Source organism: Macrobrachium nipponense, chromosome 8 (assembly GCF_015104395.2).
Source record: "Macrobrachium nipponense isolate FS-2020 chromosome 8, ASM1510439v2, whole genome shotgun sequence".
In the NCBI taxonomy this organism is placed as follows: Eukaryota; Metazoa; Arthropoda; class Malacostraca; order Decapoda; family Palaemonidae; genus Macrobrachium; species Macrobrachium nipponense.
This window is the reverse complement of record NC_087203.1, coordinates 72,934,098-73,006,186: the sequence shown is the minus strand read 5'-3', so window position 1 is coordinate 73,006,186 and position 72,089 is coordinate 72,934,098. Positions and strand designations below refer to the sequence as shown.

At 38.7% G+C, this 72,089-nt stretch overlaps 1 protein-coding gene and 2 long non-coding RNA genes across 3 annotated transcripts in view; 2 read left to right on the top strand and 1 right to left on the bottom strand.

The window, feature by feature from the left end:
• Positions 1-13,335: 13,335 nt before the first annotated feature.
• Positions 13,336-46,364, top strand: LOC135222849 (uncharacterized). The gene is made up of 3 exons (XR_010316366.1): positions 13,336-13,466; positions 28,279-28,477; positions 43,802-46,364. It is a non-coding gene; the product is annotated as an uncharacterized LOC135222849 (long non-coding RNA).
• A 4,725-nt stretch (positions 46,365-51,089) lies between these two features.
• On the bottom strand, positions 51,090-66,480 carry LOC135222850 (uncharacterized). The gene is made up of 3 exons (XR_010316367.1): positions 66,225-66,480; positions 58,346-58,450; positions 51,090-52,747 (listed from the first exon to the last, which is right to left on the bottom strand). It is a non-coding gene; the product is annotated as an uncharacterized LOC135222850 (long non-coding RNA).
• A 3,178-nt stretch (positions 66,481-69,658) lies between these two features.
• LOC135222848 (crustapain-like) overlaps positions 69,659-72,089 on the top strand; it is a 14,728-nt gene continuing 12,297 nt past the window's right edge. The window contains exon 1 of the mRNA XM_064261181.1: positions 69,659-69,737. The gene's annotated coding sequence lies outside the window, so the exon portion shown is untranslated. The remainder of the gene's footprint in view (positions 69,738-72,089) is intronic.

Sequence of the window (72,089 nt, the reverse complement as noted above, 5' to 3'; positions counted from 1 at the left end):
ATGCAATCAAGGCCTAAGTCTTATTATTTGCAGGATTGTTCACTACTGAGTTTACCTCTAAAAGAGTTGTGTCGGTTACAAGAGTAAGGCAATTGTGAAAGCTTATGTAAAAATTCCATTTTCCTTGATATCATTAACACTATTCAACACCTGACCAAATTTGTCTCCATAAGACGGCTATAGCTTTTCTCCCCACTGCACTCTCCCGGGATAAGTGAGCGACTACATCCCAAGTAACTGAATCTCACCTCAGAACGGGATCACTCAGGGTTTTGGTAATTTGTTAGACGAAGCCATTACACGAATATCACTCTCATGTAAACGGCACTGTCTCAAGATACAATTTCAAGTCTGCTCGTGTACTTCTCATTCAACAAGCTGTTGGTCCAAACCGTGAGGAACCGCTAGTTTCCATAATATAAAAGCTTCCCTAAAACAGTATAAGGATCCCTCACAAAATCATTCCAGCTTGGGACAGGTCTCTTTTATTAATAATACCAAAAACTTTTTTATCGACTTCTTGCAGTGTACCTACAAAGTGAAGCCATAAGTTCGCCAAATATTTTTTCTGTGTAAGTGGTACTTACATCCACCGTGACGTGAAATCACAGAGTACCGAGGGTAAAAAAATAATCATTGCCATAAAAGTGAGTAAAATACTTCTCACGGGTTAGAATCATTTCACTTCCCGTTAATTCTATCTTCTGTATAATCACAGACGTCAAATACCTGAAGCAATTCTTCATGCAAAAATTAACATGAAAAAGGCGAGTGATCAGAACCACAATTTATAGAGTACGCTTAAATATTTCTCATGACTTATTGTGCATTGTCCGCGATGAAATACAACAATCAAGCTAAGACAGTAACATCATTCCGTTATTAACTAGTGTAAATTACTGTGGAACAACATATGAATGTCAGAAATAGTAAAGTCCCAGGAAATACTTTGTTGTTCCAATTCACTAAGCTTGCGTTGAACTCACCAAGTACAACTACATCAGTTATGTGTGAAACAGTAAACGATGACGGTAACCTGGTAATCAACTCCCCATTTGGACTTCCCATTGTCCAGTTAGGTCCCAACATCTACCTTTATGCAAGTCAAGGTTTTGGGACGGTTCGCAACGAACCTAGTGTCGGGACTTTCTGTCTCGCCCCTCTCTTGTATTGCCGTCACTTTTGACGTTGTTACTAAATCTTTTGAATGTAAATTGTGACTCAAATAGTGGATGAAAATTGAAAGACGGTCTTCTGAAATACCCACTCTGCTGTTGCCTCTCTTCTATCACACTTCTATAATTGCACTGCAGGCAAGCGTCATGAAATCCTAGATTTTTTTGCTTTGGAATACAATTTTTGTTGCGTAACATCAGACATAACTGTAGTGTTACTAAAGTATAAAGTCTTTCTCAAATAAAAAATGAAAGTAAAGCTGCTGTATGAACTCACAAGAGCGTATACTTTTCCGTTGTGGAAGAAACCGTGGAAGCGGTAGTTACATGTAATAAATACGAAAGCAAAGTGAATTTGATTCGTTTACGAGTTAATCTCTAAGTTGATCAAAGAAAAAATTGCACTGTCTAGGAGCTGTAATGAGATAGAATAACAGCTGGAAATTGGGCTGAAAAAAAAAACAAATGATCCTAATATAATTAGGCTACAAAAAGCAGATGTAAAATTAATTAAAACCAAGAAATGCAAACTGAATGCTTCAGGGAGTCCTTTCACGCACTTACAAGCAAGCGGTACAAGAAAATATTTGAATTTTTTTCGAACTGCAGAAACGTAATTACGGCAATACATATTCATTATCTCCCCCTACCTTTTCGCCCCTAAGAACCTTGGCAGGTAATGGCTTTCATTAAGCTATCCCATCTAATTAGAGTATGCAAAATTCTATTATAGTCTACTCAGCCATTTTCAATTAAGCAGCTACCCACGTAGAGGGACAGGTGTTGGGAGGGGGAATTAAATTTCATGACCAGTCGTCCATTCACTATAGCTACATACATAAATACACACACACACACACACACACACACACACACACATATATATATATATATATATATATATAATATATATATATATATATATATATATATATATATATGTGTGTGTGTGTGTGTGTTTGCGTGCGTGCGTGTACGTGCCCGTACCCAGTGGTTAGTAGCTAAGGCGTTCGGTTTACTAATGAACTAACACAATCTAGTACCATTTGAGGATGTAGTACTTATGCGGGCAGGTTCCCATTGAAAACCATTCTACCTCCCGCTCCCCCCCTGACTTCAGCACTGAATTAGATGAGTGCTAGTCAGTCGAAGTTAGAAGTTATCAGCTGTAATGGAAAAGGTCAGGGAGCACCAATCTCATCAAGGAAATATTATACCATCCTAGATTTGGAAGGAAACGTCCGTCTGGGGACACCTATTCAAAATAAGAAAAGCATGAATATTGAAATATTCGGCCTAGTCCGGACGCCTACATATATAAATGCATTCACACACACACACTATATATATATATATATATATATATATATATATATATATATATATATATATATATATATATATATATATATATAGCAGGTGTGTGTGTGTATGACCTCTCGTGCATGTATTTTTCTCTCGTAAGTGCATGACTAACATTCCATTTCTCAGTAAGTAATTTGGGATGTGGTTGCCATTTCACACCCCTCCGCCCTCCACGTTCATCTCGACTGCAACTCACTGCAGTCGATTATTCTCATTCATAGGTCAACTCACTTGGGTAGATAAAAGTGAATCTCAAATAGCTGAAAATTCATATATGCTTTTAAACGTTACAACAAATAATTATAACCATTTTGTATGGCACGGATTGTAGCTGTCATAAAAAAAGACTCCGAACGATTTCCAGTCACTTGCTATTGAATCTCAAAGACCTTATTGTGTATACTTTCAAACTCACTCTCTCTCTCTCTCTCTCTCTCTCTCTCTCTCTCTCTCTCTCTCTCTCTCTCTCCTCTCTCTCTCTCTCTCTCTCTCTCTCTCTCAGTCCCTAGTGTCTTTTTCGATAAAATTCAAAAACTTTACACACGCTTAATGGCGTATCATAGGTACCTCTAATTTTGTTGTCTTTTCCTTCAGTCGTTTGATTGTTCTAATTACGCAGTTTTTTCAAAGTAGACTTTTCGTTAATATATTTGGTCGCCACCCAAAAATTTAATTTTGCTATAAGAATATATCATTTTTTATATATGGGGAGCAGATTATTTATTAAATCCTTAGCAAATGTGGATTTATCATATTTATATTATGGCCGGTAGGGGGGAAAGTGCTGTCTGTGCTCCTCACGCGGTGCACTGTAGGCATACTGAAGGTTCATTGCAACGTTCTTTCGGTCCCTAGCTGCAACACCATCCAGATTCTCTTTCTTCCATCTTGCTATCCAACTTCTCTTAACAGCTGTTTCATAGTGCAACTGCTTTGAGGTTTTCCTCCTGTTACACCTTTCAAACCTTTCCACTCCCAATTTCCGTTTCAGCGCTGAATGACCTCATAGATCCCAGCGCTTGGCCTTTGGCCTAAATTCTGCATTCCTTTCAATTCCAGTTGTAAGCTTAACCCGAATATAAGACGAGGCAAACAACTATTAAAATGACGAAAAATCTGTGCAGCCATTTTGCTTAGATTCACCTTTTGTTATCTGTCCTCTACTGTAAAACCTTTGTCGCGATGTTAAATAAATCTCAATTACTCAGCCAGTTTGCTGTTGGGGGGATGTAATCCCATAAGGTTCTGGATATCAAGATTTATCGGCTACCTGCCGGCAGAATTATGTATCCTCAGTATCCCATAAGGTCATCGCGAAGGTACTCAGGGGGCAAATAAATTATCCTAATTTGTACAAGAACGGCTATAACTGTTGGGCTGTATTTATTGTTGATGTTCATTTCACCATGGAAGAAATGGAAATATCCTGTCTCGCTATGTTCTACGATGAAATTAATAGGAAAGTATGAAACTGATGGTATTTCCAGTTGGGGTGGTATAGACACCTACCAGTAGTGCAGCATGTTAATTACATAAAAATTGGAACTTTTCCCCAAATACTGCAGGGAAAAACAAGAATTTCCAGAGACATCAAAATTCCACCAATCCTGACTAATTCATTTTGTCGCTCCCCAATGACCCTTATCCAGATCCGAATCTGCTCCTCCAGGTCTCTTATCCAGATCCGGATTTGCTCCCTCAAGTCTTTTATCCAGATCCGGATTTGCTCCCTCAAGTCTTTTATCCAGATCCGGATTTGCTCCCTCAAGTCTCTTATCCAGATCCGGATTTGCTCCCTCAAGTCTTTTATCCAGATCCGGATTTGCTCCCTCAAGTCTTTTATCCAGATCCGGATTTGCTCCCTCAAGTCTTTTATCCAGATCCGGATTTGCTCCCTCAAGTCTTTTATCCAGATCCGGATTTGCTCCCCAAGTCTCTTATCCAGATCCGGATTTGTTCCCTCAAGTCTTTTATCCAATCCGGATTTGCTCCCTCAAGTCTTTTATCCAGATCCGGATTTGCTCCCTCAAGTCTTTTATCCAGATCCGGATTTGCTCCCTCAAGTCTTTTATCCAGATCCGGATTTGCTCCCTCAAGTCTTTTATCCAGATCCGGATTTGCTCCCTCAAGTCTCTTATCCAGATCCGGATTTGCTCCCCCAACCCTCTTTTATCCAGATCCGGATTTGCTCCCCCAAGTCTTTTATCAGAATCCGGATTTGCTCCCTCAAGTCTTTTATCCAGATCCGGATTTGCTCCCTCAGGTCTCTTATCCAGATCTGGATTTGCTCCCTCAAGTCTTTTATCCAGATCTGGATTTGCTCCCTCAAGTCTTTTATCCAGATCCGGATTTGCTCCCTCAAGTCTTTTATCCAGATCTGGATTTGCTCCCTCAAGTCTTTTATCCAGATCCGGATTTGCTCCCCCAAGTCTTTTATCCAGATCCGGATTTGCTCCCCCAAGTCTTTTATCCAGATCCGGATTTGCTCCCCCAAGTCTTTTATCCAGATCCGGATTTGCTCCCTCAAGTCTTTTATCCAGATCCGGATTTGCTCCCTCAAGTCTCTTATCCAGATCCGGATTTGCTCCCTCAGTCTTTTATCCGGATTTGCTCCCTCAAGTCTTTTATCCAGATCCGGATTTGCTCCCCCAAGTCTTTTTATCCAGATCCGGATTTGCTCCCCCAAGTCTTTTATCCCGATTCCGGATTTGCTCCCCCAAGTCTTTTTATCCAGATCCGGATTTGCTCCCCCAAGTCTTTTATCCCGATCCGATTTGCGCCCCCAATCTTTTATCCAGTCGGATTTGCTCCCCCAGTCTTTTATCCAGATCTGGATTTGCTCCCTCAAGTCCCTTTTATCCAGATCTGGATTTCCCTCCCCCAAGTCTTTTATCCAGATCCTGGATTTGCTCTCAAGTCTTTTATCCAGATCCGGATTTGCTCCCTCAAGTCTTTTATCCAGATCCTGGATTTTGCTCCCCCAAGTCTTTTATCCAGATCCGGATTTGCTCCCCCAAGTCTTTTATCCAGATCCGGATTTGCTCCCCCAAGTCTTTTATCCAGATCCGGATTTGCTCCCCCAAGTCTTTTATCCAGATCCGGATTTGCTCCCCCAACAAGTCTTTTTATCCAGATCCGGATTTGCTCCCTCAAGTCTTTTATCCAGATCCGGATTTGCTCCCCCAAGTCTTTTATCCAGATCCGGATTTGCTCCCCCAAGTCTTTTATCCAGATCCGGATTTGCTCCCTCAAGTCTCTTATCCAGATCCAGGTCTTTTCCCTATGTCCCTCGCCCAAAAATTAACCACTTGTTGCCAGTCACGAGACACCTTTGCTTTTATTTTTATTTTATTTTTTTTTTTTTTTTTTTTTAAATCCATAAATATTTTTTGCAGAAGCAGAGAGACAAACTAACCAGACCAGAAACAAGAATTCTTTGTCCAAGATAATAAGAACTGAAGAAATGAATAAAACAGCGGAATGCTAGTGATATATGTTGATTATTTTATGGTTGGTAAAAGGGAGGCCCACTTGCTACATGATTCTGTTGACACTTTTCGTCGTCTTTGAACAGTGAAATCCACAGACAGGAAGTTGGATTTACTAAATAATAAGTTTTTAATAACCCCCTCTACTTTTTTAAAAATACAATTCCGCCAGGCAAGCCACGTGATATTCACTGTAAAACGAAGCCATATAAATACCTTGATATCTCACTGATTCCAAGAAGATATTCATGCGTTACATAAATACGATCACTCCTGTTTATGGGATATCATAATACTTAATCAGAGATTGTGCATATTAGTCTATTTTTTTATATTTTCATTGAAAACTATTGAATAAATATAAGCAAATAGCTATATCATAATAGCATTTTGTACATTCATAAGTGCTGAACTACGTAGCATTGCCGAGCGATATAGTAGCTATTTGCTAACTAGCAAAACGTGACGGATAGGTTTTAAAAACATCGGTTAAAGACAATAAGCCACTGGAAAATCGTAAACAGGTTGTATTTATTTATAGTAACTGTGTGTAGCAGTAAACATTTTTGTTATTCCACCAAAGGCTAATTAGATAACGAAGCCTAATGTATGCCTTTTTGAAACATTCTAGGAATGGGAGAATGCTAAGATGTCCAAAAGTAATTAGCAATTGACAAATTCATCTTTCAGAATATCTGTTGGCGGGAAAAACACCCCTTTTTTTAGGCTAAGGTGGGGTTGCCCGAAGGAAAGTGGGTGGAAGGGCCAGAGTCGCCCGCCGCTATCTAGATGTCTACTGAGAAAGAAACAAAATCCAATAGCACTGAAAAGCGGAGGGAAATTTTATTTAGTGCTTCGTCGTCTATTCCACGTAATGAAACGCCGAATGCATTAGCTCGACTCTAATCACGGACAGGGTGTCATCCTCCCATCCTTTCCATCTCTGAATGGCCTCAGAATAGTATCCCATTCGAGGGAAATTGCCCCATGTCATTATACGGTTCATACTGAGAGGGGATGTCATTACAGAATGCTAATTAGATATGCTAACTCTCTCTCTCTCTCTCTCTCTCTCTCTCTTCTCTCTCTCTCTCACACACACACACACACACACACACACACACAAACAACTATTCATCGTCGTGATGGCAATAGTAGTTGCTTGAAATTATGTACCTACTCACTCGATTGGTTTTATCTAATATGTTAATATTAAGGCCACAATAAAAAAAATGTTACCTTTGTTATGTATGCAAGACGTTATGTAACGAGCGCGGGAAATCTTAGCTCCGCAGACACGTTCAGTTCAGAGCTATTGCACTGTGTTGCATAATGCGTAAATGTTATAAGTATAACCAATTATTATTGTGTTAGTATCGAGTCCGACACAGAGGCTTCGATCTTATAAATTCTACCTCATGTATGCAGGATATGATTCTTTATTGTGTATAGAGCTTCGATGCTCATATGTTTGTTATGATTCTATTATATACGCTTATTGTATTTTGTATATTCAACTACCCGCCTTCTTCAATGTAGTTTAAGCCAATAAACACAAGCAAGAAAATATTGCTTTATTATCGCCCTTCATCCCGGAACCTCGGCGACGAGAAATGGAATATTACATCCAATACTAAAACACCATCTTTCCCTCTACCTACAGGTAAGAGTGAAGAATTGTCGTATGGTCATATAACTAAAGCAGACCCAAAATAATGACGACAAAACATTGGCGACGAGAAATGGAATATTACATCCAATACTAAAACACCATCTTTCCCTCTACCTACAGGTAAGAGTGAAGAATTGTCGTATGGTCATATAACTAAAGCAGACCCAAAATAATGACGACAAAACATTGGCGACGCAGGTGACGAACTCGTAGCAGCCAAATGGAGCCTATAGCCTACGCCTAATCTCCTAGCCAAGAAGCGGAAGACGACGACCCCAATCGGACGAAGTCTACCCGAAAACGAAGAATCTCTACCTAGATGCCTTCATCACACTCAAACCAAGCAACGCTGTGCCAAGTCAGGAGCGTTAACACAAAAAAAGGGTTGGTTTAGAGAGTAAAAGTGCAAAAGGTATGTCTATGCAAGTGTAGCCTACAAGGTAGAAAAAAAAAAAAAAGAAAACTTCCAAATTCCTAGCCTAGCCTAAACTTCTTAGTATCACAGCAAAAATGCCGATAGATGTCCAAAAGTTAGACAGCTTTAGCATCGGTGATGATCCTAAATCAGTGGGTACAAGATGGAAAAAGTGGATAGGCAGCTTCCAAATTTATTTAGAAGCACTAGGGAAAATAAACGAAAAGCAGCAGAAGGCTTTGTTACTTCATACTGCAGGTTTAGAAGTTCAGGAAGTATTCAATACTTTGAATCTAACAGGTGATTCATTGCAGGACGCAATTGAAGGGCTCACAAATTATTTTGCTCCTCAAGCAAATAAATACTTTGAACGTTATCAGTTCATAGAAGCATCACAGGAATCAGGTGAGACAATAGATTCTTTTGTAACCAAGTTAAAGAAATTAGCTTCAACTTGTGAATTTGGAGATCTAGAAGACAGGTTAATAGAACAAATTATAGTAAGGAGTAACTCGCAAGAGCTTAGAAAGAAGTTGCTGCAAGAAAAGAAGTTAAATTTGCAAAAAGTTCTGGAAATAGCAAGAGCAATAGAAACTGCTAATTACCAGTCCAGTGTCATTGTAGGTAAGACTCATAACAACAGTAGCCAGGTAAATCATGTAGCCTATAAAAGGAGTTACCAACATGCAAAGAAAGGGCAAACAAATGAAACGAGTAAGCCTAGCCCAGGTATATTCAAGTATAACAAGGTTAAAACCTAATGCATACTCACAGAAAAGTCAAGGCGTCCACCATAGGGGACACAAAAAAAACCTCAAAAGAAATCGTTGCTTTAGATGTGGTAAACAAAGATCATTATAGCAATGATTGGGATAAGTGCCCAGCGTCTGGTCAGACGTGCAACAACTGCAGGAAGCGTGGTCATTTAACAAGTCAGTGTAAATTTGCTAAGCAAAATGTAAAAGACCACAAAACAGATCAATAGAACCGTTAGATTCAAATGACTGCTCTAGCTCAAATGAAGAAAGTGTACATAAGACCACAGAAGTAGAACAATTTGCATTTCACATTAATTCCGTGAACAAAGACTCACAAGAACGTCTTATGGCTCAAATAGAAATAAATGGGAAACTCACCCATGCAAATAGACACAGCCGCAGATGTGACAATAATTTCTGAAAGAGTAGCACAAACGATACCTAACCTAGTGATAAGACCTTCAGACAAAGTGCTCAAAAGTTATAATGGTACAAACATAGAAGTAGTGGTTCATCACAAGTGAAAGTTCAATACAAAGATCAAGAGATAGGTAAGGTTACCATTGGACAGTAGTCAAGGGTCAAGGACAGACATTATTAGGATTAGATTGGTTAAAATGCATAAAATTAGATTGGCCTAGTATTCTAAGGGTTACAGGTACAAAACAAGAACCAGCAGAAGAAATTTCATTAACTAATCTTCTATCAGATTACAAAGAAGTATTTGAAGACAGAGTAGGAACAGTAAAGAATGCACAAGCAGTCTTAGTTTTAAAGGAGAATGCTACTCCTAGATTTTCTGCTCCAAGACCAGTTCCATATGCATTGAAAACAGCTGTGGAAAACTGAAATTAGAAGGTTAGAAAGTGAAGGTTCATGGGAAAAGGTAGATTATTCAGATTGGTCTACACCTTTAGTTCCAATTGGTTAAGGACAATGGTCAAGTTAGGTTATGTGGAGATTACAAGGTGACATTAAATCCACAATTGCAAGTAGCACAACATCCATTGCCAAATCCTAAAGATATGTTCGCAACTTTGTCAGGATGCTCAGTATTTTCTAAGATAGATCTTAGACAAGCATTTCAACAACTATCCATGGATGAAATTTCCCAAAAGCTATGTACTGTAAACACACATTTAGGGCTGTATCGTCCAAAAAGACTTCCCTATGTGTGTAGCAGTCCAGCAATATGGCAGCAAACAATGGACAAAATATTTGCAGGTATGTCAGGAGTATTCATTTTCATTGATGACATATTAGTTGCTGGCAAAAACAAAAAAGAGCATAGAGAAAGGTTACGTTGCAGTTCTAAAGAAAACTAAAAGGAACACAATATCAAGGTCAACCAGAGTAAATGTATTTTAGAAGTTGACTCGGTTGAGTATTTAGGCTTTATTGTAAATGGTAAAGGTATTCATAAGACTCAAGATAAGGTAAATGCAGTGCAGTCAGCAAAGTTACCAGAAAATGTCAAGGAATTGCAATCATTTTTAGGTTTAGTAACATTCTATGGTAGTTTCATTCAAAACTTAGCAACAATTGCACACCCATTATACAATTTGCTGAACAAAGATGTAAAATGGAATTGGGACAAAGGAATGTCAAAAATTCTTTTGAAAGAATCCAAAGCAGAAGTGACATCACCCACATTCTTAGTACATTATCAAATGGATTTGCCAGTAAAGTTGGTTTTTGTGACGCCTCAAACATAGGATTAGGTGCAGTACTAGCACATGTAATGCCAGATGGTACAGAAAAACCAATAGCTTTTGCCTCTAGGGTATTGAACAAAGCAGAGAGAAATTACTCACAAATAGAAAAGGAAGCATTAGCACTAGTGTATGGAGTGAAAAAGTTCCATATGTATCTGTATGGCAGGAAAGGTTCACATTAGTTACAGACCACAAACCATTATTGATGATTTTAGTCCAAAGGCAAGTTTACCGACGTTAGTAGATGCAAGACTACAACGTTGGGCAATCATATTAGCGGCATATGATTACAACATAGAATATAGACCAACATCTAAGATGGGTAATGCAGACGCTTTGTCGAGATTGCCTGTAGACAAAGCACCAGAACAACATGAGGAAAGTATTCTTTTGATTTCTGCTTATAATTTACCTATTACAGCTAAGGAAATAGCACAAGGTACAAAGAAAGACCCAGTACTTTCAAAAGTAGTGCAGAGTCTAATAACCGGCAGAGATATTTGTGAAGGAGATGCTAATGTAAACCATACAAAGAAATTTGGAATGAATTGAGTGTAACACAAGAATGTATTTTGAGAGGATCAAGAGTAGTGATTCCAAATGCATTAAGGAATAGAGTTCTATCAGAAATACATGCAGACCACCAAGGTATTGTCAGATCAAAGTCAATTGCTAGAACTTAGTTTGGTGGCCAGGTGTGATAGGGACATTGAAAATTTGGTTAAGAAGTGTATGAATTGTGCATTTCAACAAAACAATCCAAAACCAACACGAATGCACCCATGGGAATTACCCAGATACCCGTGGCCAAAACGTATACATGTAGATTTTGCAGGTCCATTTTTAGGTACTCATATAATATTAGTAGATGCATATAGTAAGTGGCCAGAAGTTATACCAATGCAAACAACTTCATCGGTAGCAAACTATAAAATCACTCATGCAAATCTTTGCAACGCATGGTTTGCCAGAAAGAATAGTGACAGACAATGGCCCACAGTTTACTTCACAGGAGTTTAAGGAATTTCTGAATGTAAATGGTATAACATACATTATCAGCAACTTATCATCCATCCACGAATGGTGAAGCAGAAAGGTTTGTTCAAACTTTCAAACATAATATGAAGTGTAGGCAAGCAAATTCTGGTAATGTAGCATCTCACATTGCAAAGTTCCTATTATCCTATAGAACAACCGTGAATAATACTACGGGTGTAACACCATCTTATTTGTTGATGGGGAGGAGGTCAGGAATAAGTTAGATCTAATGTATCCAAGCTTGCAGAGTCAGTTAGTTAGAACAGAAAGGTTATGATCAAGTAAGTAAGCTTCCCAATGTAAGACATTTCGCTCCTTCAGGTTATGTCATGGTAAGGTCATACAATACACCAGAAAAATGGGTACAAGGAGAAATTGTCAGGAAGATAGGTAATTTACATTATGATGTTAATGTCGGTGGAAAGATTGTAAAACGTCATGTTGATCAGGTTGCAGTCATTTGGCGGCTACAAAACAATACAGAAGTACAAGTTTCAAATACCTCAGACTTAAATAACTCAGATGTGCAAACTGCTCAGAACACAAAAACCTATAGTACTCCCTAACAGAATGAGTAGAGGAAAACCTCCTGAAAGATTAGATTTGTAAATGTGAGGAACAGTTGTTTCTTAGTCACAGGTAAAGGGGGAGGAGACTGTTATGTATGCAAGACGTTATGTAACGAGCGCGGGAAATCTTAGCTCCGCAGACACGTTCAGTTCAGAGCTATTGCACGTGTTGCATAATGCGTAAATGTTATAAGTATAACCAATTATTATTGTGTTAGTATCGAGTCCGACACAGAGGCTCGATCTTATAAATTCTACCTCATGTATGCAGGATATGATTCTTTATTGTGTATAGAGCTTCGATGCTCATATGTTTTGTTATGATTCTATTATATACGCTTATTGTATTTTGTATATTCAACTACCCGCCTTCTTCAATGTAGTTTTAAGCCAATAAACACCAGCAAGAAAATATTGCTTTATTATCGCCCTTCATCCCGGGAACCTCGGCGACGAGAAATGGAATATTACATCCAATACTAAAACACCATCTTTCCCTCTACCTACAGGTAAGAGTGAAGAATTGTCGTATGGTCATATAACTAAAGCAGACCCAAAATAATGACGACAAAACAACCTTATCCAAATAAGATTGTGGATAAACCACACTTTACATTACTCTTACTAATACTTAACTTTCTAAACTATTCCCAACCATGGTTAGCTAGCTAACTACCCTCACTCTTCTTTCGCCCATCTTACCTATCTGATAAAAAAAATTACTAAAACAAAAAAAATTCACATTTACGAACTTTAACTATATCTTTTACAAGAAAAAAAAAAAAGAGCAGATTTGGTGTTTCAGACAATTTTCACTTTCCTTCTGTTTGAGGAAAGCTATAGTAGAGTAATGAACGAATGGCACAAACTGTGCAAAATACAGTCTACATAAAAGGAATCTTGGTTTGCCGATACAGGGGTCAGGACTGGATGTGGTTCAACTTAATGACAGAAAAATATTTACCGGCGAACGAAGAAAATATAGCTAATATAATTTCATTGTCCTCAGTAGCAAAGAAAAGAAAATTGAGGAATCAGCGAGATTCCCTTGGGACATAAAAAAATAAATAAATAAAACACTCCAACATGAAAACTCGAATGAGATTGGGAGCCGTTCCATAGGATCCCACCGCAACTGTTAACTACTAATGCAGTGGCATGTTTCCGCCGGTCAATTTGACAGGCACAGACAGTGAGAGAGGACGGCGAAACGCCAGAGCTATTTTTGTTACCCGTATTTATGTATACTGAAGTTAAAACAACCTGCCAGGGTAAGAACATACTAATTTTAGGACATAACTACTACCCAGCTAGAATATTTAAGGTATAGCTACTTACTAAGTAGTAGTAGTAGGCTAAACGTTTACTACCTATAGTAGCTACTAAACTGTAAAATGTTTTTTTTTTTTATTTATCCACCCGCCTGTGGTATTTGTGTATGGTAACACTGCGTCCTGGGCTTTAGATAGTTATATTCAGCTTACATTCAACAATAATAATAATATCCTATTTCGAATATCAACGGTGTAGGAATTCGCATAAAGTAAATTAAAACTTTTCAGTTGCAAATGTACACCCAGATATCCTTTTATTTACCTAAAGCTTACACATAGCGTAACTAATAAACTAGTATTTCGAATATTAGTGGTGTAATTCGCATACAGTAAATTATTAAAACACTTTTCAGTTACAAATTTACACCTAGATATCCTTTTATTTACCTACAACTTACACATAGCGTAACTATATTTAAAGCCCAGGACGCAGTGTTACCATGCGAAAACACCACAGGCGGATGGACATGGAAAAAAACAAGAGTATAGGTAGGTATACTTGGGTACATATCTAGGCTAGCAACTACAAGCCGCGCTTAAGCCATGGATCCCTTTTCGGTACCGAGTGTTATCACCAGCTTGTTACGAAAATCCTATTTAGCCTACGGTTAATCTACGTTAATGTGTCATGCAATTTTGCAGTTTTTTGTGAATTTGACATTCAGCTCAGCAGCGTTTGGTTAACTTTAGGTACTAATACCTACAACCCCCAGTCCCTAGACGTAATAGTAATAGGTTAAAATTTATTGTAAATAATTTTTTACACGAAAATATAGTTTTCCTATGTTTTAATGTAAACAGTTTACATTTCTGACTAACCTAACTTGTCCTGGGGTATGAGGTAGGGTAAACAACCGCATTGACTGGCCCAACTCACCGACAGTCACGGCTGGCCACCCTCCGAAAAAGTACTTATAACACATCCTGACACCGGAGATGGTTATCAGTCGCGAGTTGTTGTTGGTGAGAGAAACAGGTAAAGACCTCTATTCTCCTTTCAAAGTAAGTATTTTCTCCAGAGTTAGAAATTAAGGCCAAATTTAAAGCTTTAAACAGAGGGTAATGAAAAGGGTGGCCAACGCAGTGCAAACTTCACTAAAACGCTTTCGAAATTTCTACTTACGATTAAATAACTGAGAAGATTGACGCCATCTCGATGTTTGCGGAGTTGCTTGTGTCAACAAACTTCCCATTTCCTGTGATAAATCCGTACACCACTTGTACCCATAGACGCTGGGGCACTTTCATCACAACAATCGAAAAACGGTCCCCTGCCACGACGTTTTTAAGGAAACTACTGTTTTGGTAGAAGACAACGACGAAGAGTGCATTAAATAGTTATTTAAGTAAATAGTAAAACATCAATATTTTACATATTTATGATGATTAGTTTGAAAATATTCGTTATTGAAAAAATAATTGATTCCTGACTCAAATTTAAGTAATTATTTTTCGGAATTAGAACGTTCTTTTAAGTCCTGTATTATGACGTCACGACATCTTGACTTTCGTACCTATTGTAAATGACTCTACTTTCTTGCAGAACAGTTTACCAGTTATTCATGCAGATATTTACTAGCTATTCATGTAATTATAATTGTAATGTGCATATATATCTTTATTATTTACTTTTTGGATATATGAAATGTTTTACTGCTGGATTACCGCCGTAGTGTGACGCAATCGCTTTTGGTCCCTGGACCTCTGTCTGTTTTTGCACCATAAGAAATTAATAGGGCCGAATTTGCAATGACTAGAAAGTCGTTAAAAAGGAAAGTTAGTATTGAGGAGCATATGTTTTGATTGAGAAAAATGCAAATTTATTCAATAGCTAGCTTGTAAAAAATACTTGATTACAAAAAACTTGATTGACAACTAAGCAGCATACCTACTATGGGTTTCAGAGACAGTGCAAGCACGTTTTTTGGCAATATTTCTGTAACGAACACTCGTATCAGAATGAGATTTTGCTAAAGTGTATTACACCCAGTGCCGTAATTTATAAGGGTATCGTGAATCACTAATCGAAAAGAATAACGACACTTGTCCTTGTACCAAGAGACAAAAACTCCATTATCCAGAAATGGATACGAACACAGAAGTAAAAAACTCCACCTACCCTCTCCCCCCACATCCACCGCCACCCCTGTCCTTTCTTCATTCCTTCACCTTCCCTGCTCTCTCTCTCTCTCTCTCTCTGTTGCCAATTGGTATGTGTTCACCCTCCAAACTGGGTATAAGACTTACACAAAACGTGGAAATTAGTGAAATTAGCCTATGTATTGGAAGTATTTATACATAAATATTAAAGCAATTTTATCATTATTGCATTACTATGACAACTAGAATTCATGGAAACAGTTTATGATAATGCATCGGCATATGTGTGAAGCTCCACTAATGTGGCAACGATGATTTTGCCATTCTTAGCATGCAAACATTAAAGGTTACATTTATTTCTGGCATACAGTTATTAAAAAAATCAAAATACTAATAGTGACTTAAATCAATGAAAAGTGATAGCAAACAAAAATATAATCCACTAATCGCCGTCTGCTCCGCGATGGTTTTCGGCAGCCAGATGCACGACAAGGTTAGAAATATTGGATTGTATCTACTTTAGAAATATCTGTAATTTTTTGGGGTAATTTGGTTGCAACAAAGGGATAATAGACATGATTTAAATAAACATTTTGAAGTAACAAAGTAAAGTTAAACTAAATAATGAGTAAAGTAAAGAATTAAGAGAATAAAGCTTTGCACCTCATACACATTTTCGTCATCTGCTGCTCGTAACTGTGTTTGTGGAGTGAGCGCTTAGGAACCAGGAACAGCAACGTGATTCAAGTGCAATTTGGAGTGGATTAAGACCAATAATGTGTATAATTACAATCAAATAACCACTGTGGAGTTTCAGTTGTGATGGCAGTAAGGATAAAACCACCGATTACAGGGTAAAAATGAATTCAGTTCAAACCATGACCCCGGGGAATAACAAGTTTCATATCTTTCACTATATAAGAGACAACAAAATGTTGTTTTTATTGTGCTGATTACACCTGCAATCTTGAGTAAGATCAATAAACGTTACATATATACGCTAACATTGTTCAGATGAGTGCTGGGAAAGATGGTGAATAGTCCGTGATTAGACCGGCCAGCCTGACGATAGCCGCCATATTGGATTTCAAAACTGCCTTGAAAACATATTTGTTCCGATACGTAATACAAACCCTCGGTCCTTTTAACATAGGAAGGTAAGCTAGCGGCAGCTGGGACGGTCGTAAGCTTCGAACAAGGGGAGAACGGTAGTTAACTGCTTGTACCGATCGTGCGCGCGGCGAGTGAAGAATCACTTTTGCTTTCGGCCGTGGTGTGTGACAGGACGTGCTCGTCATCGCTCTGCCCGCTATTTGTTCGTCGTGTGCTTTGGATGTGTTTACAATTTCTTCTGACTGGTTGGTTTGTGGTTGTGAATGAAATTGTAAGTACTCTTTTTTTTTTTTTCATTTTCATTGATTTGTGAAGTGATTGAATTATGGATCTTGAAGAGCTTTCGACGCGCCCACCAGCTGCCCGTAGAGTGTGTCCCGGGCTGGAGGGGCGTAAATGCGGCGGATTCCGCTCTTATCCTGATATAGATCCACATGAATTATGTAATTCGGGTTGTCGGGGGCGCGAATGTTCCCGAACCGAACCATGTAATGTTTGTATGAATTGGTCCGAGGCGCAGTGGGTGCTGTACGAGGGTAGGAAGAGGCGTAGATCGACCAAGGGAGTCGTCGGAAAGCTCTCCAGCGACTCCTTTGGTGACGGATACCTCGTCATCCTTCCTGCCTCCAGCTCAAGCCCCCACGGTTTGCACCTTCCCCTGCGGGGTGGGTTTCGGAGTCCTTCTCCTCACTCGATCCGTCGAGTGTTGGAGGAGGGCGCCCGATACCCGGATGTCCAATTGTATTCGGGGTCTTCCGTCCGCTCTGGGTGGGGTTCGTCCTCCCCAGGCGTGAGGTGCCCCTCTAACTGACCCAGACTGTTCCTCCCTCAGGTGTTGCCTTCTGTGAGTGACGACCTTGGACAGGTGTGGCGTCGTTGGGACTGCAGGGCGCTCCCAGTATCCAGGGACTTAATTCAACGACTGGCGGGGTCGGCAAGTAGTAACTCATGGTGTAGTCACAACGACTACGAATACAGTGTCTACCCCATCCCGCCCTCCTCATGTGGTTTACACGCAACACATTGCATCTGTGACCCCCACTGCATCAATCCAAAAGCCGATTGCTGCCGTACCTAAGAGGGGCGTGCCGCCTCCACCTGGATTCTATGTGCTGCCGACCCCCGACTTTCGCTGTCCGAAAAGTTCTCCCCTGGACCTGCCGCCCGTCCCGATGATGAATTTGGCTGCTAATTGGAGACCTGCCTGCGACGCGGACTATGCTGCCGTACCTGCAGCTAGTGTTGCTGGCCCAGCGCTCGCGCCGCTCCTACAAGGCGCGCGTGCGTGACGCTCATGTTGATGTTGCTGCTGGTGCTGGTCCTGCTGGTGCTGGTCCTGCTGGTGCTGGTCCTGCTGGTACTCCGGTCCTGCTGGTGCTGGTCCTGATGGTGCTGGTCCTGCTGTTGATTTTGTGTTCCTGCGCTCCTGCCGTGCCTGCCCCTGCCCACGTCGCGTCTCGTCATGGAGGTGCTGCCCCGGACTCAGGTCTTTCCGGACAGGATCAGTCGGGGCGTGTTGCTTCGGCAATTGGCCCGACTTTTCCGTGGATGGAAGACCTGACGTCCGTCCTGAGGGAGCTGACGAAGAAGAGGAAGGTGTCGTCGTCGTCTTCATCGTCTTCTTCGTCGTCTGTTGCCGCCTCTCCCCCTTCGACTTCTAAGGCTTCCAAGCCGAAGAAGAAGAAGGCTGCCTCCTCCCCCCCTAAGAAGGCTCCTGAGGGACCTTCGAAGGGCCCGTCTCACTCCGGTGTGACGGGGGGTGCTTTCTGCTGGTCCTCCTGTTCCCTCGGGAACAGGGCCCCGTCTCCTCTTCTGAGAAGAAGAAGAAGACGGGGACCAAGGGTGTGCTGGCTACTGCTGGTACATCCTCGCCTGGTCTTGGTAGCACTGCTGCTAAGCCAGGTACCGGCTCGGCTTCTCGTCCAAAAGTCAAGACGCCTGAGCTCGCTCACCGTCATGACCGAGGCACGGAGCAGAAGACTGTCGAGAGTCGCGCAGGTGACTCTCGCCAGGCCAGCGGCCGCTCTCGTAGCGACCAGCCGGTACCTCGGGTTGACGTGACGGTCTCTGACCGGCCACGGGTTGAGGCTGGGAAGAGGTCCCCTCGACCAACGGCACCAGCTTCTGCTGGTACCAGCGGTTTGACGTGCCGTGAGGACGCTCACCGGTCTCACCGCGAAAGCGAGCTCTGCAGATCACCTGACCGCCGCTCCCACAGGGACCGGACGGAGACGGTGGCCAGCAGCAGCTCGTCTGACGCACGGGACCGGGGTCGACGTGCTCAGTCGAGCCGCTCGCCACAGGTGAGCGGCACGGCCAGGCCTGCAGATCGATCCCCACCGCGGGTTGGTGATCGGCTGCAGCCCCCCACGTACGCTGGTCCTGCCAGCGAGCGGGGGGGGGAGCGTCAGGTCTGTCTCTCCTCTACCTTCAACTTCCTCGGGCTACACCGGGAAGAGCGAGGTAGCTAGGAGATCGTGAGAGGTGCGCCGCTACGATCCCGTCACGATGCCGCACGCACCAGGCATGGGTCTTAGGACCAGCCAGGTCGTAACGCGCAAGTGGCTGGAGGCGACCGTCAGGGGTCTGTTGCTGTTCCTCCTTCTGAAGGAGGAGGGTCTCGAGAGCTGCTCCTGTTGGAGGGACTGGACGGTCCTACTCCTCAGGACGCTGTAACTCCCGAGAGCCAGAGGAAACTTTGCCCAGGTTATTGCGCTGATTCGTCAGCACAACGACCTGGGGGAAGGATCGCCGCTACCACCATCTGAGCCCACGTCCTGGCTAGAGTCATTTTGGGGCCCGAAGAGGGAACCCAAATTGACGGTGGGACTGCCGCGATCGGAGCTTGCAGACTCAGTCCTTGACCAGGTGGAGAATTTCGTCTCAGGACGAGAGGATTCACTTAAGTCAGGACGGTCTTCCAAGCTACTTCCTTCCTCCTCCTCTGCAGCGACAGCGGAAGTTCTACGTGCCATCAGTGGATCCAATACCGCCCAAAACAGGTTAACCCGGAGCTAGCTAGGCTAACTCCAGGTGTGTCCTGCAGCAGCTCCTGTCGGAGAACTTGTGGTTCTCGCAGCAGGAGGCACTGGGTCTGGAAGCTACCGCTATGGCGGCTTTCCAGGCAGTCTCTTGGTTGGATCTGTGGTCCCTCACAGTATCCAAGGTCGCGTCCGACTCTGGGGCACTGCCCTCGAAGACGACCCCGACTTCAGGAGACTGTGCCAGTCTGGAGGTAGGGCCATCTCCTACCTCGCCCATCAGACGGCAAACCTGTGGGCCAACTTGGTTCTCCGTCGTAGGGACGCTGTCCTTACACGAGTAGCCATGGGGGCCGGGCGGTGAGGCGGTAAATGGACTCCGTAACGGACCAATGAAGAGTTCCTCCGCTCTCTTTCCGGAGAGATGGTGGACAAACTGCGGTGGAAAGACGGCGCACTGATGACAGTGACCCGTCTGGTTCACCAGGCAGTTACGAAGGTTTCTGGCAACCTCGTACAACTGCGGCAAGCTAAGCCTAGTTTAGCTAGCGCTTCCTCGGCTGCTAAGACGGCTGCTCCATCGAAGCCCCGAGGAAAGACTCTTCCTGCTTCAACTTCTGGTAAAGGAGGCTGTAACCAGCCCTCCTCCCAGCCCTCCTTTCCCCGAGGAGGTGCTGGGAAGAAGTCGAAGCGAGGTGGGAAACGCTAGGGACGGCGTTCCCCCTCACCAGCTGCCGGAAGTGGGGGGCGGGGGGGTGGCCTAGCGAGCCATTGGGCAACTTGGCAGCGCTACGGTGCCGAGACCTGGATAGTAGACGTCCTTCGGGAGGGATATCTACTACCCTTCGAATCTCGGCCACCAACCCCTCACCTCCAACCCGGTCCATCTTCAGACATATGTTCTAGGATCCTCAAAGGACGACGCTCTTCGGCAGGAGATCAAGACCATGCTGACCAAACGAGCTGTAGAAGTTCGTAGTAGATCGGTCACCGGGCTTTTACAGCTGCCTTTTCTTAGTGGGAGAAGGCATCGGGGGGCTGGCGCCCGGTGATAGACTCTCTCGGCCCCTGAACCGATTTGTTCGCCAGACTCGGTTCAAGATGGAGACGGCACGTTTTCCGTGCTCGACTCCATCAGGGAGAACGAATTTTCATGCTTTCAGTGGACCTGAAGGATGCGTATTTTCAAATACCCATCCATCAGTCCTCCAGAAAGTACCTCCGCTTCATCTTCGACGGGACGGTGTACCAATTCTCAGGGCACTTTGCTTCGGTCTATCAACCGCCCCACAGGTGTTCACGAGAGTGTTCACGCTGGTGTCTGCTTGGGCCATTCGCACGGGATACGTCTTCTGAGGTATCTCGACGATTGGCTGGTCCTGGCGAGCTCCCGCTCGCAGTTGCTGCAGGACAGGGATCGACTTCTAAAGTTTTGTCGCGATCTGGGGATCGTGATAAACTACGAGAAGTCCGATCTCGAACCCAAGCAGAAGATGAAAGTACCTGGGTATGCTGATCGATACGGTAGCAGCTCAAGTCCGCCCCGCAGACTTGAGGATCAGCAAATTCAGGCGGCAGCCGGCCGGTTCCTGTCTCGGCAGTAACAGAGCAGCTCAGCAATGGCAAGTCGTGATCGGCCACCTGTCGTCACTCGAGAAGTTAGTTCCTCACGGACGTCTTCACCTGCGGTCTCTCCAGTGGAGACTAAGGGAGAGTTGGTCACAGGTAAAGGATCCACCTTACTTCCCCGTGGCCATCACCGAGGAAAGGTGAAGGCAGGACCTAGCCTGGTGGCTCGATGACAGAACCTCTTAAGAGTGCCTCTACGCACTCCCCCCCGCCCCCCCCGGAGTGCTGCTGTTCTCAGACGCATCGACCGAGGGATGGGCGCGAACCTGGAGGAGTTGCTGGCTGCAGGTGTGTGGGACCATCACGACAAGCACCTTCACATCAATGTCCTAGAACTCAAGGCGGCGTTTTACGCTCTCCAAGAATTCCAGGACCGCTTGGTGGGACACTCGGTGGTGTTGATGTGCGACAACACCACAGTAGTGGCATACGTCAACAAGCAGGGGGGCCTAGTGTCTCTCCCGCTACACCAGTTGACTGTGCAGGTGCACGAGTGGGCCACGGCTCACTCAATAGAGCTGTCAGCACGCTACATTCCAGGCAAGAGGAAATGTATAGCAGACAGCTCAGCCGTCGGGTATCATGTGATAGGGACCGAGTGGTCCCCTAACACCCGATTTGGCGGAAAGGCTCTTCAACCTGTGGGGGCGTCCGGTCATAGACCTGTTCGCCACCCGGCACAACAAAAAACTTCAAGTTTTTTGTTCGGCCGTGCCGGACCCATGGGCAGCTGCAGAGGACGCTCTTCAACACCCCTGGGACAACCTCTTCGTCTACGCCTTTCCTCCCTTTTGTCTGATTCGGAAAGTGATCAGTCGAGCGCTGGTCACTCCCAATCTCAGGATGATCCTGGTGGCTCCCAAACGACCTCAAGCCGTTTGGTATCCGGACCTGCTGGCTCTTCTTGCGGAAGAACCGAGAGAGATGCCCCACTGGCACAACCTTCTACCCCAGCCACACGTAGAGCGGTACCACGGGCAGTCCAGTCCCTACAACTTCACGGCTGGCTGTTATCCACCATCTCTTGCGAACGAGAGGCTTTTCTCGCAGCGCAGCAACAGAGATGGCTGGGACACGTCCGACAGTCCTCTGCAGCGTGTACCAGGGGAAGTGGGCCGTCTTTCTGTGGTTGGTGTCGTAGACGGGGTCTATCTCCTCTCAGAGCCACTCTTCAGCAGGTAGCGGATTTCCTCGTGTTTCTTCGCCGAGAAGTTAAAGGATATAGAGCCGCCCTGGCCCTTGTCCTAAAAAAAGCTGAGGGGACTGGACATCTCGAACTCGTTCGAGATCTCCTTGCTAATGAGGAGCTTCGAAAGGTCTTGCCCACCCAGGGAACTCAGGCCCCCCTGAGTGGATGTGACTCTCGTCCTTAGGAGTTTGACTCGAAGACCATTCGAGCCACTCCGAGAGTCGTCAGACAGGGATCTGACCCTCAAGACCCTCTTCTTGCTGGCCCTGGCATCGGCGAAGAGAGTAGGGGAACTTCATGGTCTGTCCTTCAATGTTAAACATACCAGGGGCTGGGGATCTGTGACGCTCGATTTCGTCCCGAATTTCGTAGCTAAGACTCAGAATCCGTCGATCCCTGACGACAGGTTCGAAGTCTGTTCACGAATCCCTCCCTAATGGATTTTCACCGACAACGATACGGATGAGATGCTGCTTTGTCCTGTGAGGGCGCTACGGCGCTATCTGAAGAAAACTCGACACCTCAGGCCTGAGTGTCGACGCCTCTTCGTTAGCACTGGGGTTACCAAGAAAGAAGTATCCAAGAACACACTTTCTTTCTGGCTGCGTGAGGTGATCAGGAGGGCGTACGAGGCTGATGGTAGTGACGACATCCGTACGCTCCGACCGAGAGCCCACGAAGTCAGAGGTATTGGACCCTCTTTGGCGTTCCGTAAGAACTTCTCCGTGGCGCAGGTCCTGAAGGCAGGTGTCTGGGCCAACCAGACTACCTTCACGTCCTTCTACCTTCGGGATATTGCCCACAAGTCCTTGGATACTTTTTCCCTTGGACCTGTGGTGGCTGCTCAACACGTTGTGTAAGCTTACCCAGCACCCGAGCAGGCAGAACAGCATCGATTCCTGGTGTGACTGTAGGAATGAATGGTTGAATGAGAGTGCGACTGGCTTCTCTTCTCCATCTTTCTCTCTCTCTACCTGTGGGCAGAGGGTCACGGTCGTCACCATGCTGGAAAGGAATTTCGATGCAGGTAAGCTACTCGACCGAGCCCCAATCTATCCCTTTAGTTAGGGATAGAAGCAAATATCCTCCACTCCCTCCAACAAGGGGGAAGGAGTGGATGCCTACTTGAGACAAACCCATAACTTTATGTTGGCTCTTGTAATAGAGCAAGTTCTTACTTGCTGGTACAACGAGATACGCTTGCCTCTCCTTCAGTACTTGGCTCAGAGGTCTGACCATTGATCCTGCGGTGCACACCCCGATCAATCGGACAGAGGTTTGGATCCCTCCCTTGCTCTTACGACCAGGGAGGCATTCCAAGGTTGGACGAACACCAGTCTGTTCACCAAAAAGACTCAGATTCCACCCACCAAGAAGTGAGTCTTCCTATTGTTAAAGGACGGAGGGTTTGGTATTACGTATCGGAACAAATGACAATTTGTCGAAAATTGCATTTTTCCTAACTATACAAACCAGAGGTCCTTTACATATAGTCCCACCTCATACCACCCCTCACTCTGCAACTTTTTGCATAGGCCTAAAGCAAAAGTGATTCTTCACCGCCCCCCGCGCGCACGATCGGACAAGCAGTTAACTACCGTTCTCCCCTTGTTCGAAGCTTACGACCGTCCCAGCTGCCGCTAGTTACCTTCCTATTGTTAAAGGACCTCAGGTTTGTATAGTTAGGAAAAATGCAATTTTCGACAAATTGTCATTTTACGAAGAGTGTCACATGCTTATTTGTTCCGACATGGAATACAAACCTTTCGGTCCTTTTACAATAGGAAGGTTACTAGCGGCAGCTGGATAGGTCGTAAGCTTTCAAACAAGGGGTTCGGTAGTTAACTGCTTGTTCGACAGTGCGCGCGCCGCGCGACTGGGAGGTGAAGAATCACTTTTGCTTTCGGCCTCACAGCGTGTGGATGTGTGTATCTTCGCTCTCTGCCCGCTTCATCATCGTTTGCTTTTGTATGGTTGTGTTCTCTTGTTCTGTTTTGGTAGCGAAACTGACTGTAAGTACAATCATTTTCTATTTGTTTATTGCAAGTGATTTGATTTGTCGATCAATATGGATTCACCTCGCCCTCCAATTGTCCGGCGACTGTGCCCTGGGACTGAGGGGCGTAAGTGCGGAAAATTCCGCAGTTTTCCGGAGATTGACCCCCATGTATTGTGTGCTCGGTGTCGGGGGCGCGAGTGCTCGCGCACCGAGCCCTGTGAAGTGTGTGTATCGTGGTCGGAGGTGCAGTGGGGCTTGTAAGAGGCAGAAGAAGCGAAGGCCTGCAAAGGAGTCATCGGAAAGCTCTCCCACGACTCCTTTGGTAACGGACACTTCGTCGTCTTTCCTGCCCCCTGCTCAGCTCCCACGTATGGCACCTTCCCCTTCGGGGGGGGTGGTTTCCAGGTCCTTCTCCTCATCTGATCTGTCGAGTGTGGAGGAGGGCGCTCAGTACCCCGACGTCCAGCTGTACTCAGGGTCTTCTATCCGTTCGTCAACGCCTCACGAGCTGGTAGAAACCCCCCTTAATCACCCGACCTTTGCTTCCACAGGTGCTTCTGCTGCGAGGGATGACCTTGGTCAGGTGTGGGCGTCTCTGGGCTTGCAGGGCGTGCCCAGTGTCCAGGGGCTTCTGTACCATCTTGCTGGCTCTGCCGCGGTCACGCATGCAACGGTGACCACGACTACCACCACCCTGTCTACCCCAGGGTACACCGCTCCCCCTCACCTGGTTTATTCCCCGCATGCTGTGTCAGTGTCACCAACCTCATCAGTGCAGGGGCCGATCGCCGTACCGAGGGGGAGTGGGCCACCGCCGCCGCCCGGGTTTGCCGTGCTGCCTCGGCCTGACTTCAGATGTGTTAAGAGCTCGCCCCTGGACCTGCCGCCGGTGCCTAAGATGTCGGTGACGTTGGTTTGACTGCCTGTGTTGGAAATGCCGCTTGCCGCACCTGCCGTACCCACCCAGATGTTCCCGACCGTTCCTGCCGTGACTGCTGTACCTGTTGTTCCTGAGATGTCCGCACCTGCCGATGTTGTTCCTGTTCGTGGCGTTGCTGCTCCCGACGTTGATCTATCCAGACAGGTGCGTCTTGGCCCTGTTGCTTCAGCAACAGCAGCCCTGGCCCCGCCCTGGATGGTAGACTTAACGTCGGTCCTGAGGAAGCTGACGAAGAAGAAGAGGAAGGTGTCGTCGTCGTCGTCTGCCGCCTCTCCCCCTTCGACTTCTAATGCTTCACAGCAGAAGAAGAAGAAAGGTTGCCTCCTCCCCTCCTAAGAAGTCTCCTTCGGGAGCTGCTCAGGGCCCGTCTCGCTCCGGTGAGACGGGGGGTTCTTCCGTTGGTCCTCCTGCTCCTTCGAGAGCAGGGCCCGTCTCTTCTTCCGCAAGGAAGAAGACTGCGGGGACCAGAGGAGTACCGGCTAACACCGGTACTTCCTTGCCTGGTGCCAGAGGCTCTGCCACTGCATCAGGTTCCGTCTCGGCCTCTCGTTCGCGAGAGGTACCGAGTGTACGGTCGCCTGCCAGCGACCGTGCAGCCAAGAACCAGACGTCAGAGCTCGCTCAGCGTCAGGTTCACGGCACTGAGCGGAAGACTGGTGACAGCCGCTCAGGCGGCGACTCACCAGGCCAGCTCTCGCTCTCGCGGCGATCAGCTGGCTACCCGGGCTGACGTGACGGTCTCTGACCGGCCATGTGCCGAGGCTGGGAAGAGGTCCCCCCGATCGCCGGTGCCAGTGCCGTGAGGACAAGCACTGGTCTCACCGTGACAGTGGGCTCTGCAGGTTGCCTGACCGTCACTCTCACAGGGAGCGTCGGGTACGGCAACCAGCAGCAGTTCCTCTGACACACGAGATCGGGGCCACTGTACTCAGTCCAGCCGTTCTCCGCAAGGAGACGTCTCGACTAGGCCTGCAGTTCGATCGCCACCACGGGTTGGCGATCGCCTGCAGCCCTCCAAGCCCGCTGGTCCTGCCAGCGAGCGAGGGGGAGCGTCAGGTCTGCCTCTCCCGTGCCTTCAACCTCCTCTGGGTTACACCGGGAGGAGCGAGGTATTGCGGAGTGATCGTGAGGGGTGCGCCCCGCATGATCCCGTCACGATGCCATACGTGCCAGGCACGGTCCTTGGACCGACCAGGACATACGGCGCAAGTGGCAGGAGGAGACCGAGAGTGGGGTCTGTCGCCGTTCCCCCTCTTGAAGGGGGAGGGTCTCTGGAGGTGCTCCTGTTCGAGGGACTGCACGGTCCTTCACCTCAGGATGCAGTAACTCCCGAGATCCAGAGGAACTTTGCCGAGGTTATTGCGCTGATTCGTCAGCACAACGACCTCGGGGAAGGGTCGCCGCTCCCACCTTCAGAGCCCACGTCCCGCTCGAGTCGTTTTGGGGCCCGAAGAGGGAACCCAAACCGACGATGGGGTTCCCGCGATCAGAGCTGGCCCATTCTGTCTTGAACCAGTTTGAGTCTCTTGTCTCCGGACAGGAAGGCGCTCTCAGGTCAAGCAGATCGAGCAAGCTGCTTCCAACCTCCTCTACTGCGACAGCGGCGTTTCTACGTGCCGTCAGAAGATCCGATGCCGCCCAAGCAGGTAAACCCAGATTTAGCCAGGCTAACTCCGGGTGTGTGTCTGTAGCAGCTCCTGAGGTTCTCGCAGCAAGAGGCACTGGGCCTGGAATCTAATCTACCGCTATGGCAGCTTTCCAGGCCATCTCCTGGATAGACCTGTGGTCCCTCACAGTGTCTAAGGTCGCAGCCAACTCTGGGGGAATTTCCCTTAAATAGTATACACTTCATAATAATTCAGTCAGCATGCTTTAGAATATCTTTAATGAAGTATTTGCTGACTACAGAACCCCCAAACCCCCTGAAATGTCTGTGAAAGTGAGGTACATTTATGGCAGAAAATACCAGAAGTCATAATTTTACTGTGATATGATTGATGTTATAGATATTTTAATCATATTTGTTTATTATGAAAGATTTCTTTTGACATGAGCTTGGTCATGATTGTGGGTAGTATTTAATATTAATTGTTTTTATAAAAGGTTATGTAGGCTACTGAACAGATTTGTGTATATGGTGCAGATATATACAGTACACCTTTTGGAGTGATTGTATGCTCTGTATATTTTACATCGCAGTGTAAATACAGTAGCTAGATAAAGGAAGTGTTAACAATAGATAATGGAATTTCTTTGAGTTGTTTATAAGCAGTAAGTTTAAAATTATAGTCTTTAATACTGCAAAGATTACAAAGTGGTATAAAATGCCATTGTTTTCAAATATAGTTATAATGAAAGGGATTAATGTAAAAGTACATAGTTTGGTCTTTTGAATTTAGGTAAATCATCTTATCTCATTACTTCAATTTATAAATTTTAGATGTTTTATGAAATAGATTGATAGGATGACAATATAGATATTACAATATATTATTTGCTTTGTTGCAATTCACTGTAGCATAAAGCATTCAGCCACTGATGGCTTTTTCATGATGTTAAAATTCATTAGAGTAGTTTATGGATATGTGAGGTGTTAGAATTTGGTGGTAAAATTTGGAGCAGGAGAATGCACAGATTTGGTTGCATGGATTCATTAGACCTACATAGTACAGTATTTTGTTAAGCTCTTTTTATATTACAGTGATTAAACATGAAAGCAAGCTTATGCCAAAATGAAATTAATATTGTAAATACTGTATAACAATTGTATGCAATCTTCAATTGAAGTTCTTCTCCAGGTGTGGTGTTTGTATAAACTGGAAAGATAAATAAAGGAGCTTGCCTCAACACCCCTCCCCCACCTCCCAAAGTAGGGCTGGCAGTGAGGACACAACAAGTTAGTAGTTAGTGTCCGTGAAACCTCTCCTCCTTACTCCTGTCATGCAAGCAGAGGCCATAATATGAAATATAAAGGATCCAAAGTATTTCCTGTGACAGGTATGGAGTTGTGCTGTTCTTCTCTTAATGTTGATAATATATGTGATACCTGGTCAACGTATGTGGTGGTTTACCTGAAGAATTTTGTCGCGACTATTTTCATTTGGTGAATATTGGTTGAAATTTGTGTCTAAAGCAACTCAGAAACTTAATCTAAGAGATATTTATAGCTTATGTCAGTGGTGTTGCTGAAATTTCTGTATTAATAGACACTTAATCTTGAAGAGAAGTTTTAAAGAAGTTCTTAGTTTAGATTTTAACTTGAGCATGATTTCATGAGAAGTATAAACAAGAATAAAGGTTTTAAAATCTTTAATGATGAAAGAAACTTTCACAATGCAGTGGCATGGTTCCATAAAAGAACTTTCAATCGTCAAATTGTCTCCTAACTTAATTGAGTTTAAGAGGCATATCAGAAAAGTATACATGGTGAATATGAACTATATTTGGGTAACTTTTCCATAAAGCTTAAAAGCTTTCTTTCTATAAAATGTATTGTAGAAGTAATCCTGTTTTGCTGGATATCTGAACTCCCATAATGCAGTGTTTAGCCTATACTTATGAGTCCAATGCTTATTGAAATAGAATCTTTAGAAAGTAAAATAGTCTGTCATAGATTTTGCCAGTGCTTTGAAAATAAGAACATGATAATGAACAGAAATTCCTCTGTTGTAAGTATGCCAAATTCACCAGAATACTGGAGTGTGTCATAATACTGGTTAATCATTTTCCAAACAAACATTGAGTATTATGATAAGTTGTATAATTCCAGGAAACTTGACCTTATTTATCAAGTAAAGGAATCTCAGATTTCATGTATGACACTTACCTGGCAGGTATATATATAGCTATATTCTCTGTTCGCACTGGCAGAATTTTCAAAACTCGCGGCAACCGCTAGATCACTGGTAGTTCAGGTGATCGCCACCCCGCTCCCGTGGCGCTGGTGCTCGGAATCATTCCCATTTTCGTCAGATTTTTCTCTGAACCCTGTCTCCTGAGGGGAGGTGGGTGGGAATTTAATTATATATACCTGCCAGGTAAGTATACATGAAACTTTGTTATATCATAATAACATCATTTTAACTTGCATATAAATAGGCTTGAGCATCTGCTTTGTCTACCATAAGAACATGGGAATACAATACAGCTGTATATGATATTGTAGCCAACTTGAAGTCTATTGGGTCATTTTAGTTTGCTGTATTGTGCCCCACTTAAGGATACAAGAGAGATTCAGGTACAACAAGGGACTGACTGGTACCAACTATGTATATATGGATATCATTGATGTAATAAGGAAATGATTGTTTTTGGCTTTTGTGAGGATTGTGTGAATTGTTGTCTCAGATTTCAGTGTTCTCGATTTTATGAAGCATTTTATTGGCTTTCCATCTTAGTTGCAAGTCTTTTTATATCTCTTGGCTATAACTCCTTTGTTCTGAAAATAATTTTGTGTACTATTATGGAAATTTACTTTGATGTATAGCACAGATGAATTGTAACTTGTGGCATGTTTTCATCATTGGAATTTGTTTTAAACTTGAATATTTTATGTTGCTTTTTGTTCTTTTCATTTATTGTCTTGATGTCTGCAACTTTCAGTTGTTAAAAGTTTTATCAAAAGGTGTTGAAATGAAGTATGTCTTGGTATCTTTGAACATGGTAGTGGTTTTAAAGTTGTTTCCAGCATAGAAACTATTTAGTGTTTGTGAAGGGAATGCAGTATATGTAATTTTTTTTATACAATAGTTAATACCTTTACACTCCTTTAGTACATTGGTTTCTGTCAGTCTTTAAATCTATGTGAATATGCAATGGATACTTAACAAAACTGCTCTCTCTCTCTCTCTCTCTCTCTCTCTCTAAATTATGTTTATTGTGAAGCCCTAGTGCTCAAAATTTTCAATCATTAGATGCTTACTAGATTTTACTGCAGCACATGTGAGACTATGCTATAAAGTGCTGCATTTGATACTGAAAGTTAGTATTGCCACTATAATTTACAATTATTTGAACTTCTTCAGTATGGGAATAAATAGTGAAAATCTGTTGAATGCTCTTTAACCAATAAAAATATTTATTAAATATTACAGAAAAAACTGACAATTCTGTTACTCATTACAAGATTCAGTGTGATTAGTAGAGGCACTCTTGTCTGGCCATTTCAGTACTGCCTTTTTTGTTTTAGTCTGATATTACTATGGTGAGTTTGATAGTCTGCAGTTTTGATTGTTCATTTTTCTTAGTTGTTGACTAAAGAAAACTGTCCGTCCACCTTAGTGTGTTATTATTAATAGGGGTTAGTTTTTCCAGACCTCTGAGTCCCAAGTAGACTCTTCTTGGGCTGGTTCTCAGGGATTAATCCTGAAAGAGGGAAAAAAAATTAGACTTTATTTGAGAAACCTGTCTTATTTAAAAAATTTATGTTGTTATTAATTGAAAAATCTTTGCTTTCAGCAAGAATACTTTTCTTTTTTGAATTCCGTAGATATAGATCTTTGCTGGGTCCAATTTGGGCACTCAATAAGTACTGTCATGGGTGTTTGACATCTGTTACATTTTATTGGGTCAGCATGTGGTGTTGACATTAAGTGACCATTTGAGAATTTTGTGTGTCCTATACGGAGCCTTGCTAGGATCACTCTTTCAATCTTTCCTCCTGTGAGGATGTCCTCCATGCATACACTTCAGTTTTTATGTTTTTAAGTTTATTTGTTGTTGGCACTGAGGCCCATTCTCTTTTCCAATCCTGGTAAATCAATGGTTTAACAGATGTTATCCAGTCTGACACTGGGGCATGTGTAATTGTTAGAGGGATAGTGCAGGCTGATTTGGCAGCTGAGTCTGCATTTTCATTTCCTTTTATTCCCACGTGTGCTGGGATCCAACATATTTCTATTGATAATCCTGATTGGAGGAGTTAATGAATTTTTATTTGTATTTCCTGCACTATTTGGTTTACTTATTTATACTGTCTTATAGCATCTACTATAGCGCTACGTGAGTCACTGAAAATAACAGACACTTGCTTTTGCCTCAGATATCATATCAAGAGCCATCTGCATGGCTGTGACTTCAGCAGTAAATACTGATGATATTAAAGGTAGGCTTTTTTCATTAACATATTTTTCGAATATGCAGATGCTCCTACTCCAACATTATTTTTGGAGCCGTCAGTATATACCATAAATTTGTTTCCCTTTCTTCTAATGTGCTCCAAAGCATGTTGGCGGTACATTTCTGTACTTGTCATATGCTTTTTGGGTAGGTAAGACAGGGAGGTACATATCTTTATTCGATTTAAAATCCCCGGTGGTGGCAATTCCATTGGTGGGTGAAAAATTGGATCCATGTTATGCAAGCTTATTATGTATTTAGCTCTTTTTGGGAAAGAGCTAGTACTATTAACTGCTGTTACTGGATTACAGTTTTGAAACCCTGCTTGTATTGAAAGACCTCTTCATATTGTTATCAAATTACGGTGATGTTTTAAGGGCAACACACCTGCCTCTACCAGAAGCGAGTTTGTTGGGGACGATCGGAATGCTCCTGTGCACAATCGCACGCCTTCATGGTGCACTGTATCGAGAGATTTTAATGCAGATTCTGAGGCAGATGAATATATTGGACAGCAGTAATCTATTATGGATAAGACTGTTGCCTTATATATCATTAATAAAATGTCTCGCTTTGCTCCCCAATTAGTGTGTGATAACTTTTTTAATATGGCAAGGGCTTTGATGCCCTTGGCTTTAATGTATTTGATGTGCTCTTTCCAATTTAAATATTGATCAAATATCACTCCTAGATAATTGATTTTTGTACAAAATTGTATTTCAGTGCTATAAAGGTGAAGTTTGATTGTTTGGTTCTTCATCCATCTTTGTCTTTGTAAAAGACGATTGCTTTTGTTTTATCAGTTGAAAATTTAAATCCAACTGAATTTGTCCAACTTCATATATTTGAAATGCCAGTATACTGAGAACTCTCTGAGCATGTCTCAAATTACTACTCGTATAGTAAATGACAAAGTCATCAACATATAAACTGTTTTTTACACCACTTGGTAAATTTATAGTTATGTCATTGATTGCTAAAGCAAACAATGTACAGCTCAAGACACTACCTTGACGGATTCCTTCTTCCAGTTTATAGGTTACTGAGTAGGAATTTTCTACTCTTGGTTGAAAATTTCTGTTTGTTAAAAAGTTCTTAATAAATATTGGTAAGTGGCCTCTTAGTCCCTTGGAGTGGAGTTTTTGCATGATGTTATGTTTCCATGTTGTATCATATCCTTTTTCTATATAAAAAAATATAGCTACTGTTAATTTCTTTTGTTCAAAGCCTTTTTGATATGATCTTCTTAATGTGTTAAGGGATCTAGGGTTGATCTGCCAGCTATTGAACCAGATTGTGTTGGTGTTAAAATGGATTCTTTGGTTATTACATACGTTAATCGTGCATTAACCATTTTTTCTAAGATTTTTCATTGGCAACTTGTTAGGGATATCAGTCTGTAATTGGATGGATTACTTGCATCCTTTCCTGGTTTATTTATTGGAATTATTATGGAATGTTTCCATTTATCAGGAAAGACACTTTTTAGCCAGATACTATTATAAAATTTTAATAAATAGTATGATTTAGCTATAGGAGCTATTATGAACGTATATGGCTGTGCCTAATTTTCCACCGTCAGTTGGTGAATAACAGGCAATTTTATAGTGTTGGATATTTGTAGGGTTACTTCCTATATGTTGTAGACATATGCACATTGGGTTGTGGTCTCATATGATTCTTTGTAATTCACTCAGACGTAGTCGGGTTAAGAGACCATTTATATTCCATTGAATGATTTTATATTCCATTATTGGGAGGAATTGGTGTTAAATTCTGTAAATTGATTGCTGATTTTACTTTGCCTCGTAGTTTATATGTATTTGAATTTATTAGTGGTTTTTTAATCATTGTATTTGTATGTTGGTTATTAGATTCTGCAGTTTGTTTTTCCTAATTGAATATTAATAAGTATTTTTTATTTTATAATTTCCTTTTTGTATTTTAAGGATTCAGAACATAATTCGTTCTCATGTTGGTGTGTTAAAGGGCACCTCCTTAATTTAGTAAAATTGTCTATACAATTTTGTACTGTGTACTCTGTCTTGGTAGTTAGTTGGTTATATGTACTTACAAAGCATTCATTACAACCACAAGATGAAGCATGTTTGGTACTGTCTTGGTAGTTAGTTGGTTATATGTACTTACAAAGCATTCATTACAACCACAAGATGAAGCATGTTTGGTACTGTTAAATATTGATTCAGAAGTATTTGGTTTAGCTTTAGAAATTTCTGGTTTTTTAATTCTATTGGTCCTTTTTTGTAGTGATAAGGGCTGTTGGTTTGAGGGGTTATTTGTTTTGTTGTTGTTAATGGAATATTTGGGTCTTGTGGATGGTTGGGGGGTGATAGTTATATTTTGGTTTGGTTTAATAGTATGATTTTCTTAGTATTATTTGATGGGAATTGTAAAGAGGATCTTTACTGTCCAGATGTTGGCTGTTTGATTGAGATTGAGGGTAATTGTGTATTTCCAAGTGTGATGAGGTTAGTTTAATATCTTTTTTAAAATGTTCTCCTGGTGTAGTTGGAGTTTCTTTGGATTGATTGTAATTTTCAATATTTACTTTTTTTTTTCCTTTAGGTGGGGTCCGTTCCAGTATTCTTTTCTTTTTGCCAGTTCGATTATTATCATTATTTAACTCCTCTTCCATTGGAAGTTCTTTTTCATGGATAACTGAATCATCTATGTTAGTGGTGGTATTGGTTGTTGTAATATCATTTTATTTTGGGCTTCAGTATTATTAGTATGAAATTTAGTTTCTATATTTATATTATCTTGTTTGTTTTGCTGCATGATGTCTTGATTTTTAGTCACATTTGAAAAGGTGGGGGTTTTGGATGGATTATGAACTCCTCTTACTTTTAGCTCAGTCTGGCTTCCATGACTGACATTCCTGTCCTATTTATTAAGAACTGAAGTTCTGTGTTATATTGGTAAAAAGAGCATTCCTTAGATTTCGTGTGATGGGCCAGTCCACAATTAATACAATTTAGTTGATTACAGTTCCAATTAGTGGTATGGTCATCTGATGCGCAGACTGCACATATTACCTTATTACGGCATTTTTTTGTATGTGTCCATACCTTGAGCACTGTGTACATTGTAGTGGTTTTGGAACAAAAGGACAAACTTCTCTATTTTGTCCAAGAATTTTTATTTTAAATGGTAGGTCTTGGCATGTAAATTTTATTTTGGCAATGTTGATATTTTTATTTTTGTCTTTCCTACTTGAAATCGAGTATATTTCTAAATCGTGGATATTGTTATATCTCAATTTTAAGGAGTCTAGCAGTAGTAGTTTTGAAGGAAGCTCCTGCTCGCAATTGGGTAGGATGACTGTACCCCGTACATAATTGTTACTTTTATATTATTAATTTCTGTTATACTTAAAAAGGCAGTGTACTGCTTTTTATTGGTTACTTGGATAAGCCATTCATTGTCCTTGATATGTGTGCATTCCATGTCTTGTGTTGGATATATGTTAAAGTAATTTGTTTTCTAGTATTGCTGCTGAGATTTTGTTGTCAGCTTTGAGGACTAGAAATCTTGACCAGTTATCTGGTCCAAAGAGGTCATCAGAATGTACCAATGTGGGATTGGATTAAGTCGGTAATTTTTGTTTCGTTTTGGTCCTTGTATGTTGCCTGTCTATTATGATTTTTATATTTTTATGTATTGTTGGGAGGATTATTTGTCTCTAATTCAGAATTATTGTTCATCATATATGGTTCCATTGTTACAATATTGGAGTTTACCAATTTATTTTTGTTTGTTTCTTTTTTATTTATGCACTCTATTTGGTTTTCTGGCTCTGCTGCTTTACTTGGAACAGGGTGTTCCTTTGTATCATTATAGTATTTTCACTACTTGTGGCAGTACCAAGGAAATTCAGGAGTGACATGCCAATAGTCATCAACTGTGCCGGAGTTTTTCCATCATGGGGCCCAGAGGTACTTAAATCATTTATTTCATTAATCATAAATTTGAGATGAGATTACAAAAAAAAAAAAATCTTGAAAAGATATCATTGGCCCTTTGCGAAGTTAAATCTGCCAAAGGCACAAGTGAGAAAGGACTCCCAAATGTCCGCATCCCTACCCTACCCCAAAAGGGGATGGCCCAAATGTAAGCAGAACCTGCTTGCTAGGACTAAGAGTATTACAGTAATACAATTATCCCCATCCTAATCACATTATGGGCAAACTGGATAGAATGCCAAGAGTTCTATTCCTAGAACCAGGCCGCCTGAAAAACAGGTCCGAACATTGTCCGGTAGATGATGGATCTACCACAGTTCTCACTATTTAGCTTTGGATTTAACTCCATGTTAAGCCATGATATGTTTTCTCATTTATTTGCTTTAAAAATTTTGGCAAAAATGGAAAATTCCACAGAAGTTAACTCGAAAATATATAATGTCATATGGGACTCTGGGGTTGGAACCTGGGAAGAGATTCCTGAGGTTTGAGAGCACCCCTCACCACGTCAAGGTGGTCCCATAATGAGAGGACACCTTAGTGTTAAGAGAGGTAAATGGACTCCTTTGCAAACATCAACTAAGACACCAGCATAATTGTGGAAGTTGGTTGTTTGTTCACATTCCAGACCTCACTCGTGTCTTTTACAATATCTTATGTGGCACTGTTTCAGGTCCTCCATTTTACACACTTGATCTTATCATTCTTTGAACAGTTTGGATCTCGGTCATTTCAACCTTTCCTGAGTTTGTTAGTATTTGACACAGACTTAGGTTTATGGATGGTGCTTTTAGTTTATGGAAGGCACTTGATAATTGATATTGCATTTAGTTTGTGGAAGGACCTTGGTACTTGACGATGTCTTCATTTTATGAAAGGCCCTTAAAATGGTACTTGATGATGCCTTCATTTTATGAAAGGCCCTTAAAACTGACTCTGCCATTAGTTTAGGGAAATCCCTTTGTTGCATAAGTTGCTGACTATGGTTAGTGGAAGGCCTTGATATTTTATTCTACATCTAGTGTAAGGAAAGCTCTTGATATATATTGCTGCCTTTAGTTATCAAAGTTCCTCGATGATATAGTATGTGCCTTTAGTTAATGGAAGGCTCTAAATTTGATGCTGCATTTAGATTATGGAAGACCCTAGATGTTTGATGCTGCATATAGTCAATAGAATCCTCTAGGTATTTGATGATGTCTTAAGTTCAAGAAAGGCCCGTGATATTTAATGTTGCATTTAAGTTATGGAATTTGATTTTACTGCTGCTTTTAAATTATGAGAGGTTCTTGATATTTGATGCTGTTTTTAGTTTATGGAATGCCCTTGGTGATCATATGATGCTGCCATTAATTAAAGAAATGTCCTTGATATTTGATATTGTATTTTCTCTATGAAAACCCTTTGTGTGTTGCTGCTTATACAGTAGTACCTCGAGATACGAAAGGCTCTACTTACGAAAAACTCGAGATACGAAAGCCAATGCGAAAAATTTTACTGCTCTTTATGTTTGTCAACTATAGACTGATGTTGCTAGAATTTTATTTATAATTGAACCAGTCACTCAGAGTTTGCAATATTGATCTATGATATAATGATGGTACATTGATAAGTCTTATTTAATAGGTCTTCATTGCATCATTTAAGTAGACTTGTCAGTTTCCCTTTTTAAGTTATGTAAGTTAGCAGTCAGTTTTAATGCCGCTTTTAATTTGTGTGTGGTTCTTGATACAATTGATGCTACTTTTAGTTTATGGAAGGCCCCTGGTGACTTTTGTTTATGGAAGGCCCTTTGTATTTGAAATTGTAATCAGTCATGGAATTCTCTTTTTATATAATGCTGCCTTTGGTTTAAAAAGGTTCTTGGGATTTGAGATTGTGGATGGCCATTCGTAACTCACGCCCTTGAGTTCATGGAAGGCCCTGGGTTTAATTTGAGGCTATCTTAAGTTTATGAAGGAACCTTTGTATGTGATGCTGCCATTAATTTTTGGAAGGTCCTTGGTGTTAAAGGATGCTGCCTTTAGTTTGTGGAAGACCTTTAATGGTGTATGATGTTGAGTTTAGTTATGGAAGTCCTTTGATATTTGATGCCGTTTGACCCATAATAATAGGTACTATTAGTAGTTTATGGATGTTGGTATTTAATGCTGCATTTAGTCAATAAAATGGCTTGATATTTAATTATGCCTTTTGTTTATGGAAAACCCTTGATATTTGGTGCTGCATTTAGGGTATGAGAGCTCATTGGCTTTAATGCTGCAGTTAATTTTTGGGATACCTTTTGTGGTGTATGATACTACCTTTAGTTTATGGAAGGTCCTTAAAGTTTGATGCATTTTTAGTATGAAAACCCTTAGTATTTGATGTTGCATTCAATTGAAGAAGACCTTTGGCATTTAATGCTGAATTTAATTTATGGAAGGCCCATAAGTGTTGGTGTTGAGTACTGTTTTTAGTGAATGGAAGACCCTTAATATTCGATGCTGTATTTTCTTTATGAAAAACCTTTGTGTTGCTGCTTTTAGTTAATTGAAGCCCCTTGATATTTTGATGTCGAGTATAGTTTGTGGAATGCCATTGATATTTGATATAGTTTTGATTCTTGAGTGGCCTTTAGTTTTCAACGCTTGTTTTTAGTGTGATTGATCTTTGATTATGTTTGTTAATTATCGACTAATGTTGCTAGAATTTTATTCTTAAATAAATGAACCAGTTGCTAAGATAGTACTCGGTTAAGTGTTCATTCATAGGACTTCAGTGTATCATTTAAGTAGATTTGTCAGTTGCCGTGTTTAAGTTATGGAAGTTAGTAGGTTTTAATGCTGTTTTAATTTATGTTAGGTTCTTGATATATTTGATGCTGCTTTTAGTTTACAGAACTCCCTTGGAGATGATATGGTATTTGTTGTTGAGTTTTGGTTGGGGGAATTTAGTTTTACTGGTGCCTTTATTTTATGGAAAACCCTTTGTGGTATAAGAATTTGCCTTTTGTTTATGAAAGGCCCTTTGTTCTTGAAATTTCTTTCAGTTTAAAGATTTCCCTTATGTTATGCTGACTTAAGTTTGAAAAGGTTCTTGGGATTTGACACTACATTTAGATTGTGGAATGCCATTTGTAACTCTGCTGCCTTGAGCTCGTGGAAGGCCCAGGGTTTAATTTTAGGCTTTATTAAGGTTATGGAGGGCCTTTTATTTGTTATGCTGCCATTAATTTGTGGAAGGCCCTTGGTGTTATAGGATGCTCCTTTAGTTTGTGGAAGATCCTTTGTTGGTGTATTATGCCGAGTTTAATTATGGAAGTCCTTTGAAATGTGATGCTTTTTGACCCATAATAATAGATGCTGCAAGTAATTTATGGATACTTTTTGGTTTATGGAAGACCCTTGAGATTTGTTGCTGCATTTAGGTTATGAGAACTCATTGGCTTTAAAGCTGCAGTTGATTTATTGGAGGCCTTTTGTGGTATATGATACTGCCTTTATTTATGGAAGGCCCTTAATGTTCAATATGTTTTTAGTATGAAAACCCTTGGTATTTGATGTTGCATTTAGTTCAAGAAGACCATTGCCATTTAATGCTGCATTTAATTTATTGAAGGCCCTTGGTAATTGACACTGCCGTAAGTGTATTGAAGGCTGTTGGTGTTGGATACTGTTTTTAGTGAATGGAAGGCCCATAGTATTTGATAACTATATTTTCTTTATGGAAAACCATTGATACGTGTAACTTATAATATATTAAACAAGATTTTAAATAAAGTTAAAAGATCACACTTAGGATTCGGCGTTGGTGACCTTGGTAGTTGTGACGCCAGAAAACCCACAATCATTCAATCATTGATACGTGTTGATGCTTTTAGTTTATTAATGCCCCTTGATATTTTCATGCTGAGTTTAGTTTGTGGAATGCCCTTGGTATTTGATATGGTCTTGATTCTTGAGTGGCCTTTAGTTTATGATATTTTGGAACGCTTGTTCTTTATGTGATCGACCTTTGATTATGTTCGTTAAATATTGACTAATGTTGCTAGAATTTTATTTATAAATGAACCAGTTGCACAGAGTTTGCAATTCTATCTTTGACATAATGATGGTGCTTTGATAAGTCTTCGCTCAAAGGACTTCATTGCATCATTCAAGTAAACTTTTCAGTTGCCATGTTTAATTTATGGAAGTTAGTGGGTTTTTAGGCTGCTTTTAATTTATATGAGGACATTTGATGCTGCTTTTAGTTTATGGAAGGCCCTTGGTGATCATATGATGCTGCCTTTAATTAATGAAAAGTGCTTGACATTTCTTGATGAATTTTGGTTATGGGAACTTGGTTTTATTGGTGTCATCATTTTATGGAAACCCTTTGTGGTATGAGATGCTGCCTTTTGTTTATGGAAGGCCTTTTGTACCTGAAATTGCTTAGTGTTTATGGAATGGAATTCTCTTTTTATGCGATGCGTTTAGTTTGAAAAGGTTCTTGGGATTTGGCACTGCATTTAGATTGTGGAAGTCCCTTTGTAATTCACACTGCTTTTTGCTCGTGGAAGGTCCTGGGTATAATTTGGGGCTTTGTGGGAGTCCCTTTGTAATTCACACTGCCTTTTGCTCGTGGAAGGTCCTGGGTATAATTTGGGGCTTTGTGGGAGTCCCTTTGTAATTCACACTGCCTTTTGCTCGTGGAAGGTCCTGGGTATAATTTGGGGCTTTGTGGGAGTCCCTTTGTAATTCACACTGCCTTTTGCTCATGGAAGGTCCTGGGTATAATTTGGGGCTTTGTGGGAGTCCCTTTGTAATTCACACTGCCTTTTTTTGCTTGTGGAAGGTCCTGGGTATAATTTGGGGATTGTGGGAGTTCCCTTTGTAATTCACACTGCCTTTTGCTTGTGGAAGGACCTGGTATAATTTGAGGCTTTGTGGAAGTCCCTTTGTAATTCACACTACAAGCCTTTTGCTCGTGAAGGCCCTGGGTATAATTTGGGGCTTTGTGGGAGTCCCTTTGTAATTCACACTGCCTTTTGCTTGTGGAAGGTCCTGGGTATAATTTGGGGCTTGTGGGAGTCCCTTTATAATTCACACTGCCTTTTGCTTGTGGAAGGACCTGGGTATAATTTGAGGCTTTGTGGAAGTCCCTTTGTAATTCACACTGCCTTTTGCTCGTGAAGGCCCTGGGTATAATTTGGGGCTATGTGGAAGTCCTTTTGTAATTCACACTGACTTTTTTTGTGGAAGGTCCTGGGTATAATTTGAGGCTTTAAGTTTAATGAGAACCTTTTGTACGTGATGCTGCCATTAATTTGTGTAAGGCCTTTGGTGTTATAGGATGGTTCCTTTAGTTTACGGAAGACCTTTGTTGGTGTATGATGCTGAGTTTAGTTATGGAAGGCCTTTGATATGTGATGCTGTATGACGCATAATATTTGATGCTGCCAGTAGTTTATGGATGCTTTTTGGTATTTGATGCTGTATTAAGTCTGTAGTATGCCTTGATATTTGATGATGCCTTTTGTTTATGGAAGACCGTTGGATATTTGTTGCTGCATTTAGGTTAAGAGAGCTAATTGGCTTTAATGCTCCAATTAATTTATAGGAGTCCTTTTGCAGTATTTGATACTGCCTTCAGTTTATGGAAGGTCCTTAGTGTTTGGTGCATTTTTAGTATGAAATCCTTTAGTGATATTGCATTTAGTTTATGGAAAAGCTTTGGCATTTAATGCTACATTTAATTTACTGAAGCCTCTTAATATTTGATGCTGTATTTTCTTTGTGAAAAATCCTTGATACGTGTTGCTGCTTTTAGTTTATTGAAACCCCTTGATATTTTGATGCTGAGTTTAGTTTGATAATTGATATGATACTTGATTCTTAGCGACCTTTAGTTCATGATATTTTGCAGTGTTTGTTATTTACTGTGATCTCTTTGATTTTCTTTGTTACCTATTGGCTAATGTTGCTAGAATTTTATTTATAAATTAGCCAATTGCTCAGTTTCCTTACTGATCTTTGACATAATAATCATCATTGATAAGTCTTCGTTCATAGGACTTCATTGCATCATTTAAGTAGACTTGTTTAATTGCCGAGCTCTGAGCATTATTTTTGTTTATTTTAAATTTGTTAGGGCTTGATAAAAAAAAAAAAAAAAAAGGGTACAATTTTCATTGGCATCACAGTAAATTGTATCCGAGAATCTGATTGGAGGATTGTCTCATTAAACATGTCACAAATGTGTTTGAAAATCCCTATTCAGACAGGTCAGTGCTATATATTTTATGGCTTTTGTTTTTGCTTGGATCTCAGCATCATGCTTATTTTGTGGGTTGTGTATATTGCATACCCCAGCACCTACAGTTGCAATGTTATAGTTATTATATACCATACAAAGCTGTACTTTATTCACAGCTTTGTTGGTCCAGTTAAGTAGATACTTGAGCTGTTCCTATATTAAGGTAATGATGAGGAGAATCTCCTTGAGAAATAAAACCATTCTTTCTTGGTATCAAGCAACTTTTTTTCATAAATACCAAGAAATGTGGAGATTTTGGAGAATATGTTGTATTTACAACAATAGAGGGCCATATGTCAATAACATTATTCTTAATCTCAAAGAAGTGGTAGAGATATATGAATGCTGGCACTATTTCTAATTTGTATTTCAAAAAGCATTGGATGTTAAGAGTGTGAGTGTCCTACTACCTTATAGTAGTTAATGTTTTCAAATTTTCTTTTATGCATATACTTCTTATAAGAACGAAACCCTTTTATCTGCACGATGAAGATACCAAAATACTGGCTGTTTGAATATACATTTCTAGCATTCTTCTGTTAATCATAATCACCATTATAAGACAGTTGCTGCTTCTAGTTTATTGAACCCCCTTGATATTTTGATGCTGAGTTTAGTTTGATAGATATGATACTTGATTCTTGAGTGACCTTTAGTTCATGATATTTTGCAGTGTTTGGCTAATGTTGCTAGAATTTTATTTATAAGTTAACCAATTGCTCAGTTTGCATACTGATCTTTGATATAATGATGGTCATTGATAAGTCTTCGTTCCTAGGACTTCATTATATCATTGAAGTAGACTTTTTTAATTTGAAAATCCTTATTCAGACAAGTCAGTGCTATATATTTTATGCTTTTGTTTTTGCTTGGATCTCCGTATCATGCTTATTTTGTGGGTTGTATATTGCATATCACGGCACCTACAGTTGCAATGTTATAGTTACATTTCAAGTAAGTTATTATATACCATATAAAGCTGTACTTTATTCACAGAGTTGTAACTCCAATTAAGTAGATACTTGAGCTGTTCCTATTTTGAAGTAATGATGAGAAGAATCTGCTTGAGAAAAAAAAACATTCTTTCTTGGTATCAAGCAACTTTTTTTCATAAATGCCAAGAAATTTGCTGGGCATTGATTAGCTTGTCTATCATACTTATTTTTATTTTGGAGAATGTTCTATTTACAACAATAGAGGGCCATATGTCATTAACAATAAAGAAGTGGTAGAGATATATGACTACTGGCACTATTTCTAACTATTGTATTTCAAAAAGCATTGGATGTTAAGTGTGGGTGTCGCACTACCTTATAGTAGTTAGGGTAGTATATGTTTTCAAAGTTTCTTCTATATATATATTTCTTATAAGAACAAAACCCTTTTATCTGCACGGTGAAGATACCAAAATATTATTGTTTGAACAATATATTTCTAGCATTCTTAGTTTGGCCATCAAAGTGTATATGGCATTATTAAACTGTGGTACCATAGTAATTATTTCATTGATATTTTTCAAAACCCTAATTCTAATGTCTACTTTACCAGAAGTCTTAATTTTAGAGGTTTGTTGCTGTAACCAACCTTAGTGGAAACATTGGACTTTGATCATTTATGACTCGGATATATCTAAGTCTCCATTGTTATTTTAAACCTCATGGTATTTTAGATATCTTTGAGTGTGCCAAGGCTTTTTAACCAGACATGGAGGGGTCACGCTTCCTGAGTTTCTCTTATGCTTCATATGTGGCCTCTGGTGGAAGTGAAGGGAGGGGTGGGGGGTATTCACTGGCACCAGCCAAAGGAGTGCTCACTGCCAGCCATTTTGAGGGAACTCAATTGTTTTAGGGAATAAATAAAATGTTTACTGTAAACACAAATAATTTATATTAATAGAAATTGTTTATATAACCCAACATAATTTGTTTATATAACCCAACAGAGTACACATTGAGTGCAAGACCACAACCCTTACTCTGGAAGAAGCATGACCTTGATCACATACACTGTCGTGATGTGCAGAACAATCCAAGCGAGAACATCAGGGAAAATCACTCGTGCTATACCTGACTCTGGAAGATGAACAGCAAGAGTAGGACCTCAATCACAAATATATCTGATATGTGGAATGATCCAACAGAAAACGTCAGGGAGAAGATCAGTCTTGCCTAGCAGCCTCAAATCCAGACTCTGGAAGACAAATGGGAGGCGTAGGATCTCCAACACGTACACTGGCAAGTGGGGGTCCACGGCTATATTTGCCTACTCCCCCAAAATCGGAGACATTTCAACGACCTCAGGCTGAGATGAAGAACCTGCCTCAGAACTCTGATGCGAGTGAAGATCAACACAGACTGCAACATGATCACGTGATCAAAGGGTCCGTGTTGGGGAGAGGTAGAAAAGTCCTTCTCTCTCAGAAGATGCTCCACGGACTGGAACATGTCACATACTTAAAGGCTCTGTGCTGGGAAGATGTAGAAATACATTTCTCAATCTCGGAAGATGCTCCACAGACTGGAATGTGATTACATACTTGAAGGAGCTGTGCTGGGAAGATGTAGAAACATTTTTCTCACTCCTAGAAGATGCTCCACAGACTGGAATGTGATTACATACTTGAAGGAGCTGTGCTGGGAAGATGTAGAAACATTTTTCTCACTCCTAGAAGATGCGCCACAGACTGGAACTCGTTCACGTACTTCAAGGGGAGTCGTGTCCATACTGGGAAGATGGAGAAACACCGCTCTCACCCTTAGCAGATGCCAAAAGTCTCAATTCATTGGAGGGGAGGAGGAAAGGTAATGGATGTCTTGTCCTATGACATCTGTGTTTGATAAGTGTCCCAGAGTTTCAAGCAAGAGGTCCATCCTGAGTCCATCAAATCAACCAAATCTTGTTAGAACACTTTCAATGGGTTGACAACCAACCCTGAAGGCGTCATGGACGATGATGGAAGTTACAGCATGGCAACAGGCAGAGGCGAGAAGTCACAGGCAAGGATGTATTGAGAATAACATTACAGCATTGGGACTGGTAGTCCAAGTCAAAGGTCTCTGCAATAGCAAAGATGGCCTCCTGCAGCAACCAAAGGACCTCCCGTGAACTTGTACAAGATGGGATAGCGAAGAATTTCCATCGCCCCAAGGAACAGCTAATTTAAAAAAAACTTTCAACTGAAACTATGTATGAGGAAGATGGCATTGTCTTTAATGTCCTTAGCTATTTGAAGCAAAATATACTGTTATATAAAGAGAATAAAACTTGTTTCACCAGGATTAGAATGGCTTACTTTGATATCCTAAAGGAAATATTATTTAGTGTTCATTTCAGCTGAAAGTCTGTGTGAGGGAGTGCACCAAACCCATCCCCACACAGGTGTGATTACTAATCAAAGCAGAAAGTAATACGGAGATCACAAGAATGCAATCGCAGTAATATAAAATGAACATTGTTTAGCAGGTCTTGAGAGATGAGTGTTAACTATGATCTTGCCAAAGGGATGGTAGTTTCCGTAAAATCAAAGGGGCTTCGGTCAAGCAATATTTTTAATGTGGATGCTTAGTCTTTTTTAAAGTACCAAATGGAGATGATATTACTTACATATCTGTATCTTGTGCATTATTGTACTCTGGTAAAATCACCATACTGTGTATAGTACACTTCAGAACTGAATGAGGGTGGTTGTTGACAAGCTGAAAGTAAGGGAGCTAAAGCCTTTGTATAAATGCAATTTAATCTAGTGCATTCAACAAGTCTTCAAAGTTACTTTCAGGTTATCAGCAACCACAACTCAGACAATTCTTAACTACTGTACTTGGGGCACTGTTTTTGACCAGAGTATAGTACTGTACAAGACCTATATCTGTTAAATAGCATCATCCCCATTCAGTACTGGAGAAATGCAAAAGCATCCATATTAGAAATATTGCTTGACCAAAGTAACCTTAGATTTTAAGGAAACATTTTGTAGCATCCCTTTGGTAAAATCACATTGAACAGTCATCTCTCAAGACCTGATAAACAATATTCAGTTCATATTACTGCAATTGCATTCTTATGATCTCCATATTACTTGCTTTGATTAATAGGACACTTGTGTGGACATGGGTACTTGGTGTACTTCCTCACACAGACTTGTATTTCAGCTGAAATTGTTTGGCCCCCAAGTTTGTCGTACTGTTTGGTATATTGATGGTGGAGTCTGCTTGACAAGTTGGACCCGAGTTGCAATGAAGAATGAATTTATGCCATGCAATCAAAAGATATGAATAACTTCCATTTCATTCTCTCAACTGAAAATGTTTGCCTGAACTGCTCTTTTGTATAATGCAATAAATGGTGCATACTTGAATTTTCCACCATACTGAAATTAAAATGAATTTATACATGCTATAGAAAATTAATACCAATCAGTAATGCCAAGGAACATTATATTCTTTGAAAAGGTCATTAATTGTTGTTTAAAGCAAAATTTCCACAAAAATTTCATTGCTATATACATTTGAACTTTCATGTTTCTGCCCTGGTCACTTACCAGCCCGAACCATCATCTATTAAAAATTTACCAAATCTTTGGTTAAAATAAACGATCAGTGTTGCCAATCTCCTGGCAAACACCCTCGTTACCTAATTACCAGCCCTAAATCATTTAATGGTTTAAGCTTATTCTGGCGGTCTGAAAATAGCGAATACGTATATGAATTAGTTTTTGGCAAAAGGGGGGTAAATTATTATTTATAACGCCCAGAAATTGAAAGCTTGGTATTCCTTACTGAAACAAAGTTACTGAAAGGATGAACTAGTTTGAAATTCCAAATAGACACTACGACATTTTACCAAAGCATATTTCATCGAGTAATCCCAATACCCAAAACGAGGAGTATATGAACCAACATGTCTTGACTTTTTTTTTTCAAGTTTTCATGCATTAAAATAAAATGAAGACGAGCTGAAGGAAATTAAGTAAGGCATGCGGTTGGAAAGTATAATACAAAGGTCTTTAATTTACTACCGAAAGGGGTGGACACAGGAAAAAATAGGCAATATATCTACTCATACGCATCACTGGTAAAGAAAAGCTGTTATACGCATGAAATGTGTGACTTTCACCTCAGAGAAATTAAGCAAAATTGAACATCGTGAACAGGTTTCGGATAGGGATTTCATATAGTATTAGAAATAGTAAACTTTAAAACTCGGGACTCAAACTCTACGGTGGCCAACTCTGTGTTAGGAATGATTCTTCATGTTACTTTAATTTAGAATTCCAGTTGAATACAGAACAGAAACTTTTAAGATTTTTAAAAATGAAAGCAGATTTCTTCAAGAACTTATTATTGTCAAATGCTCCTTTATCTGTAACGTTTAAAGGAGTGGAAGAGTTTGCGCTCCAACTTTCAACAGTACTATGCAGTGTAAAAGTCAGGGTAGAGACTGGAACCTCTAAATTCTACGTATTACCATTGAGTGTAACTTTACAAAATAATGGCCGATTCCTTTGCTTAGTAAGTGCTTGACAATTAATAATAAATTCTACGTGTTACTATTAAATGTAACTTTACAAACTAATGGCCGATTCCTTTACTTAGTAAGTGCTTGACGATTAATTCTAAATTCTACGTGTTACTATTAAATGTAACTTTACAAACTAATGGCCGATTCCTTTACTTAGTAAGTGCTTGACGATTAATTCAACAAGTTACGTACCTAGGCGTCACCGTTTGCTAATTTAAGATTGATGAGGAATTGCACCTCGTTTTCATAGAGAATCATAGTTTTTATTCTCAGGTTAACTTAACGGCTTAGATTTAAACCTTTCTATCATTGTTAAATAGCAATACGCAGTGACGTAATGTTAAAATTTTCCCAATGAATGTCACTACATCTCATAATTGGGCTTAAAACAAACGAGCAATATAAAAAATGAAAGAAATAAAATGCTACAGCTTTTTACTTTAGAATGAGAGAGAGAATGTATATATGTATTTCTGTGTCCAAGTCAAGTTGGTTTTTGTCAAAGTTGGTTTTTGTCAAGTTGGTTTATTGGCATTATTGATGTAAATATAAATTATAACAGTTGCCTTTTTAATTTGATGAGCAATTCAGATCAAACACACACACGACACCGAGAGAGAATTTTTATGTTTTTGGCTTTTCACGTATACTTAATACGAGGGAGGAAGTTGAAAAATCTATCTCAAATAGTATTTAAAACATTTAGCATGTGCTGGTTGCAACTATTAATCAAAACTGAATATAAATAGTTCAAAAATAGTTCCCAGTGGAACGTTTCATGAAAAATACCATCAATACCAGATTAAAGTCATCCCACTTTTCATACTCCAGTCAAGTGTTCATGTCTCGCATTAAGGCAGATTCAAAAGAAACCCTGAAGACTCTCACTTAACAGCAACCGGCTAATCATTCTCTAAAGGTACTCTGTACTACTCAGAAAATAATCATGTCACTTTGGTAGTCTAATGTCACTCGGAGCTCTCAACAAAGATAAGTGAGAACTAATCAGAAGTATCATGTCATTAGAAAACTAAGAGCTACTCATGACAAAGCTTGTTAGCAAAGAAAACTTAGTTTGATACAAGTCTCAGGGAGAATTCTTACGTCAATTGCTTCACTCTAAAAGTATCATGTCACCATGGAAAGATTGTGTAGCAATCAAATCATGCCACTCATTTATTGAAAATGCCCTTTAAGAAATGTGCTTTTAGAAACCCGACACTTCTAATTTTCTGTCGGTTAAAGTAGAAAGTATGCATGAGTAATCATTTGAAATATGACAATTCCCGCTTTCTCAACGACGAGAAGAGAATATGTAACAAAACAGAATAGCAGTGGTAACTAATGGATCGTAGTGTTCATCGCAACTGAAGATATGTAATTTTACAGTAACTGAACACGTTAGTGGTATACCAATTAAAAGACAAAATAAACCATTACAGAATTTCTCAGTCAATGTAAATACGACTTGATATAAGGCTAACTTATTAGAAGGGAGGGGGGCAAGGAAGCTGAAACTACTATCAAGGTAGTAGTTTAATTCACCAGTGAAGTACTGCGGAATGACCAGTCAAATATCGTAGAAAGCAAAGAACACACGTGGGAGAGGGAATTGACGATTTTACGGAAAGGAGATAAAACGAAATAAAGAATGGCAAAGGACAGCATTGTTTAGGATATCTGTAGTTAACGGTCAGCGGTAATGCTGACCTCTGGGATTTTAGGAAATTAAGGAGATTGAGCTCATCAAATATTCGCAAATGAAATAGCTTTGTTCAACTGGAGAAAGGCATAGGCGGATTTTTAAGATGCTAAATGATAGACGGCGCAAATCGCTCACGGTTAGAGACAGGTTATATCTTGTAAAAAGCAAAAACACGTGGGAGAGGAAACTGACGAGTTTACGAAAGGTAGTGAAACGTAATAAAAAATGGCAAAGGACATAGCATTGTTTAGGATGCCTGTAACGGTCAATGTTAATTCCTACCTCTGGGATTTTAGGATATTAACGAGACTGAGCTCATCAAATGTTCGTCTATGAAATAGCTTTGTTCAACTGGAGACTATATTACACAGAAGGTATTTGTGGGTTTTTGTGAGGCTAAATGATAGAACTCGTAAGTTACATGACACAAATCGTTCATGGTAGAGAGAGAGGCGAATCGTTATTTGGTTTGAACCATATTTATACAGTTGAGTTAGTGCAGAAGTTCATGAAAGGATGATTTGGTGTAATTGTAACATTTACACGAAAGGGAGAGACTGAAGCAAAGGACAGGATGGAGATGACGTTACCTATAAAAATAGTACGAATTATATTAGTAGTTGTCATGCTAGCAACACGAATGTTATAAAACCAAATTGTAGCTACGATAAAGCCTTAATCATAATAAGCGCGAAGGGTGAAGTTTTGGAGAAGTGAATTACAGGGGAGGAAATGCACAAGGAAATTTTGATCAGATGTAGAATAGGAATGGTCGTCAAGGGATGCCAACAGTTGCTAAACATATGTATTTGCTAAAAATATGTATAACAATAAAAGTAAGGTGACAATTGCCACTAAATGGAAATTATCACTGGGTAGGGAGGTCTTGTATTTATAGAAAACTGACTGGGGCAAGAAGTAAATCATTTAGAGGGGAAGAAGGAATCGGGATGGAGGGTAAGGGGTCTGGAGAGGAAGGCAGGAAACAAGGACGTTCTCCCTCTCAAACCACTGACTGTAGAAAATCGCCTTCTATTGAAAGGAAGGACAGGAAATGTGTCCTTTATAAGGATGACAAATACTTGTTACGGCTCAAGCAATGTCATGCACAGTGTCCCTTTGTCACCCAGTCAAACTAGTCATTCAACAATTTAATACAAACAAAAAAATGCAAAAATTTTACTTGATTCCTTTAGTTGCGGATAATACTGAGATTCATCTTTCTCCACAAAGTATTTATTAAAAAAAAGACGTGGGAAAACGAGAACAAAATGGATTACACAAGACAATTAAGTGACAAAAATAGGCTTAAACCTCTAGCATAAAAAAAGATCATTTCTCGGTTCGTTACCTCATTTAAAGTTCTTCGGTGAATCGGTATAACGACGACAAATGTCAAGATACATTTTCACTTTGCAATACTTTTGGGGGAATATCAGCAATTTAGATTACTCTATAGATGAACCTTTCAACTCATGATCCTAATATACCCAGTTTTCTCCAATAATGCATGCAATCTTGAACACCGAAAACCCACAACTCTTGACATGATCACTCATCATCAGTTCTTACCTCTAAATCACTTTGTCTTAGCCATTTATTCTCGGCGTTTCCATTTTATGTCAATTTTACTTTACTTCTCAAGTCTCAACCTCTGTGTACTTTGCCAAACCCTTTTACTCAACTCGATTGGATCACTACCCCAAACTTTCCAGCTAAATTTTCACCATTAGTCCACCACCAAACCCTCAACCTTCAAAGTTGATTTTCAATTTCAGTCTGCCAGTCGTCAATCCTCACTTCATTATCAAGCTATTATTCAATAACATTTATGGCCATCTGTAGAACCCTGACTTTTATTTTCCCATTAGGTAGTAACCAGACATATGCAGTTAGCTACATTAATAACTTTGAGCATAGCGTCCTGTAATATAACTTGTCTACTCAGCGCAATAACTAAAACCTTAGGCCCTCAACAGATTTATATCCAATAATAATAGTTCCATGCGTATACACGTTTAATTTATTTTGGAAGGCTATCAAGTTCCTAAGCAAAATTCTCGAGCAAAATCTGGACATTAGTAGTTTTGCATAAAACCAAGAATTATACCTCTTGAATCTAATATCCTTAACAAATTAATGAAAACCGCACAAAATCTGGACATTCGCACTTTTGCTAAAACCAAGACTTATAACTTGTGAAGCTAATAATCTTTAAAAATTAATGAAATATGCGTCAAAAGGCGATATGGAAGAACGGTAAAACAGAAAAGTACTAAATTGATGGTTAGCAAGGGAGAAATTCTGTTTCAATCCTCAAAATAATGAAGAGCCAAAAGCAACTAGCAAATACTTTCCAAATATAACCAGCTTATTATACTTCAGTACATCAACCTATTATATGTAAATACATGCAAAATCTGACTTCATTCATTCAAGCCAATATTACCTATATATAAAAAAAGAAAAAATCATAAAATGGCAGATCCAGGGTTTGGAAAGGACCCCTCTAATAGCTGACATTGCTTCGGTGTTATTTCAACTTTTGGATCTCGATTATTACCGTATCTTTGAAATTAGAATTATTAATGAGACCAAATTAAGGGATGATGTTTTTGTGAATGTGCAAGGATGTTGCTAATAGTGTGCTGTACGTAATACCATTTCAGGTATTTCACCGTACTTTCAACAACTGTCTACTACTAGCGTCCGATAAGAAGTTTGTTAAATATATTAGTACAAAATGTACGCGATGGAGTTCTCAAGTTAATTTTGTTTTGGTCTGACGGGGCTTTTCAAAACATTTTTTTTTCTTTTTTTTTTTTTGCAACTTATGATTGGCTCGATGATATGGGGAGGTAAAGGTACTCAAGAACGTAAATTTATTATGCTTTTGCTTTTTTACGCGATAGTTCCGATGTTGTTTCGTGAGGACGGATCATTATTTCTGTCAAAAAAACTTGACGTAAGCTTACCACAAAAGTCAAGACCATTCTGCGCATTTTAAAAAATCTAAACATCGGTAAGCCATAGATGTATGAAAACTGCACGTGAAAAGTTATTTTTCCGTTACCCCAGTAGAATTCAGGTCAGGCAACTAGTCAGAACTGTAGATAAGAGACACGGTCAGTTAGCGCAAGACGCCATAATGGAATTTCAGTTATAACGAGACCGTAATTAAGATTGAATATTCGCATTAGTATATTTCTACTGCACCTGCTTATAATAGCAATGGAAATTAACATCTTATTTTGTTACCTTGTTATCCAAACTGGCCTTATACCATCAAAGACCAGTGATCTTCAGAGCAGAACATATGGGAAGAAAACTCTGTTATTGATGGTCCCTAAATAATCCCCCTGGATCTGCCATGGGCTTGAACAACTAAATTTGGTCGTTTTAAATCAGTTTGGTTTGAGTACGACAATGACATCGTGATAAGGCACAATAAATAAATTGATATTGATGGCCGACAAGGCTTGACTGAAGTACAATTTCAAATATTTCTTTACCCTTCTTTTCGAAATTTGACTTTTCTTGAAAGTTCAAATTTCTGACTGTTCTTGAATGTTTTTAAAATTTATGACGTTTCTCGATGACCAGTATTCACTTCCTGATGATGCGTTACTTCAGTCTTCAGTTGAGAGCATCCGATCTACGTTTAACCTGTAATCAAAACAAGATCATTGTTAGAACTTGGGTCACTTAAATTGCGTAATTAACCATAAAAATCACCGTAAGAGTTCGCCAAAAATCTGTTTCTATATAATGATACATAAAACATGAAAACTATTCAGAATAACCCTAAGTATTACTTTCCAACTGATAATTCTTAATATACTAGCTTTGAGTGTGGAGACAGGTAGCTCGAGTGTCTAACTCCCCACCTCCCCAAAGAAGTTCACAGTATTAAAAATCGATACGCTTATTTTATCGCGTACTTTGCTTCTGGGGAGCCAAATATTAAACGATATTTGTCTTAGAATACATCGACCTTGCAAAAATCAGTAGTAGTTTTTAATTAGGACTACTAGTATTATTTTGAGTAGATATGGCTTAATCTCTAACAAAAGATAATGGGGGCAATGTATTTTTGCCGTAATTTTTGTACTGTTAGTGTCTACCAATGATTGTTCCCATCTTCTGATTACTAGTGTAGATATATTCATGCACTAAAAATACCAAACTGTCATAAGCATTGACTGCCATTTATAAAATATCCTCTTAAAATTTTTTTTGGATGTTCATATTCTAAACTGAAGGTAAACAACGCGCGCAAGAGAGAGAGAGAGAATTTTCCACGTCCTTTAGTATTCCCGAGTCTAAGCCTTCTTTCATTAAAGGTGATTATGAAAGCAATGTACTACATGTTTATCCAAAACTTGCGTTGAAGCTACACTAAGCACGAACCGTTCTTCAGATCTTCAAATTCACAAGAGAAAGTGAAATTCAAGGCGAAAATGCCATATAATTTATAGAAAGATAGCAAGCAAAATAACCTAAATACTTGCGGACGGACTTGATGTTGATGTTCCCAGGCTATAATAGTTACACGAGTCGATCTTTGGAAAAATGGAGCACATTTTTCTTTGTGCTGAACTGGAGATATTCGCCTTTTAAAAGTCACACTCTTATCTCATTCAAGAGGAGGCGATACTCTCATTTTTCCTTGCTTATCTGAAGCTGATCGAAAAATTTTTTTACTTTTTGCCTTGGTGTATTCATTTCATTTGTCAAAACAATGCGTCCTCTCCCACTAAAACCAAACTAAGGTTTTGAATAAATCCCTTGATAATAAAGTCTTCGCGTTTGAATGCCCTATTCAGGATTTAGGTCACTTATCAGTCACTAGAATTTTGCAAAAAGTATTTCTCAGTCTGCATTGTAAAGTGAATGATCGATTCTATCATTAAACGAGTTTATACTGATTAAATCTGTTAGATGTCGAAAATGCGACAGGTGAATACCAAACAATGAATTCTAGAAAAATACTTTGTATGGAAATCTATCATCCTTTTTAAATAATGTGACATGATATGAAATGACTTCAAACGAAGAATGAATACAAAGTGTCTGACACTTGAGTGCCTAACGGCTAACTTTACTCTAAAAGTTGGAATCAAATTAAATAGCAAGCGGGGGAAACTCAGGATATTGGCAATGCAGGGTTACTTCAACAATTAAAGATAAAATGAAACGACTAAAAATAAGCAATTACCCACCTTTTAAATTATAACGAACTAGTTCATAAAATATATACCGACCCTCAGCAATTTATATTGCATTTCAAGCACTGTCTTTTAAGATATTGTTGCCGTTGTCTATTGTGATACGGACATCACTACCAGCAAAGGTATTAAATCCCTCTTGTACCAGTAGATCCATATAAGTGCCGACCATTTCAATGATCACTATTCCTTCTCCTTTACATGGTAATTAGGAAAGGCATTGCGTCATCATGGGCATAAGTGATTTCAATAAGGATTTAGAATAACCCAGGTAATCGGCCTCAAGCTGTCTATTTGAGTTTAAGATAGGATATACTACAATTATCTCCTGTCTGTAATATCTGCTGTATTTGCACAGATTTTTTTTTTTATACCAAGGAGTTTCCGAGTTCGATAGTAGTCCATCTCATTGTAATTTGAAACTAAATAAAAGTCTATGATATTTCGGTAATGGATTGTATAAAATAATATTTTTGACAGAATTCGTACAAATTTTCAAACAGTCCATTACCCAAAATAACTCTCTCTGATGCCGCCCCCACTGCACTAATCGTCTTCACAGACTGTCAATCCAGTAGTCAGTTTTTTTTCCATCGTACGCATCAGAGAGAGATATACATATACATAATATATTATATATATGATTATAAAGATATATATAGCTATGACTATCTATATATATATATATATATATATATATATATATATATATATATATATATATATATATATACATATATATACATATATATATTATATATATATATATATATATATATATATATATATATATATATATATATATACATATATATATATATATATATACATATATATATATATATATATATATATATATATATATATATATATATATATATATATATAATACACACACACACACACACACATATATATATATATATATATATATATATATATATATATATATATATATATATATATATATATATATATATATGTATATTATATATATATAAATATATATATATATATATATATATATATATATATATGTATATATATTATATAAATACTGATAGATAGATAGCTATATATATCTTTATAATCATATATATAATATATTATGAATATGTATATCTCTCTCTGATGCGTACGATGGAAAAAAAAAACTGACTACTGGATTGACAGTCTGTGAAGACGATTAGTGCAGTGGGGGCGGCATCAGACAGAGTTATTTTGGGTAATGGACTGTTTGAAAATTCGTACGAATTCTGTCAAAAATATTATTTTATACAATCCATTAACGAAATATCATAGACTTTTATTTAGTTTCAAATTACAATGAGATGGACTACTATCGAACTATTATACTATATGATATATAAAGATATATATAGTATCTATCAATATCATGATAAATATATATACATATATAATATATATAAGATATATAATATATACTTATATTATAATATATATAATATATATACAATATATATATAATATATAATAATATATATTATATATATATAAATATCCTAGAAAGATACAAGAATATATATATAATTATTATATATATATATCATATATATATATACATATATATCAGTATTATATATATACATATATATATATATATATAGATAATTTAATATATATATAATATATATGATATATATATATGATATATATATTTATATATATATACCAAATATATCTATATATATATATATACTATCATATAGATATATATATATATATATAGATATATATATATATATATATGATATATATATATTATATATATATATTTATATATATATATATATATATATATATATATATATATATATATATATATATATATATATATATATATATATATATATATATATGTTACGCATAATGTGGATAATTGCCCTAATGTGACATTAGGCAGAAAAATTGCCTAATGTGTACATTAAGCAAGCAGTTTGCGTAAAGTTTACAATTTGTTAACATAGGCCAAACATGCCTGTTGTCCATATTATGCAGCTCAATTTCGCCCGATGTGAATACGACTGCCTAATCTAAATATATATTATGGTTTAGTGTAGAAATAGAAATTAATCCAACAGACAACCCACGGGAGGTTACAAGAGAATGCAACATGGTTAATGTGGGTATGGGACCATTCGACGCGGACAATTAGCCACTGCCACTTCGTCTCGAGGACGTTTTACCGCTGCTTATTCCTCACGGAGGACTATTCGCAGCCGCAAATAGGTCGTTTGTTTTCATTGTTTTGATTTATGTTGTTTGGTTGTTAATGTAATGAATACACTAATTTCTTTACCGACTATTTTTTTTCCCCAGTCTCCCTTCAAGTCTTCAAAATGGAAAACAAAAAGATACTCTTAGCAAACGTGGTAAAAGAGAAGTTTCAGCAGGCTTTATATACTCTTTTGGCAAATCATCCAAGAGTGATTCAAGCATCAGAATTCTCAGAGGAATAGCCTATAACTATCAAATGAACTAAAGTTTTTATTTCTTTATATTTGTTTATTTTTGATAATTTTAAGAATTATTTTTTGGTATAAACCAATAAAATTTATTACAATGTTGGAATATCTTGAATGATTTTTAAAATTGTTTCCTAAACCAATAAAATATTTGTTTTTTTAACCTCTTTTTTTTTTTATTTGCACCTTGTAGTAGCAAAGATTAAACTGACTAGAAAAATTTAAAGTTGTAGAGGGAAAAAACCCAATACACACTGTATTTATATTTCTGGTGGGCGGGAAATGACCAAGTGGCCAAAAGCTGGTGGCGAACTGGCGGTGGCTAACTGTCGGCGACGAATCGGCCGCGGCGAATCGTCACCAACTCGGTTAATGTAGAGACAGTTTAAAGAATTCCAATTTATTTTAATAAATACAAACATAATTATGCAATATCAGTAAAAGAGAAATAAGTCAATAGATCTCAGGGTTCAGTTGAGTCCAGTCAGAAATTTTTGCATGATCTGCCCGGGTGACAGCCCGAATTGCATTTCAATTTTTTTCTTAGGCAGCTGCATCGTCCTGATGTACATTGACACTATATATCCTTGCCCACCAGTGGCTCTTGCTGTTGCTGTTCTAATCGATAGGCAGATATCAGGAACCTCTTCAGACTTTATCAGGGGCTGTTTGATTGCACTTAGATCAGCTGCTGTAAATTTTGGTCCAAGAATTCCCTCCCGACAACCTATAGTGTATAGTCCATCTTGTTCCTTGAGGACGACCACTAACAGATTTTTAGGATCTGTTGGACCACGATCGACATCCCTCAGCGTAGCACACTGACCAATGGATAATGGCTTAAGTGACAAACCCAATGTTTCGAACATTCGAACAACACTCCAGTTACAGTGGTTCGTCATTCAATTCACATAAGGCAAAATACCCTCGCCTAATCTGAAAATCATGCATAATGTTGACAATAGGCAAGTAATTTGCCTATTGTCAACATTGTGCAAAACAAATTGCCTAATATGGAGATTACGCAATTTTTCTGCCTAATGTTCACATTAGGCAATTATCCACATTATGCGTAACATAATATATATATATATATATATATTATATATATATATATATATATATATATGATATATATATATATATATATCATATATATAGTATATATATATATATATATATATATATATATATATATATATATATATTATATATATATATATATATATATATATATATATATATATATTATATATATATATATATATATATATATGATATATGTATATATTTATATATATATATATATAGATTATATATATATATATATATATATATATATATATATATATATATATATATATATATATATATATATATATATATATATATATATATATATTTATATATATATATATGTATATTACGTATAGTTGTGTATGAAAGACACCAAATTAGCCTAATTAATATCACTACTGGAATCAGAGAATCACTAAGGTTGTAAGAGTGACCTTAGTCCTGAAATATGTTTGATTAAAAACACTACTTACCTTGCATAAGTATCGCCAAATCTCAGTCTCTGTCACCAGGATCAATGTTGTTGTCGTTAATGCCCTGTCTATAATTGTCTGTATCCTCTTCTATCGCAACCAAACCTGAAAGGAAACGAAAATATTTGTCAAATCACTGTCCCTTTATAAGAAATATTTAAGCAAAAAAAGACGTTCATAACTACATTTACGAGTTAGATGCATTTCTCAATAATCACAATTTGAATAAGGAATAATAAGACTTGAATCCCAATTCCATTTCATGTTTGGGAGAGCAATGTTCTTTTAGGTTGTTTAATTTACAAAATGGGATCTAAATCCATTTTCCTCAACTTTTGCTCATTTCCAGAGTGTTTGAGGTAAATCTTTATATTATTGAAGTCTGCCACCATAAAAAGATTTAGGTACGATATTGAGATCTAGGATTGTTTAGACAAGACAACAGGGCGCCAAGTGGGGTTGATGTTGAGGACCAGGGAACCATAGGGCGGTTGAAGTAGGATCATCTCAGGCCACCACATAATAGTTTAGATATGACAAAAAGACACAATTGGATGATTTAAACAGGACACCAGATAAGATGCTTGATGATTAAATAGGTTGGTTTAGGCAAGGCGCCAAGGCACGGTAGTTGTTTCGAGGATGCTATCATAGGGCATAGGGTGGTTTAAATGGGCTATCAGGCCACCATAAGATGGTTTAGATAGAACACCAAGACAATAGGATGGGTTAGAGAGGACGCCAAGGCAAAATAGTATGTTTTAGATAGGACACCAAGGCACAATAGATGGTTTAGATGGGATATCAATACACAATAGCATGGTTTCGGTAGCCATATTGGATGCCTTAGGTAAGACAACAGGATGCCATGGGATGGTTTGGGTAAGACAACAAAGAATATTAGGGAGGTTTAGGCAAGACAACACGGTACCCAAGGATGGGTTGAGTTAGGACAAGGATAGTACCAAAGGCGATCGCCCGCAGGGTATTCCAATATATTTTCCGCCTTTCTTTAAATCTTAAGCTGAGAACATTTATAAACAGAGTCAACAGACTATGAACCCAAGAGGGCTCCGGAGGGAAATCGGCTGGCTGAGAGGAGCTTTAGGCAGATACATAATTATGGGCTTATATAAAACAAACCAATGCTGCTGAATTCAGGATTAATTGCCAGAGACCCTGAAAGTATTTACTCCTCACTTATACATTTGAAAACGAAAAGACTCCACAACTGCAATAGCCGAACAATAAAACACTTAGAAAACTGATACTAGAAAAAGATGCTGTCTGCACTTGGTATCTCATGACAAATTACTGGTTCTTCCGATCCATTGAGTTCGTGGCATTGCGATGTTTTAAAAATAGACACATTCAAGTTATTTGATCCATCAACACAACAAGTAGAGCTTCACAGCATTTTCTAAAGCGGTTGAGCAAGCAGCAGAAATAGGCACGTACAATTATGAGTTCCATTTTCTTTAGTTACCCAATGCTACCCAAGATACGCTCAGTTTTCTATTTCCCCCAATAAAACGGATCTCGTAAGCAAGGTATTAGGCCGGTATCTGGAAGAAAACATCTGGTCCTTGTACATGATGACCGCAGTTTTCTGCAGGTTTGCAAATAGCTTGCAAACCAATGATTTATATAAATGCCATTTAAGAAATAAATCCTTTAATGTAACAACCGATTCAATAATTACTAAAGAATGAATACGTCTCCTTCAAATATTCCACTAACCATTTACATTTTTAAAAAATCATGATAGAAAGTCCATTATATATATATATATATATATATATATATATATATATATATATATATATATATATATATACTGTAAAAACACATTATAATTGAACCGAAATAGGGAAGGGAGTTATCGTTATTAGACCCGTTTATGCAATAAATTGTCATTTAGGAATGCAAAATAAAATAAAAATAAATAATTATCTTTTGGAATGGCATGTTCTCTCCTCAGTGTAATGTCAAAAACCTAATACTGCATAAATGTCACAAGAGAGTTCCGTATGTCTCCTCTGACGTAGTCTGAAAATCCCTTCGTGGCTCCGTTTTACTAGACAGCCAAAACCACCAATCTTTTCCATTATCAGCACCTACTTTTACTACCCCGTTCCTTATCTTCATTTTCCTTTATCCCTGAGTAAGGTAAGGACATGTATCCTCCTATAACGCTGATTGAACAATCATTTGCCGTAAAGGAACCCCCATTATAAATCACGTGTCTTTGCATTTCAGAAAAATTGCGGACATTTATCGTTTAGGTATTATTGATCAAAAAGGCTGAACACTTGAAACAAATTTAAATTTTCGTATACACGTTTATCTATAGCAACTGCTGCTTAACGTTAACATCTTTTAACACAACCTGTGACATGCCTTGTCTATCTTGGAGGTAGAGGGGAGTTTTACGTCCATTTCTGTTTTAGTACATCCCCGTTTACAGTCGGCCAAAATACCAGTATATGATATTATAAGAATCTCTTCTAAACCCTTCGTAAGCGGAGACACTCACAGGGAATACGAATTCATAGCATTCACGAAAGTACTGTACATCTCGTTTTCCTTTTCACCGTAGAAAATTACAAATACCGTAAAGAACAGCAACTTCTCGCTATTTCCGAAGGGTTTGCCTGAGTATTTTATCATTTGCAGTAACCTTTTCTAAAAAAAAAAAAAAAAAAAAGAAAAAAAAAAAAAAAAAAAGGTATCGAACCATATTATAACAATCAAGGGTGCAACGATCAATAAACCTTAAACGATTGACAGTCAACTATTTTGTCTCAAATTAAGTCAAAGCACAAATAAGCAAGTCTAGGAGAAGGAAATTTTACACAGCCATTTACTATAGTTACAGTCCTGTGAAAAAAGCTTGATACACTAGCCATTTTTGGCACTTATGATATCTAATATCAATTTTAAAAGATACATTCCTAACAAGAACACAAGTATTCATTAAAGGTAAAAATTCATAGGACGGGGGTGGGTGGGGGGGGGGGGGGGGGGGGGGGGGTGGGGGGGGGGGGGGCGGGGGGGGGGGGGGGGGGGGGGGGGGGCTACTGGCTTTCAGATCAAGCCAAGGCAAAGACGTCCAACTCTCACGGGCGTCAACAGACTTCCATCGGCGCACAGCCAAAACAGAACTTCTATTTAAGTAACCTTTTATCAACCGAATTCACCTAAAATGCTTGCTGCACATGAATCCCTTGAAGTCTACGCCAACTCTATCATCTGACCTTCGGCACGCGTGAGCCCAGGTCTTACTTAACTCGAGATCCTTCGGAAACGAAGAGCTTGTAAGTCCCCCTATCACTCGCACTGTACCCAAATACACTACAAAAAACCATTTGGAAATCCACACACAACAACGATATCACCGAGACGCAAATGAACGGTCACTTCCTACCGGGAATTTTGGCGGTTTACGAAAAAAGCGCGCGAAAATAGCAAAAGATAAAAAAATAACCTTTTATATTAATAATCTCTGTATTTAGCAAATAAAGGTAATTCATCATTAGATTCTTTGATAATTTCTCAATATATGAGACCCCGTAGGGGGTAGGGGGGTAGTGCCATCAATGCACCTCATGCTGTGCACTGTAGGCATTACTTAAGGTTCTTTGCAGCTTGCCTTCGACCCATAGCTGCAACCCCTTTCGTTCGTTTTACTACACCTCCTTTCCTATTCTCTTTCTTCCATCTTATTTTCCACCCTCTCCTAATAATTCATAGTGCAACTGCGAGGTTTTCCTCCAGTTACATCTTTCAGACCTTTTACTGTCAATTTCCGTTTCCGCGCTGAATGACCTCATAGGTCACAGTGCATGGCCTTTGGCCTAAATTCTATATTCGACTCAATAAATGAGAGGGATATTGTCATTTGAACCCCGCACGTTGCCATGATAATGGCTTTGGCGTAGGGTAGAATCAAGATTAGTAATCAAGATCTAGTACATACGTACTAGATATTGCTTCTAGACTTTGGGTAGAAAGACGTCACAAAATCACATGCGCATACAAATCCCAAACTCGTAGCTAGAGCGGGACTACCTGGATTATCTTTATTGTGGCTCTACCAGCAAAACAATACGCGAGATATTGTCAGAAGCACGGAATTGACTGAGAAATTATATATCGTGATATAAGATCTTGAGTTGACTGACGGTCGGCAACGAAACCTGAATAAATTATTTATTGCAAGGCTTATCTTAATGTTATCTCAAAAAGTTTATAAAAAAGACTTCATATTAACAAGTAAGTTATTATTTATACAATCAACAGTTGGCAATAAAGGTATGTGAATTTAAAGTTCTACATTTCTCCCGATAGCATGTCGATGAAAACTTAAATTGCCCAATTATGCTTCGAAAATCCTTACGTGCTCAACTTTCCTCTAACATTCTGTACTACCATTTTTATACGATTTTGATTTATCAAGTTTTTCCATCATTACAAAGTCAGCCAAGGCCTATAATTTTTTTCTCTGCTTTCAAATAATCATTCCTGCATCAAGCGTGTAGTTAAGTAGGCAAACTTTTAGTAATTTATCTAGACTTCATGTAAATTCGGAAACTGAGGACCCATATTTTGCCTGAACCATCCGTCTTCCCGTTCTCCTTCAGGCAGGGGCACGGTAGGGACAGGACATTCCTTCCCGCCAAACCGGCCGTCTCATTTTGATAAATCGTCGTTTGCCCCTAGAAGATACTCTGCGGTAACCCATGTCACAATACACATCGATTGGACATCCATGATATTAATCCCTTTGTTGGTGAAAACGTCACAGATCAAAATTTAATATCATTCAGCACTTGAGAAGGCAATTATATGGGCACGTTTATTAACCATAGGTCGTTTTTGGCAAACTTTAAAGTATCACCGTCAACTGCGAATGTTTTGAACTGAATATAAGAATTTAGGCCAAAGGCAAAGTACTGGGACCTATGACGTCATTCAGCGCTGAAAAGGAAATTTACAGTAAAAAGTTTGAAAGGTGTAACAGGTGGAAACCCTCGCAGTTGCCCTATGAATCAACTGTTAGGAGAGGGTGGAAAGTATATGATGGAAGAGAGAATATGAACGGAAGTATAGTAAAAGGAACGAAAGGGGTTGCGACTAGGGACCAAAGCACGCTGCAAATAACCTTAAGCAATGCCTACAGTACATCGTGAAAAAAGACTTACTAACTTTACTTTGACCTCTGAACATAAGGAAGTTGTGTCATTAAAGAAAACTTTTGGTTGAAATTCGCTAGATGAACATTAAGAATTTAAAGATCTTCACCGGAACCCAACTGTCGGCATGAAAAATAGGTTGACTATTTTCTCCGATCAACTAATTTTTTCGTCGAAAAAAGTAGAGTACGAGAGAGAGAGAGAGAGAGAGAGAGAGAGAGAGAGAGAGAGAGAGAGAGAGAGAGAGAGAGAGAGATTTGAAAAGAAACGTAAAAATCATTTCAATAACATGAAAGTTCTACTTGTTGGTAATTTAATACCATATAAACACTAACCATTCTAAAGTACGGACATCGGAAAATACAACACAAGAACTTTGCTTCAGTGTCCCAGTTGACTGGGTCTAGATAAATGACTAAGAATTTGCTTACTTAACAAGAAGCTTGATGCATTAATTATTATTTGGAAGTAGTTTTACATAAATCAAGGAAACAAAATTTGAAGCAAAAAAAATGTTACGCAACATAGGCCTGGGCTAAGATCGTTAATGACAAAAATTAGTTTTCTCTTGGAACTGTAGCCAGGAAAAAACTATTACCAGGCCACTCCTCAAAGAGCGCTTTTTGTCCATATGGTGTTTTCCCTATTGATTGTCTGAAAACTAGTCACCAAATTTACCTGCGGTTTGTATCAGATTATGTATCACCGAATTTTGAGACCTTACGTACGCTCCTCTGAAGTTGCAAAGAATATGAACGGCTTTGCTTGCGTCTAAAGTAAATTTCTATTTTATTATAACAGTAAAGCAAGATTACAGACGTTGATGTTCAGGTTGCCAAAACTATGAAGGCAGGACCTTTAAACGACCGGTTTCAGAAATTCAGTGTGATTCGTAGTTAGGTACTTCCAGAATCGATGGATTTATTTTTTTATTTCTAATGAATTTTTCAATGGTAGATGTCTTTATATATCATATAAAAGTGCGCTCGCGTTTCGTAAAAAATATAAAAATTCAAAATCGATTAACTTTGATAAAAGTTTCAACAGTTTTTCGTTGTCTGGTTTTGCAAAAATGATTGAAGAACAGGTTGTGATAAACACACAGTATTGGGCGGGAGTTGTGGTAGTTACAGCTAATAGTTCACGAGGAAGAGCCCGTAACGACAAATGACTTGCTGAATCTAGCAACAAAATAGTTCGCAGGAGCTTCCAGAAATATACCTTTTATACTGTGCTGATTGAAACTAGCTTTTAATTTTCTTTCATGAAATATCACGGAGAAATTGACTATATAAATCTAAAAATAAGTTTCAATTTCATTTGTGCAAATTCGTACTGTTCACATACTTAAAACAAGTACTACATATGTTTTTGTTACCACAAGACAAAAAATGCTGCTTCACATGTATCTCTCGGGGGAGTGAAACTGAACTGGGAATATTGCATGCATTACATAGGCAGCTAAATCAACGTTCATTACAGGAGGGTAAGATTTGATTAATAATAGTCCACTAAATTCCAGGGTAGATCTATATTACTATTCCGCGGCGGCCTAGACTATGGCAGTTGCGGTTTTTCTATGCAGTTTTACCTCCTGAACAAGAATTTTAAATAATATTTATTCGGACGACTGTAATTAACCCAGGGGGCAGTACTAAACACGGCGAAATACATTGCATGCTCCAATCCCTAGTGGATGTCGTATCCACGGTTACGTTCCTTGCAGTCCAAGCGGAACTATTCTTTAGAATTACCAATTCCAGTACTTGAAAATAGGTAAGCTTGAAAAGCAGACCATGCGTACCTGAGCAAAATATACCAATCAAGACCATCGGAATGCCTGCATCCAGAAACTAAAGGATTTGTCCACAGCCAAGACAAAACTGGGCAGTTATCTCTGCTTGTGCTTCTGATACGGAAAAAAAAAAAAAAAAAAACTACCAATCTCGCCGACATTTGGACTTACAATTTACAATAATGTCTAAATTACTGATGGGTCTAGGTAAACAACAATGACCAGAAAAAATAACATTACTCGGTCCTAGGTAGAAATATTACCGATATAAAACTAAAGCTGCTGGATACCGTTTATTTTTATTTTTTATTTTTTTTTAGCTGATAGGTAAGATGGGTGAAAGCAGAGTGAGGGAAGTTAGGTAGCTAACCATGGTAGATAACAGTTTAGAAAGTTAAGTATTAGTAAGAGTAATGCCAAGTTTGGTTCATCCAAAATTTTATTTGGCTAAGGGTACAATTTTTCTAATTAATATTAACATAATACAATAATGAATTTACGTTACATTAACATGGTGAATTGTACAGATTACATATTTTGAATTTTATGCCGGGTTATTCAAAAATGACAATGTGCATCTCTGGTACATGGGCCAAACGAAAACGCTCAGGAAGCCCTCCTGAGTACATCGTGAAATTCATCAATACCAAAAGCGGTTTAACTTGTTTACGGTAAGAGCGCGGTCGGCAAAGGCCAAGTTGAATTATAAAGCCGAATACCCTTGCTGAATTTGGGTTCAACCGATTGAGCACAAAACTAAAGTATTTAAATAAAGCGACTGGAGGAAAAATATAATGAAAAGGTTTCAATCCCCTGCACCATCGTAGGTACCCATTTCATCCTATATATCTAACCTTCACATACGTACGCATGAGTAGGAAAAACGTACCTTGTAATATTCAGATGCTAATTCCACAAAGCCCGTTGTAAGAGTGCCCCAGTTTTCCAATGTTCCAACACTCCTTCCCCTAATAAGCAGTGTTCTTTGCTTTTTACGAACGATATATCACTAACTGTAAATTGTTCACTTTAACCGGGACTATTTATATCCTAAAACCAAATTAATGAATAAATCATAGTAAAACGACATGAGTTGGGATAATTTCGAAGATATTCAATATACTCTCAAGTTTCATGGCTTAGCAAAAGACGGTTGAAGGAGGGTCCTTTCGTGTTAAATGGTGAGGGGTTGGGGTGGGGTTGGGAGGTGGAGGTAGGAATGAGTTGTTAATGAAACTCTTTCACAGCTGTTAACGAAGGAAATGCTGAAAGACAGTTATCATGGGACAAAATACCACATCGATAAATATTTTCTTGAACAAACCAAAGCTCTAATATGTTTACCTATATACTACGTGGGTAACAACAGGTTTATCAAAACTCCGCTTGGAAGTAGTTATAAGTTTTTATATATATAATATATATATATATATATTATATATAATATATTATATATATTTTATATATATATATCTCGCCATCTATGTCTGTCTGTCATAATACATACATACATACATACATACATACTAGCATACATAAATACACACATATATATATATATAATATTATATATATATATATATATATATATATATATATATATGTATGTATGTATGTATGTATAGACAGACAGACATAGATAGAGAGATAAATTTATCTGGAACCGGGCAGGAACCTGCTCTTACTCTTCAGCAGCCAGTTTTTGATAAATCTGAAAAAAGGAGCAGTTTATTGGCTTACATTAGCAGAGATTTACGCTTTTCTCAAAATTCTATGGGTCCGTATCCCTTAAGACATGTTTTTGTTTATTTACGTCTCCCCATTCCCAGCCCCCTTTTATTTTTATACATTTATTATTTTCTATTAATTTATTCTTTTTACAATCTCGGCTCTGTAACCAGATAAACTGCTAATTTTGTCATTGTTTTCTGTGGTTCAATAAATATTTTATAAATCTGTGTGCTGATCTTGGCTTTATGTAATGCAGTGAATTTGAACTCCTAATTCAGGAATACTTACCATCATATATACCCCATGACTTGCACGTAAAAATGTACCATCAGATCACAAGAATAAGCAAAGCAAAATGATGGTATCACTGGGTCTCGGGGAAAAAAAAGAAAAAAAAAAAACGAACGTCAGGTAATAGAATTTATCTCAGCGGCATATGTTACTGGTTGCATAAAGAAACAACCTTAAGTGAAAAAGCTATAGTCTTAACTGTGCTACTTTGGCATGTTATCTACACCGAAAGGCTAGTACTAAACACGGCGTTCCAAGGAGCTTCCGCTATGTTTAATACTAATACCTCGGAGGTGAACGTGAAAACATGAACATAATAACATATATTTAACATAAAGAAAATGCAATTGAAATATTTAAAAAAAAATAATTATATTATTTTAGCGAAAACAGTGTACATCGCATACCAAAGTAGGTGCATGACAAGCCAAAGTAACACCGTCTTAACTCCAAACCGGAATAACTTACGTTCTTCGAAAAAGCAGTATTACAAGAAATAATAAATACTTAAAAAAATTTAATGTACACACATTTTTATTTGTTTGTTTATCAAATGAGCAGTTTAATTTTAATGGTTTATGCAACGTGTGATCTGATTATACAATGAGAAATGATACAGATGACATCTGAAGGCTTACCTCACTTCGTTTCACTTTATTTGGTTTTATGTAAAGCTCTCCATAGGGACGATTCCCTCTCTAGCGGGAACCTTGTGCATTTTCAAAATAAGGCGCTTCTTATATGTTATAATTGTTTTTTTTCTTTTTCCAGCGTTTTCCCGTCAGTATTATTGCTCCTGCAGAATATTAGTCCTTAGTTCTTTATTAAATTTGCTTTCTTTTTATATGATCTTTTCTTCAGGGGGTATTTGCTGTACAGTCTTGGTGCACAATGTACAAGTGCTCTCTCTCCTGACTTACAATTTGTTCTAGGTTCGAATATCCTATCTACGTCACTTGCCTGTCTGATTACAATATTCATTAATTCAGGTCTAAAGAAACTTAAGCTACAACTTAACCTTAAGGCCACTAAAATAAAACCTTTATGGTTTGAGAAGCCACTAATAAAATATACTGGAAGGCCGTCAAAATAACATCAATGTTTATAGGACTATGTAAAATTAAAAAATCTGTGATTAATACATCCAGCGCTGCCTGAGACTCTCAAATACTTGAACGCTGATGCAGTTCCAAAATTCAATGTTTTAGTATTCTCTCTCTCTCTCTCTCTCTCTCTCTCTCTCTCTCTCTCTCTCTCTCTCTCTCTCTCTCTCTCTCTCTCTCTCTCTCTTATATAACTGTTCTTGCTCACGTTATGATAAATAGAATGAATAATCCCACATATTTGACCATTTCGAGGCACTAACGCAGCAATTCTCGTACATAAATCTAGTCGGTCATTCCGGTTTCTTCAGTAAAATTGTTATCAAAATTTACTGAAAAGATAAAAGGTCATCTGAACAATCCTGCGGCGTAAAACAGAAACATTTGATTTTTGTCCTCGTATCATAGACAACAGACATAACCACAGAAGCCTTTATATTAGTTAATTTTTCTTAATGCCTATACAATAAGTGGTCTAATTTCGTCGATACTTTATCACTAATATATCCTTTATATCAGTGATCAGAGTAAATGTAATTTAAAAGTCACAACATTTTGGTCGCATGACAACAAGATTCTTCTAAGTCAGGTCAGCCGTATTTGTGAAACCATCTGTATTGTGGTTTAAGGCATATCATATTTTATTGCCACTTTTCCGCTCGTCGATGACCTCTGTTTGTGTGACTCCAAATTATGATGTAAGTCAGTCAGTCATGTGTCTCCTTTTCAAATGCTTCACTTGTAAGTAAGTCTGGGTTTCATCGTGGTTATATAAAGTTTGTAGGACCTTTTCACATTTGTATCTTAAACCAGTAATAAAAAAATACTTCCCTCAGAGATAAGACGTTGCATAATACTAACTAAAGGTAATTATATAATCAAGTGAATTCAATAATTATTTCCCTTACATTACTTGACAATGCGTATCGAGTGTTTTGTTCATATTTTCAGTCTGTTTTGGGCCAACAAATATCTTGGTTGTGTCTCATGACAATCATTTAACAAATGCAACTTTAAGCTTGGCAAAAACATTAAAAACAGAAAACATTATTGCCATTGCTTGTCAAACGAGAGAGAGAGAGAGAGAGAGAATGATTCCCATGACTTGAATCGCCATCTGGATTCAACAAAGCGATTAGCTGAAATAAAACAGCTGGCGTTGCTTGGCACCGACTAATGAAGGTGGTGGGAACAGCCACCTGAATATCAGGGAGGGCTTTCATTACAAAAGAGGGACAGAAGCATAGAGGACCAATTTTCTCCCCTGACCTGTCAAGGTGAGTTCTGTAAATATATACTCTTGTCTATTTCTTCTCATGAAATCTCATTGATGTTTCTTTTGTCTTATTTAATTTTACTCCTCACTACATCTCTTTCTTTTTTTTATTCTCGCTTCTACCTCTTTTTTTCTCATTCAACTTTACTTCTCTTCTTTCTCACTTATTCACTCTCATGTCTCTTCTTTCTGGCATGTTTTATACTTGAAACCTCCTCTTAATTTATGGATGCATATGCAGTGTATAATGTCATTTGTTTAGAGTTTTCCCTCCTATAACGAATAGAAATTATTCGATGAATACAGTCAGGACTGCATTTTCTGTTCCGAATTAACCATTCAAACCTTCCTTCCTCGGACAGGATCATTGTGAAATAACTACAGCTGGTTAATACTTCCCGCACTTCTATTCATCCTTTTAAATTAAAAACTTCGCTATTATTGAAGTACAGTGATGGCGTTCGTTGAAAGAGCATTCATTGGACAAAGTCAGTTTTGTGCTACCGCGGCCCCTCCCGGAATGCCGCTTGTAAGTCAGGTGTTTAAGTGGACAGGGAGCTTGGTGTGGATCTCAGGACTCTACCTACTCACCAGGATGAAAACTACTAAATTACCTGACGAATATAACAGGTTATCTCAAATGCAGTACACTGCTACGTGACTTTTATTTACAGTAAAAGCACATAATACATTAAAAAATCCCATTGCTCTCAAGTAACTGTTAAAAGCACAGAGAAAATCTGTAACCTATATTACATGGTTTAGCGACCTGTTTCTTTCCCTTTGCTACCTGGCATTACACTCTCATGCTAATGCTGCTTTTCTTGACGAATACATTTTCATCATACAAGAGACGGGTATAATTCTTCATAAACGCAAAAACCTATACGGCTATCAACCCAATACCGCATGCAGCTCAGGTAGATGATAATTAAAAGAAATATGACGAAGAATTTTGCGTCACGAAAAGCAGCATTAGGAGGAGTGTCCAATGCCTGGCAGTAGAGGGAAAGACACAGGTCACTAAGCCACGTAACTCCTAGGTTACAGAGCTTCTCTGTGCTTTAATTAAACAACTATTTGAGAAAAATTTAATGAGATGTGTTTTTTTAGGGTGTTATGTACTTTTACTCTTAAAAACAATCACGTAGCAGAGTACTGCATTGGGGAAAAACATTCAGATGGCGAGGTACTACTGTGAGGTAAATTATATAACAAAACAATGATATTTGCTGCAAAATTCAACATGTTAGAAGTCGGTGCTTTGTACTGGAAAAAACTAAAGCAATGAGAACAAAAGCAGAGGCAATTAAAATATTTTATGACATGTTTGCTTATATGGGAAAAATGTTGATCCCACCCCCTAAAGAAAGTTCAAGAAAGTTTAGTAATTTTTTTTTCTTCTTAAACAGTAGAACTTTCCCTTCAAAGAAATTAGAAAAGAAGCATACTGTGCCGTAAATTATATAACAAAACAATGATATTTGCTGCAAAATTCAACATGTTAGAAGTCGGTGCTTTGTACTGGAAAAAACTAAAGCAATATAACAAACCAGTGGCAATTAAAATATTTTATGACATTTGCTTATATGGAAAAATGTTAACCCACCCCCAAAAGAAATTCAAGAAGTGTATTAATTTTTTTCTTCAAACAGTAGAACTTTCCCTTCAAAGAAATTAGAAAAGAAGGCATAAAACAGTAATACCTCGGAGGGGGTTAGTGCCGTCAGTGCACCTCATTCGGTGCAATGTAGGCATTACTTAAGGTTCTTTGCAGCGTCCCTCCGGCCCCTAGCTACAACTACTTTCATTCCGTTTACTGTACCTCCGTTCACATTCTTTCTTCAATCTTACTGTCCACCCTCTCCAAACAATTGTTTTATGGTGCAACTGCGAGGTTTTCTTCCTGTTGCACCTTTGTAACCTTTTACTGTCAATTTCCGTTTCAGTGCTGAATGGGCTTAGTTGCCCCAGTGCTTGTTATAATGCCAAAAATCTAAATAAATAAAATAAAACAGTAATATATATATTATATATATATATATATATATATATATATATATATATATATATATATATATATACAATATATATATACATAATAAATATATATAAATATATATCATATATATATATATATATATATATATATATATATATATATATATATATATATATATATATATATAGATCTCCTAGTATAAAAATCAATTGTTTTAAGGGAGCTTAATTCCTTGACAAAGCCATGAAAAAACAATACCTTGAAATGGAAATTAATGAATTAAATAAAGCTATTTAGAGGAACTAATCTGCAAAGGAGGACTTATGAGTGATTTTGAAAATAAGGACTAAA